This window comes from Coregonus clupeaformis, chromosome 17, assembly GCF_020615455.1.
Source record: "Coregonus clupeaformis isolate EN_2021a chromosome 17, ASM2061545v1, whole genome shotgun sequence".
Classification (NCBI taxonomy): domain Eukaryota; kingdom Metazoa; phylum Chordata; class Actinopteri; order Salmoniformes; family Salmonidae; genus Coregonus; species Coregonus clupeaformis.
This window is the reverse complement of record NC_059208.1, coordinates 44,748,603-44,820,275: the sequence shown is the minus strand read 5'-3', so window position 1 is coordinate 44,820,275 and position 71,673 is coordinate 44,748,603. Positions and strand designations below refer to the sequence as shown.

The following is a 71,673-nucleotide window of genomic DNA, read 5'->3' as shown; positions in this document are numbered from 1 at the left end:
ACACACACACACACACACACACACACACACACACACACACACACACACACACACACAGTGGGGAGAACAAGTATTTGATACATTGCCGATTTTGCAGGTTTTGCAAAATTTTGCAGGCCTGTCATTTTTATCATAGGTACACTTCAACTGTGAGAGACGGAATCTAAAACAAAAATCCAGAAAATCAAGTATGATTTTTAAGTAATTAATTTGCATTTTATTGCATGACATACGTATTTGATACATCAGAAAAGCAGAACTTAATATTTGGTACAGAAACCTTTGTTTGCAATTACAGAGATCATACGTTTCCTGTAGGTCTTGACCAGGTTTGCACACACTGCAGCAGGGATTTTGGCCCACTCCTCCATACAGACCTTCCCCAGATCCTTTAGGTTTCGGGGCTGTCGCTGGGCAATACGGACTTTCAGCTCCCTCCAAAGATTTTCTATTGGGTTCAGGTCTGGAGACTGGCTAGGCCACTCCAGGACCTTGAGATGCTTCTTACGGAGCCACTCCTTAGTTGCCCTGGCTTTGTGTTTCGGGTCGTTGTCATGCTGGAAGACCCAGCCACGACCCATCTTCAATGCTCTTACTGAGGGAAGGAGGTTGTTGGCCAAGATCTCGCGATACATGGCCCCATCCATCCTCCCCTCAATGCGGTGCAGTCGTCCTGTCCCCTATGCAGAAAAGCATCCCCAAAGAATGATGTTTCCACCTCCATGCTTCACGGTTGGGATGGTGTTCTTGGGGTTGTACTCATCCTTCTTCTTCCTCCAAACACGGCGAGTGGCGTTTAGACCAAAAAGCTCTATTTTTGTCTCATCAGACCACATGACCTTCTCCCATTCCTCCTCTGGATCATCCAGATGGTCATTGGCAAACTTCAGACGGGCCTGGACATGCGCTGGCTTGAGCAGGGGGACCTTGCGTGCGCTGCAGGATTTTAATCCATGATGGCGTAATGTGTTACTAATGGTTTTCTTTGAGACTGTGGTCCCAGCTCTCTTCAGGTCATTGACCAGGTCCTGCCGTGTAGTTCTGGGCTGATGCCTCACCTTCCTCATGATCATTGATGCCCCACGAGGTGAGATCTTGCATGGAGCCCCATACCGAGGGTGATTGACCGTCATCTTGAACTTCTTCCATTTTCTAATAATTGCGTCAACAGTTGTTGCCTTCTCACCAAGCTGCTTGCCTATTTTCCTGTAGCCCATCCCAGCCTTGTGCAGGTCTACACTTTTATCCCTGGTGTCCTTACACAGCTCTCTGGTCTTGGCCATTGTGGAGAGGTTGGAGTCTGTTTGATTGAGTGTGTGGACCGGTGTCTTTTATACAGGTAATGAGTTCAAACAGGTGCAGTTAATACAGGTAATGAGTGGAGAACAGGAGGGCTTCTTAAAGAAAAACTAACAGGTCTGTGAGAGCTGGAATTCTTACTGGTTGGTAGGTGATCAAATACTTATGTCATGCAATAAAATGCAAATTAATTACTTAAAAATCATACAATGTGATTTTCTGGATTTTTGTTTTAGATTCCGTTTCTCACAGTTGAAGTGTACCTATGATAAAAATGACAGACCTCTACATGCTTTGTAAGTAGGAAAATCGGCAGTGTATCAAATACTTGTTCTCCCCACTGTGTGTGTATATATGTGTGTGTGTGTGTGTGTGTGTATATATATATATATATAACAAACTGAACAGTACCGGACCCAAAATCGAACCTTGTGAAACGCCACATGTGATATGTATTTTCTCTGAGTTATGTTCACCAAGGGTGAAAAAGTCTCAAACTGTTAAATAGATCCTAAACCAATTTAGAACTGGACCGGACAGGCCAACCCACCTGTCCAGAAGGACATCATGGTCAACAGTGTCGAATGCAGCACTTAAATCTAAGAGCATCTAATCTCTGAAATATGCAGCAAACTCATCTCATTTAGATGTGGAGGAAAGTTCACATAGGTTTGCGGGGGTAGAATTTATCAGGCCATCAATGGTCGTGAAAAGCACTCTCGGATTATTCTGATTTTAATAGTGATCAAGGTAGATAAATGAGCCCGTCTGGCATGTCTAATTGCCTTGTTATATATGCCAAGTTGCTCTCTCAGAATATCATAATGGACCTGCAACTTTGACTTTCTGCTCTGCCTTTCTGCAATTTCTCTTTTTAATTGATTCGTTTCCTCACTCATCCAAGGGGCTCTCTGTTTTGATGTGGCCTTTTTCAACTTTACTGGAGCTATGGCATCAATGGTTGCCTTTAATTTGCTATTAAAGTTATAAACTAAATAATCACGAGGAAGGCAGAGTAGGTGGTGGAGTATTGTTCATACACTCAATAAAATCTGTAGCAACTCAAAGGTAAGATAGGTATTACCCTGTGCTAAGAAACGCTAACGCATTACTATGGGCAACAAGGTAGTAAAGCAACATCAACAATAGAGGATATGTCAATAGAAAGCCTCTTGGTAATAATCAGGTCCAGAGTATGGCCGCGGTTATGGGTGGGCCCAGTAACATGTTGGATAAAGTCCATAGAGCTCAAAAGATGAATAAATTCAATGGCCTTGGAGTCAGTCTCTTTGTCAACATTAATATTAAAATCGTCCAACGCAATGATTTTATCATAGTTCTCAAGGACAATAGTTCAGATAAATCAGTAAAGATAGTGGGGCAGTGCTTTGGTGGCCTATACAGGGTTATGGGCAGCACTGGTGGCTGACATTTAAACAGTATAGCATGATGCTCAAAAGACCCAAAGTTGCCAAAAGGATATGTCCTTACAACTGAGCATTAGTAAAAATAGAGGCTGTCCCCCCACCCTTTTTCGCTTTTCTGATATAGTATGAAAAGGCGTAGTGTGGGGGGAGGCTTCAATAAGAGCGGCACTACAGTCTGATGACAGCCATGTTTCAGTGAGAAACATGCAATCAACTTTGAGCTCAGTAATGAGGTCATTCACGAGAGGTTTTACTTGTGATTGCTCTAACATTTAAAACTGCCATATTCAATGAGTGTGGGCCACTCTGCCCCTGGAGCATCTGCCTCGAGGTAACCAATGGAATAACAACCAAATGATTAACATTACAACCACGTAACGTTACAACCACTAGAAGGCGAAGTTAAAGGAACATACTGTAAATTCGGTTACTAACAATAACCATAGTGCCATTTCTACAGGAGTTGATTTCCAAGTCCTCTGTTGCTTATTCTGACAGGGAGAACTGGAGCACTACCAGACCCTGTCCATCAGTCTCTAAAACAGTTTGCAATGTTGCTGGAAATAATAATGGAACCCCTGCGGATAGGGTGAATCCCGTCTCTTTTAAAAAGTGCTGTTTGCTCCTACAGCAAAGTTGTTACAAAAAGAGACATTCCTGTCGTTGCAAAGTTTCTTCAGGTACTCGTTCAGGGCGAAGAGTCGGCTGAAACATTCTGAACCCTTTTGGTAGCACGGGATGGGGCCAGAGATAATTATTATCTTCCCTGTGCTAGCGAGGGTGTTTAAAACATTTTTGTAGTTCTCCCTCAGTTCCTCAGATCGCCTAAAACAAAGGTTGTTAAAACCTACATGAGTGACGATGGTGTCAATATTGGAGTAGTTGGCCAGAACCGTGGACAGAAGGGAGGTGATGTCATGGACACAGGCTCCTAGGTGACAGAGGACCTTGGTCGGTCCACAGATCGTAGGCAGGCCAAAATCTCTCACCATCGAGCTGCCCACAATGATGGTGGTTGTGATGGAATCCGATGGGGAAGCGACCTTCTGAACTGCGGTGGCCGTGGGGAGGGTGCCACTGGGCGACTGCCGGCTGTTGGTATACACCCAGGATCCCTGTTGACTTCCGGGGCTGGTAGGTCCGTCTCAAGCGGGGCAAAGCTGTTTGATAGCTGGAACGGATCTTCTCGGATAGACTGCCTCCCCTATCTCCTACGCCTTGCGAGTGTCCAGTCACGCATGGGCCGCGGAGTTGACCTTAACATCTGTCCGTTGGATTGGGACAGATCAACGCCGCCCGACTCATCGACAGCTTTGCTATAGGAGGCATTTAAAACGGAGACTTGATTTGCTTGGGTTACAGCAAGGTCGGAAGAAAGCCGGTTCTCCTTTTCTCGCAGCCGAGCTAACAGCCGGACGATCTCTTCCCTAAGCTGCTTGATGATGGTGCATTTAGGGCAGACAAATCCCTGTACATTTTCCAGTCCAACCTTATCTTCATTGTGTGATTGCGTGGAAAACATCTCTCACCTGACGCATTTGTGCCCAGCCGTGGATAAAAACACTGGTGAGCTAGCACTGCTAGTGTTAGCCTGCTCCGTTTTCATGATGGCTAACTGCTACTTCACAGGAATCCGGGACACAAACTTGTGGTCTCCGCTGTAAAAGCTGACCGTGTCGCGGAATCCGTTGCAATACAAACTTTAGCTATGATTTAAAAACGATTTAATTAAAACTTTAAAAACAACAAACCAAGTGTAGACAGTACACTGTTCTGTTGCGCGCTTTGATGACGTCTGTTGCGTGACGAATAAAATGTTATATGGTAATTGTGCCGACCCTAACAGCAACAGGATTCTGCTCTACATCATAGAGCAGGTATCCACTATACTTTTCAAATCTATTAATTACATTTTCGGAAGTGTTACCCAGACACTTTATTTGTTTTGAACACAGATTAATTATTGTGCCTTGTTAAGCACTGGTCCAGAATCTGTTCATTTTTTTCTGTTTAGAACAGTTGATTTATTGTTTTGAATAGGGAAATCAGATCCCAGCGACCCTTCCTCAATAGAACGTCCTGTCCACTCTGGAAGTGATGTTCAGGAAGTCATGACGTTTGGTCATGGTCCAGAAAAAGACACTTCACAGGAAAGGCGTTTGATATTTGACTACAAAAGTAGAACGCAAAGGAAGCTGTTTGGTTTGCTTGTCATCACAAAAAGACTACGGAAATGCAATGAAAAACGGGTTCCTCATCCTGGAAAATCTTTGGTTTTGAATAGGCCTAACGGGTGTGTGTGCCAATGCCACCTCTAGGCTATGTTTCAATGTCCACACCAACCAGCATACTACTTAGTGTATGTATTGGGCATGATTTCTTTGTAGTATACTAGTATGGACATTGGAATGTAGTGCAACGGTTTCTCAACCCCTTGGGTTGTTTTCTCTCTGTAATCGGATAACTTGCTTCAGGTTTTCCCCCCCAAAAAATTTAGACACCGCTAAATGTAAAGACACCTGGAGTGGCTTGTACTGAATGAGAGGATAGTATGGGAACATTTTGAATGGAAATCTCCATTGTCACATGTAAAGTCAGTCATAATTACACATTTACACATTTTACTTGGTAGTCCTAAGCAACAATCATGCCAATCTGGTAGTAGTTCATGTGGCAAAAATTGGCCGACCTGGTATTTAAGGTGGACTCAGCGATATGACGTAGATGCAGAAAGTTAACAGCATAGTGGGTCAATTTCTGCAACAAGTAAGAGCATTGTAAGTAAGAGCATTACCGATCATACACAGCCCATCTGAAATTAGCCCACCCAACTACCTCATCCCCATATTGTTATTTATTTTGCTCATTTGCACCCCAGTATCTCTATTTGCACATTATCTCTTGCACATCTATCATTCCAGTGTTAATACTAATTGTAATTATTTTGCACTATGGCCTATTTATTGCCTTACCTCCATAACTTGCTACATTTGCACACACTGTATATATAATAATATAATAATAATATGCCATTTAGCAGACGCTTTTATCCAAAGCGACTTACAGTCATGCGTGCATATATTTTTGTGTGTGGGTGGTCCCGGGGATCGAACCCACTACCTTGGCATTACAAGCGCCGTGCTCTACCAGCTGAGCTACAGAGGACCACATATACAGTGGGGAAAAAAAGTATTTAGTCGGCCACCAATTGTGCAAGTTCTCCCACTTAAAAAGATGAGAGAGGCCTGTAATTTTCATCATAGGTACACGTCAACTATGACAGACAAATTGAGAAAAAAATTCCAGAAAATCCCATTGTAGGATTTTTTAATGAATTTATTTGCAAATTATGGTGGAAAATAAGTATTTGGTCACCTACAAACAAGCAAGATTTCTGGCTCTCACAGACCTGTAACTTCTTCTTTAAGAGGCTCCTCTGTCCTCCACTCGTTACCTGTATTAATGGCACCTGTTTGAACTTGTTATCAGTATAAAAGACACCTGTCCACAACCTCAAACAGTCACACTCCAAACTCCACTATGGCCAAGACCAAAGAGCTGTCAAAGGACACCAGAAACAAAATTGTAGACCTGCACCAGGCTGGGAAGACTGCATCTGCAATAGGTAAGCAGCTTGGTTTGAAGAAATCAACTGTGGGAGCAATTATTAGGAAATGGAAGACATACAAGACCACTGATAATCTCCCTCGATCTGGGGCTCCACGCAAGATCTCACCCCGTGGGGTCAAAATGATCACAAGAATGGTGAGCAAAAATCCCAGAACCACACGGGGGGACCTAGTGAATGACCTGCAGAGAGCTGGGACCAAAGTAACAAAGCATACCATCAGTAACACACTACGCCGCCAGGGACTCAAATCCTGCAGTGCAAGACGTGTCCCCCCTGCTTAAGCCAGTACATGTCCAGGCCCGTCTGAAGTGCATTTGGATGATCCAGAAGAGGATTGGGAGAATGTCATACGGTCAGATGAAACCAAAATAGAACTTTTTGGTAAAAACTCAACTCGTCATGTTTGGAGGACAAAGAATGCTGAGTTGCATCCAAAGAACACCATACCTACTGTGAAGCATGGGGGTGGAAACATCATGCTTTGGGGCTGTTTTTCTGCAAAGGGACCAGGACGACTAATCTGTGTAAAGGAAAGAATGAATGGGGCCATGTATCGTGAGATTTTGAGTGAAATCCTCCTTCCATCAGCAAGGGCATTGAAGATGAAACGTGGCTGGGTCTTTCAGCATGACAATGATCCCAAACACACCGCCCGGGCAACGAAGGAGTGGCTTCGTAAGAAGCATTTCAAGGTCCTGGAGTGGCCTAGCCAGTCTCCAGATCTCAACCCCATAGAAAATCTTTGGAGGGAGTTGAAAGTCTGTGTTGCCCAGCGACAGCCCCAAAACATCACTGCTCTAGAGGAGATCTGCATGGAGGAATGGGCCAAAATACCAGCAACAGTGTGTGAAAACCTTGTGAAGACTTACAGAAAACGTTTGACCTGTGTCATTGCCAACAAAGGGTATATAACAAAGTATTGAGAAACTTTTGTTATTGACCAAATACTTATTTTCCACCATCATATGCCAATAAATTCATAAAAAATCCTACAATGTGATTTTCTGGAATTTTTTTTCTCATTTTGTCTGTCATAGTTGACGTGTACCTATGATGAAAATTACAGGCCTCTCTCATCTTTTTAAGTGGGAGAACTTGCACAATTGGTGGCTGACTAAATACTTTTTTTCCCCACTGTATATATATTTTCTGTTGTATTTTTTGACTTTGTTTTACCCCATATGTAACTGTTGTTTTTATCGCACTGCTTTGCTTTATCTTGGCCAGGTCGCAGTTGTAAATGAGAACTTGTTCTCAACTGGCTTACCTGGTTGAATAAAGGTTAAATAAAGATAAAATAAAATTGAAGCGCGAGGCTCAACTTCTCCACTGTTTTGGTCCCCTGGCTACCACGCTGTAACTGTGAGAATGAAGTCTTTCATCTCACTCATCTCAATATCTGTGGTGCTGCTCATGGCAACATAATTTCGCTGAGTATACCTTTTTATCTAAGAATTGACTAATTAAGCTTTTTCTTGTGTTATGTATTTTAACAAAAATTAACTGTCCCATATGTTAGCCTACTTAATTGGAGCTTGATTCATTGTTTCCATAAAAAACTAAAAATGAAGTGTGTTTTTAAATAGTAACCTTATGATTGAGATGTTATCTAATTTTAAAGTGGAACTGACAGCATTTTAGCAACATGAAATCTTATTAAAATATTTTCATATACACCCTCCCAGGAAGAATTACTTTTTTATTTTTTAATACATTTTCTGACAAGAAAGCACTTAGATATGGTCAGTTTCACGTTAGAATGTTTGGGAATTACGTATAGAAAGGCATTTATGAAAATTCTATAGCAATATAGAGTGGGAAAGCGGCTGTGCGTTTGGACAATTTTTAATAGACACTACAGTAAATAAAACCTAATAACATCTGTCTCGTCCAGGACCGGAGTATATGCAGACCGGTGCACCATAGCCAATCAGAGCTACAGTAGGCCTTTATGCAAACAAGCCATTTGCCACACAGGCCTGCCATCATTCACTTTGAACTGGACTGTGTGTTTACAGGCAGTTGCGACTTCAGATAATTAGAACAGATTCGCCAAAAGCCACTAAATAACGTTACACCTGAATGGATTTCTGCAAATATGTCAAAACCATGGGCGTCCTCTTACATTTGGGAACTTTACAGTCCTATTGATCAAATTGTCATGAAAAGGTAGGCTCTCTTCCTCAGTTTTGCACATCAACAAGATCAACAACTAATGCTAGCCAGAGAAAGATTAACTAAAATCTAACGAAGGAACATTAGATAAACCCTCAAACCTTTTCAGGTAGTTGGCTGTCAAAATTGCACTGATAAACGATGGGGAATTGTAACCTACTCGTCCTTCTGCAGCTTGCCTGCCTATGATGCATGCTTGTCCCAACCAAGCACCCAAGCTAACTGGCTAAAGTTGGCTAGCTTGCTAGCTACTTTCAGACACAAATAAGAGAACACCTCTCTCTGACCATTTTACTCGCCCTAGCAGAGCTGGTTAGGCTGTTTTACATGTTATCTAGAACAGGGTTTCCCAAACTCTGTCCTGGGGCCCACCCCTGGGTGCACGTTTTGGTTTTTGCCCTAGCACTACACAGCTGTTTCAAATAATCAAAGCTTAATTATGAGTTGATTATTTGAATCAGCTATGTAGTGCTAGGGCAAAAACCAAAACGTGCAGCCAAGGGGGGCCCCGGGAAAGAGTTTGAGAAACCCTGATCCAGAGCGTTTGTGACTATTACTGACACGGTCATATTGCGGCTCTGGCGCGTTCGTAAATTCATCAGTTATTCTGCGCTCTGGCACACAGACGAATTCGGAGTAGATAGCCAGAGTGAATTTGCGAACGCAAGAGATATGCTAACTGGATAAGTTGTTCTAGTTCTTGCTAGCTAACCAATTGACACCTACATCTCTAGCTGTGTATAACCACCGAAACACAATGAGGGGGGGGGGAAGTCAGTCACTCACCCACTCCTCCAATGACATGACATCCTCCTAGCAGCTAGCTAGCTAGCTAGCTAACGTTAGGCTCCATGTTTTTACCTTGCTACAAAAATAGATACGCTAGCCTATTAGCCACGTTATGACTGACTTGTGATCATTGCCCTTGCTAGTTTGATTGTATTGACATTCCCATCCTTAGTTACATTTGTCCGTTTTTGTCCAAATGTACAATGTACCTGGCCAGCTGTGATTTACAACCTGATAGCAAGAAATTTATTGAAAATATATTAATCATGCATTGAACTGCATCCATCTATTCTACCAACAATGCCTTAGTGTACGTAATGGAATGTTGATTCAAATACAACCTATTTTTAATAACTTTATTAAGTCGGTTTTGTAGCATAAACTGGGAATTAGATATATATTTTTACTGATATTATGATTGTCTGTTTGTTTCATATCTGCAAAGTAGTTAAAACGCTGTCTGTTCCACTTTAATGGTGGACTGTAAAACAAAGGACTTCCTAGATTTGTACTTTGACCTACTATAATGGTATTGAATATTGTTCATACTTTAGATATGAAGATATTGGACACCATAAGTGGGGACTAAACATCCCCAAGGCCCCAGAGTTTGTTTGGCATCTGCGTTTCTCTCGACTCCCTAATTTTAACCACTGTGATACTGACCCCTGGTGCTAGTATGTGGTACTGCAATAGGTTTACATAAATTCTCAATTTTCTGCTTCGTTCTCCTTTGGCCATGTATTTTTAGTCTTATACCTCCCTTGGTTTTCTTTCTTTTGATTATGCAACTAAAACATCCCTCTTTCATTTCCCATCATACCATCTTTGTCCTCCCTCCTTTCTCAGCCTCTTATTTGAGTAGTTATTGAAGGAGGGACCCGGAAAAGTTGTGCCACTTGTCATTTGCTGTAACTTGCTGTACATTTCTTCAAAACAAAAAGACATGTCTTGATCTAACCTCTCTCCTCCTTGCTGTAGCCGCTGCGCCTGACCCCGCAGAGGGAGTTCATCAAGTCTCTGATGGGCATCGGCAAGCGGCTGGCCACACTGCCCACCAAGGAGCAGAAGACCAAGCAGCTCACCTCAGAGCTGTTAGTGCTCAACCACAAGTTGCCCGCCCGCGTCTGGCTGCCAACTGCAGCCTTCGACCACCACGTGGTGCGCGTGCCCCACACACAGGCCGTGGTGCTCAACTCCAAAGACAAGGTGAGGCGACTTGTTGTAATATACCTGTATATGGAGGTACACACACACACACTACAAAGGCTCCAAAAACAAGGTGACCAGAAGGCCTAGTAGTTTGAAACCTTTTAGTTAACTAATTTGTTAGTTTGTTATTTCCTGAGGTGCCTGGAGTTTAAATGGAGCGGGCCCCAATGCTCTTTGTCAATGGGACTTCCTGGTTAAATGTACCTTTAAAAAATAGCTCTAGAACTCCATTCCCTAAGTATGACCTCTGACTTCTTAATTCTCCCCATCCTCTCAGGCCCCGTACATAATCTACGTGGAGGTGCTGGAGTGCGAGAGCTTCGAGACGTCCGCCATTCCTGTGCGCATCCCGGAGACGCGCATCCGCAGCGCCCGCTCTGCGGACAACCTCCTCCCGGAGTGCATTGGCATCACAGCCGAGCAGCGCGCCGGCAGCTTCTCCACCGTGCCCAACTATGACAACGACGACGAGGCCTGGGCCGTGGACGACATCGGCGAGCTGCAAGTGGAGGTAGGTACCCGTGGCAACCACGTGGTGGCACTGTGACTTTCATCATATTTTGATGACTAGGGTGTAGGAGAAGTGGGAGTGAATCAGATTTGAATGTCCTATAACCCTGGGGTCCTTCTATGGTTCCAGCTCCCAGAAGGCCACACCAGTAGCAGTGACAACATCTCCCAGTTCTCTGTGGACAGCATCACCAGCACGGAGAGCAAGGAGCCAGTCTTCATCGCCGCCGGCGACATCAGGTACAGGGTCACTGTCAGCTAGAATTGCTGTGCTAGCTTGTAGCTTCTCTTTTAAGACTTGCTTGTAGGGCTGTTGCGGTGACCGTATTACCGCCACACAGGCGGTCACGAGTCATGAAGGCAGTCAAATTCCACATGACCGTTTAGTCACGGTAATTAGGCTTCTCCAAGCTCTGATGCTGCTGATGGTCATTAGTAGCCTACCAAACTTGCTAACTGACTGGTACTCAAATGTCACACACATCATTTAGTATATGTAAAGACCAGATTAAATCAAGAATAGTCTGATGGGTGACAATATTAGCCGATCACTTGTGAATTATATATTATCACTTGTGAACGATGCCAAGCATAAGAAACAAAGCCTTTTTTTTGCGACTTGTTCGAATCAGTCGGCACACCTCATGTAGCCTAGCCCATATATGCTTATATGTTTTAATAAGGTTTGTATCACAAATAAAGTAGCCAAATAACTTCTTAAAATTAAGCACATTAATCCGCTTTACAAGGGGTATAGAGCCTAACTGGCATATAAGCAGTGTGTGAGTTTCAAGTTTGGGGAAGATAATGTTCACCATAAAAATGCACCTTTTATAATAAAAGCATTACATGCATAATTGCATTTGCAGTGACTTTTGATAATGGTGTTTTCCGCTAATGGAACATTCACGCTTATAGCCTACTGCCATATGCGCATTGCTGCACTTATAATGTGAAGAAATAGACGAATAGTTTATCAACATTTTAAGCTAAACGTTCTGATCTGTTGCATCAGCCACATTGCATAAAAAAGTTTATTTGATGCTAGTGGTTGTATTAATTTGGGATCTATTGCACCCCACAACTGTCTCAGACTATGTTTGGAATATTTATTTCTCGCACAGAATAGAATAGGTCGACTTTTGTACTATGGGGGATAGTAGATTGACATAGGCTAGTGCTTTTGCTGGTCGTTAGGGCTACTCATCTTGTTGGCTGACGAAAAGTAAATGTGGACAGTTCTTCCAATATCTTCAATATGCACTTCGGAATTGGATAAGGACGCACGCAGTTGCGTCCCCGATGTGTCTGTCTTAACTTGTAGCCTGTGAGAAAGACCCGATCACGTGACGGAGAGCCGTGTGAGTGAGAGACGCTTTGGATTGCGCAGCACACTCAGGGAGAAGAGAACAACGCAGCACTCTGGGCCGCAAAAGGCATGGCTTATTTTAGGGTGCTTTATGGCCACAAAGGGGTTGCCACTGTGAAATTCAAGGCATTATCAAGTGCTTGTCAAATTGTGAATGAGAGACTATTGGAGTGTGTAAAAAAAAAAAAAAAAAAAAGCTGAGCTCATGCCTTTCAAGCGACTTTTCAAATCATCATTAGTCTCATCATGCAGCCTTACAATGTATTAAAAATCTAAACATATAGCCCAACGTTTGTAGAACAACTAAAGTTACATTAATAACTCTAAATTAAGCATGTAGGAGTACCTATTTCTTTGTTAACCGCTCAACATAGAATAGCCGCATGTGCGCACTCCTTCAAATCGTTTGGTTAAAATATTTATTTTATATTTATTGTATTCTTCATACTATAAAATAATGCCACGGAATTCTAAGCAAATCTTGTCTGCTAATTGAACTAGTGTAGCCCACCGCCATTTGGCATAGCCACATCAGGACCTAACATAAGGACAACTCAGAGTATGCTATTATTTTCTTCTGAAATAGACTACATTTTCTTCATATCATGCTTCTTTAGACCTGTCTAAAATAAATAATGGATTTTTTGTGAAGGTATATGCTATATTACATGGATTTATTAGACTTTTTCAAATGGCTTGTAGGCTATTTGTGGAAGCCAGGAGATGCTAAATGTGTTTGTTAATTAACGGACAATTACCGTGAGGCCGACCAGTTATTTGCTTGACAATCACTGGCTGACAATTTCGTGACCGCCACAGCCCTACTTGCTTGACTTGGGATGAAAGCAGGAGCGGTCCTTTTTCAAGTCGGTCCATTAGATGTTCACAGAAATTCCCAAATGACATTATGCTATCTCCTGATTATTCACTGTTAAGAGTTCATACACATTTTGACAGATGGAATTTCATTACTTTTCCATGACTTCCCATGACTTTCAACCAAATTTCCATGACCAATAATTGTAGCCTACATGAAAAGTCAGAATAAATGTGGTATTGACACTAGAAGGCTGCTGGTCTCTGAACCCATGTAGGCCTACTATCTCCTGCCGTTGTGCCCTTGATCATGGCACTTAACCCCCCACAAAGTAAAATAGCTGCACTGTTAGGCTACTGTATAAAACAGGTGATCAACCCTCCATCTGGAGAGCTACTGGGTATGCAGGCTTTTGATCCAGCCCTGAAACGCACAAGAGTCTGCCTATAAAGGTCCTGTTGAGCAGCTGATGTTTAGGCTACAATGTGGTGTGTTAGAGCATGGCTTGATCAAAAGCCTGCACAACCAGTAGCTCTGTTGGAGGACGGTTGACCACCCTTGAAATAAAATATTGCAACATTACAACCAAATACTTTTGTCTTCATAGAATTATTCCCTCATTCAATGAATCAGGGATAAAATTGATAATGTAGGCTACTTAAAAGCAAGGTAGCTAACCTTTATAAGGCTAAAATATTTGTTTCAGGGGAGATATTTGTCAATTAGGCTATTCTTAGAATATTTTTAACGTCGGAATTACATTGACTACTGTTTAATAGAGGGGAATTCCAGCTTTCAAATAACGGTGTAAAATGTATTTCTCAACATTGCCGGTGGAAAGGCTACAACGAGTCAACGACATTAACTTTTTAGCTATAGGCCTAAGCATTAACTAGCGAGATAGCTTGTAGCAAGGCTAATTATGTTTTGAGTTGGCTATTTAGTTAGTCTATCATTATTTTATAGGCCACCTGCTGCTGAAATGTCTCTCTCCCCTTGGTCAATGGCCTACTTCCACTGGCACACACACACACACAGATGATCCACAGCACACAGACGCGCTGAAGGGTAGACATAATTCTGATCAGGGCTGAAATGTAGAATTGTTAAGATTTCCTGGATTTTCATGACCTCATTTGACAATTTGGAACATCGCATCCTGCGCGTTCAGGCTGGCGCATTCTCAAACTCGAACTGTCTACTGGGACACATACACTGGATTCACAGACTAGTCAAATAAAATAAAATCTTATTTGTCACATGCACGTGTTTAGCAGATGTTATTGCAGGTGTAGCGAAATGCTTGTGCTTCTAGCTCCGACTGCGGTAATATCTAACAAGTAATATCTAGCAATTTCACAACATATACCCAATACACACACATCTAAGTAAGGAATGGAATTAAGAATATATACATATATGGACGAGCAATAACAGAGCGGCATGGACTAAGATGCAGTAGAATAGTATAGAATACAGTATATACATATGAGATGAGTAATGCAAGATATGTAAACATTATTCAAGTGACTAGTGTTCCATTTCTTAAAGTGGCCAGTGATTTCTAGTCTATCAATAGGCAGCAGCCTCTAATGTGCTAGTGATGGCCCTATAAGATCCTGGTGATATGTCAAATAAGCTTGAACAAAGAGGAATCAGGATATGAATGCATACTCCATTGCTAATCAATGCAGATCCTGCCTTCATTCCACTTGGATCAACCTTTTTTTGCATATTTTTTGCTGCTTTTGTGTGATGGGCCACTTTGTTTTCTAAAGGAGACGGCAGTTCCCCAAAAATTGGAGGTGCCGGTACAGCGCTCCGGACAGCTCCGGCCCAAGTCCAAGCACTGCTTGTTATAGTTTCATGTTTTGGGTCCATCGCTATGGTCTGGATAGAGGTTTTACAACAGCATGTTTCTTTTGTCTTAGGCGACGTCTGTCAGAGAACCTGGCCCACACCCCCACCACGTTCCGGAAAGATCCGGAGGACCCGTCCGCTGTGGCGCTCAAGGAGCCCTGGCAGGAGAAAGTCAGGTGGGTGATTGGTACATAGAACTAATAGAAGGGACACAGAAATGGATGGGCATACACAATCCCCCCCTGAGGATACATGTCTAGGCCACTTAGTGCAGCGAAGAACAACACAGTGGCATTGTAAAGTCATTTGTTGTTTCTCACTATTTCCTTCCGCTCTCTCTCCATTCCTCAGGCGGATAAGGGAGGGCTCCCCTTACGGTCACCTGCCAAACTGGCGGCTGCTGTCGGTCATTGTGAAGTGTGGGGACGACCTGCGGCAGGAGCTACTGGCCTTCCAGGTGCTCAGCCAACTACAGGTACGTGACCCTCCACAGTCCCATTCCACAGAAATGCTCTGAATATAATAATAATAATAATAATAATAATAATAATTAACATTCACTAATTCGCTCTACTTCTCCCCCTTCCTCTCCAGTCTATCTGGGAGCAGGAGCGTGTCCCCTTGTGGATCAAGCCCTATAAGATCCTGGTGATGTCATCGGACAGCGGGATGATCGAGCCCGTACTGAACGCTGTGTCTCTGCACCAGGTGAGCACGTTTTGAAAATGAGATTAATCCAATTGCGCACTTGAAATCTCATGACAAAGTTGCCTAACAATACATTCAAGCAGAGGTTGTTTAGCTAAGTAATCCGGTACGACTGCCCTCTTGGGATGAAAGATTTGGATAAAATAAGTAACAGTTTGATCACGCTATTATCAGTAGTAATTTGTTATGGAATACCATGTCGATAGCTATTTGTTATGGAATGCTGTGTCAATAGCTATTTGTTATGGAATGCTGTGTCAATAGCTATTTGTTATGGAATGCTGTGTCAATAGCTATTTCTTATGGAATGCTGTGTCAATAGCTATTTCTTAGGGAATGCTGTGTCAATAGCTATTTCTTAGGGAATGCTGTGTCAATAGCTATTTCTTAGGGAATGCTGTGTCAATAGCTATTTCTTAGGGAATGCTGTGTCAATAGCTATTTCTTAGGGAATGCTGTGTCAATAGCTATTTCTTAGGGAATGCTGTGTCAATAGCTATTTCTTAGGGAATGCTGTGTCAATAGCTATTTCTTAGGGAATGCTGTGTCAATAGCTATTTCTTATGGAATGCTGTGTCGGTAGTTATTATTAATGGAATACCGTGTCGGTTGCTATTTCTAATGGAATACCGTTTCGGTTGCTATTTCTAATGGAATGCTGTGTCTGTGCTCCAGGTGAGGAAGCAGAGCCAGCTGTCTCTGCTGGACTACTTCCTGCAGGAGCACGGCAGCTACACCACCGAGGCCTTCCTCACCGCCCAGCGCAACTTTGTGGAAAGCTGCGCCGGCTACAGCCTCATCTGCTACCTGCTGCAGGTCAAAGACAGGTGGGCAGCCCTCCCTTCTCATCCCTCCTTTAGTTTCACTAGTACTATTACTCCCCTGTTCTTAGCTTCCTGCATCTTTGAGCCTGTTTGGCTGCGTTTACACAGGCAGCTCAATTCAGATCTTTTGCCAATAATATCAACTACCACATCCCACCCTCTCCTGTATTCCTGTACTCTTTACTCACTCCCCCTTCTTATCTCCTTTCTCCAGACACAATGGCAACATCCTCCTGGACTCTGAGGGCCACATTATCCACATTGACTTTGGCTTCATCCTGTCCAGCTCACCCAGGAACCTGGGCTTTGAGACCTCTGCTTTTAAGCTCACCAGCGAATTTGTGGATGTGAGTCAAATAAATCAGTGAATGTGCATTGTCACATTAAAATGTAAACCGGAGAACGCAATGTGGAATTGATCATACAGCTAGCTGCCTAACAATTTAGTTATTAATGTCACAATGTTCACTACATAAATACATACATTTGTTGGTGTGTTCAAAGATGCTATTAGCGACATTGAGTTTGCTGCTTATCTGCAGTAGCCTGCATAACCTGTCGGTTTTGTATGTGTAAAGACTAACCTCTGTTGTCCGTGGTTCTCTCTCAGGTGATGGGAGGCCTGGATGGAGACATGTTCAACTACTACAAGATGCTGATGCTCCAGGGCCTGATAGCTGCTCGCAAACACATGGAGAAGGTGGTCCAAATAGTGGAGATCATGCAGCAAGGTACTGTTAGCTAAAACAGTATATTAGCATGATCAGTGTGTTGTGGTGGTTTCCATTTATATGGTCTTTCTGCCCTCTGTCTGGTTTCTCTATGGTATTGCTATTGCAACTCCTCTGACTCCCTCTCCCTGGGTCTCTCCTCCCCCACCAGGCTCTCACTTGCCCTGCTTCCATGGCTCCAGCACCATCCGCTACCTGAAGGAGCGTTTCCACATGAGCCTGACAGAGGAGCAGCTACAGGTGCTGGTGGAGCAGATGGTGGATGGCTCCATGCGCTCCATCACCACCAAGCTTTACGACGGCTTCCAGTACTTCACCAACGGCATCATGTGAACAGTTCAACACCAAGACACGAAACTCAACTACATGGGACAACCACATGGGAGAGCAAGCAATCGTGTACACACACAGATGGTGGCGAACATGTGCATATGGACTCACGCATGTGTGCTTGCCATAGCAGCACATCTACGAAAATGGACTCATGTATAGATTAGTGCTACAGGATCTGTTTGCAAACTTGATATGTTCTTTGTCTTAGATGGACTTCTGTTTTCCCCCTCCTTATTTTGGCCTTGTGGAGGGGGAGTCTGCACCTCATCTTGTCCTCCTATCCATAGGACTTTTACCGCATTGACTGTTCTAAAACGAGGCATAACGCACAGTTCAAATCACACACGAAAAGGATTAAGTATCAATATCAGAGGAGGTACTTAATTGAAAAGGGGGAGGGGCAACATTGGAGAGGGCGTGGTCTATATTCAGAGGTGCCCAGAAGAGTTTTCTCAGAATGGACAAATGACAAAACTGTTTGTTGAAGTCCTGTGGCTCAATTGTGCAAGAGCGAATCACAAAGAGGTACATATCGAATATATGTACTTATTTTCATTGTTCTTAGAACAAAATGGACTTTGAGAAGTTGAAGCCACTATGTAACGACAAAGAAAGCACAAGACATAATTTGCTGGGGTTTTCTAACGGACATTTTCCTTCTTCTCTGAAAATTCTGTGGTTAACAAGAATGAGCCAGCCCAAAGAGAGGGGAGAAAAAAGGACTATTAAAAACCATTGGTGTATGAGTGTTATCTGTCTGGAAAACAACTCTTTATTCCAAGGTTTTGATTCGTTTTGAACAATGTTTAAATTTCAAACTGGAAGTTTGAACTAGGACCAACTCGTCTCTTATTAGGGGTCCAAGCATGCAGCAAAGCTGCTGGTTGTATGTGTTTTTCTTCCCATCCTTAAAAGGAGCAGTTTCATTTTCAATCTGGGTTTCAGACAACTGGGGCTCATCCAGTAGAGCACATCTGTACTTAGTGTTACAGATAGAAAGGCCATGAATAGAAAGGAGACTGTTCTCTGTCATCACAGTTCAGTTATCTAGGGACTCTTGTCCTTACTGAATAAGCACCAGGCAAGTCTGCCTAGTATCTGAAACCATCAGGAAAGGGCAGAATGTTGTACTGTTGAATATGCCGACTGTGTCATGCCAACATACATCATGTAGGTCTTTGCTTTGCTAGTGTCACTCTTTAAAGCATCATACTTGAAGGAACGCTAGCGTAGTGATGAGCCTCATGCACTTAATGACAGTTATGTTGAACCAAAATGGCTACCTGTGGTTACATATACAAAACAATTGCAATGGATTTATGCAAAAAACTCAACATTGATGTTCCACTAATGTTCGTCTTTCATCTCTAACTGTGTATATTAACGCATTATTATTGTATGTTGTTTTAACTTAGGTTGCATATTTAACGAATGCTCAACACGTCCCTCTCTGGTTGGCTCTGGGCTGCATTCCTGTGACTAACTCAGGCCAATCCAGAGAGAGGGTTGTCCTTGAGCAGACCATGTAAATAATGGGAGTGATATCATTCCTCTGTCTGTCTTAGTCTGTTTATTTCTCCGTGTTTTGAACAGTATGAGCTCATTATCACAAGTCAACTTCCTTGATATGTGAATGTTTTTTTTATGATACTCTACTAAACCGATTTTATTTAATTTTTTCGGTCTCAAACACATATGTATTCAGTATTGAAGAGAGCTGTTTCAAAAGCGACATGCGTGGATGGCCTATAACTTATAATACCGGCTCATGTCTTTATGTTTGAAAGCTATGTCGTTGGTGGGTGGCTTTTGTGTGTAGCAAAAGTGACAGAGAACTTGTCTCTCCAAAATGAAGTCATTCCTGTGAGCAAACCGATGCCTTGAAACATACAACTTTTATCAATGCAACAGTTGGGGGAAAAAGGCATGCAGGTCATGTACCCAGGAAGTGCTTTTATCAAAAGTTTAAACACTCCTGCTTACTCTAAAGTAAATACTACTTCATTGCCTTTCCCTTCATTTATTCCAACCCTAACATTATTCTGTAAAATGATGTAAATTACTCTAAAGTGCATTTATCTTTGCTGGAGCGGGTTCTGTCAAACCTGAGTTAATTTTGATGTCTCTCCCATTCTGAACCACGGCGAAGCAGAATTGTGTCCTTGTCCAGTGTCACACCAGCTAAATGCTTGTCCGGGGGTATATTCAGTGCAGAAATATGTTCAGATTGCTACAGATAAATGTATTGGATAGATCACACTATAGTTTTGAATAGAAAAATGTCTGCTCTACATGTAAGATTTTTGCCTTCCAAGTTCTGAACATTGTGCCCTCCTGAAAGAGACATGGTTTTAGACGGAATTGGTCCACCTCTAACACCAAGCAAAGCATTTATTCTAGTAAATTAACGAGTCCCTCGTCCTTGATACTAAAGACATTTAGAATGTACAGGGGAAGAAATATTGCCCACTTTGTATCAGAACGCTAACCCTTTTACCATTTAATCTTCCTTATTATATGTTTTTCTCATACACATGGTACAGAGAAATACCTTGTATAATGTCAACTAAATGCATGACTCATTCAATAAATCAGAAATAGTTTTTTAAATCTTTATTTTCTTGGTTTTCTTTAACATTTGTTGATAAATTGTTGTGGGGGCATTTTGGATATATAATTGAATAAAATGTGAGTCACATCGATTACATATACATAGTAAACTAATTTGTTATGCAATAGATTTCTACAGTTTTTCAGTTGCATAAAGGATAGACTATTGTTCATTCAGTAGTTTAATATGGAATAACGCTGCTATGGCTATATTGTAATCAATTGAAAATGAATTCTGAATTGGAGAACAGAATACTATTTTAACTAATTTAATGACAACCTGTCCTCTAGTATCACTGTAAAAGAGCTGTAATTATTTGCAGTGCTGATGCCACTATGGCTGCTTTACACAGACAGCCCAATTCTGATCTTTCTTTCACTAATTGGTCTTTTGACCAATCAGATCAGCTATGAAAAAGATCTGATGTGAAAATCTTTGATTGGTCAAAAGACCAATAGTGGGAAAGATATCAGAATTGGGCTGCCTGTGTAAACTCAGCCAATGACTTCTAATTCTAGGGTTGTAGCTACATTGTCAAAGTTCAGCATTCTTCCAACAAACATGGATTGGATCAGACATGGACATTTTAGGCTACCTGCAGTGTTTGTCTTTCATTAGTAGGAGCTGTTTTTCTTGATTTGAGCCCATAATCATGAGGGGTCAATATCAGAGACGAGAGCATCGTGCAGCCAGCGCCCATGTATACCAAGGCCTACTGTAAGTAAAAATAAATACGTAATCTGGAATTGATTTAAATTACATTTTACTCTCAAATGGCCCCTCCATGCAGAACGCCGGTGGTGCGACCACACCATGCAAGTTGTTCTAGGACCAGACGCCCACGTGTAAGTAGCCTATAACTGAAATATCTGTTTTCAATAGCTTTTCAGAAAACACAGCAATATTAACTTCTCGACTTTAAAAATGTGGTTTTGGACAGCAGGGCTGAGACAGTTGAGAGCCCCGACAAGGCGCTGACAAACTGAGTCTGTACTCTGTCTTAATACAGCATGTAAATGTGTGATTATAGGAATAGCCTACATTATACATGACCAAGTCCTTCAGTAAGTGTGTTAAATATGTGCCTGAGGCTATAAATGAGGGAGCTCATACGTGTGTGTGTATTTCAGGTTCCTCAGGTATCTGAAACTCAGGACATCAAATATTCTCTAACTATGGTGGCACAATCCCTCTCAGAGACAAAGCACAACAGGGATGAAAGTAAGATTCTCTCACTATGATGGCCCAACTCCCTTCTCAGGGAGAGCAGAAGATAGACAGAGAGAAGATGGAGATAGCTGCTCTAAAAGAGGTGAAGAACGGAGAGAACATGGAGGGTGGAAAGGAGATTGCGCTGACAAATAAAATAAAATGTTATTGGTCACATACACATTTCGCAGATGTTATTGCGGGTGTAGCGAAATGCTTGTGTTCCTAGCTCCAACAGTGCAGTAGTATCTAACAATTCACAACAATACACACATCTGTATGCACTCACTAACTAAGTCACTCTGGATAAGAGCGTCTGCTAAATGACTTAAATGTAAATCTAGAAGTAAAAGAATGGAATTAAGAAATTTATAAATATTAGGACGAGCAATGTCGGAGTGGTATTGACTAAAATACAGTAGAATAGAATACAGTATATACATATGAGATGAGTAAAGCAGTATGTAAACATTATTAAAGTGACTAGTGTTCCATTATTTAAGTGGCCAGTGATTCCAAATCTATGTACAGTTGAAGTCGGAAGTTTACATACACTTAGGTTGGAGTCATTAAAAAACTTGTTTTTCAACCACTCAACAAATTTCTTGTTAACAAACTATAGTTTTGGCAAGTCGGTTAGAACATCTACTTTGTGCATGACAGAAGTAATTTTTCCAACAATTGTTTACAGATTATTTCACTTATTCACTGTATCACAATTCCAGTGGGTCAGAAGTTTACATACACTAAGTTGACTGTGCCTTTAAACAGCTTGGAAAATTCCAGAAAATGATATCATGACTTTAGAAGCTTCTGATAGGCTAATTGACATCATTTGAGTCAATTAGAGGTGTACCTGTGGATGTATTTCAAGGCCTACCTTCAAACTCAGTGCCTCTTTGCTTGACATCATGGGAAAATCAAAAGAAATCAGCCAAGACCTCAAAAAAAAATTTGTAGACCTCCACAAGTCTGGTTCATCCTTGGGAGCAATTTCCAAATGCCTGAAGGTACCACGTTCATCTGTACAAACAATAGTACGCAAGTATAAACACCATGGAACCATGCAGCCGTCATACAGCTCAGGAAGGAGACGCGTTCTGTCTCCTAGAGATGAATGTACTTTGGTGAGAAAAGTGCAAATCAATCCCAGAACAACAGCAAAGGACATTGTGAAGATGCTGGAGGAAACAGGTACACAAGTATCTATATCCACAGTAAAACGAGTCCTATATCTATATAACCTGAAAGGCAGCTCAGCAAGGAAGAAGCCACTGCTCCAAAACCGCCATAAAAAAGCCAGACTACGGTTTGCAACTGCACATGGGGACAAAGATCGTACTTTTTGGAGAAATGTCCTCTGGTCTGATGAAACAAAAATAGAACTGTTTGCCATAATGACCATCATTATGTTTGGAGGAAAAAGGGGGTGCCTTGCAAGCCAAAGAACACCATCCCAACTGTGAAGCACGGGGGTGGCAGCATCATGCAGTGGGGGTGCTTTGCTGCAGGAGGGACTGGTGCACTTCACAAAATAGATGGCATCATGAGGAAGGAAAATTATGTGGATATATTGAAGCAACATCAAGACATCAGTCAGGAAGTTAAAGCTTGGTCGCAAATGGGTCTTCCAAATGGACAATGACCCCAAGCATACTTCCAAAGTTGTGGCAAAATGGCTTAAGGACAACAAAGTCAAGGTATTGGAGTGGCCATCACAAAGCCCTGACCTCAATCCTATAAAACATTTGTGGGCAGAACTGAAAAAGTGTGTGCGAGCAAGGAGGCCTACAAACCTGACTCAGTTACACCAGCTCTGTCAGGAGGAATGGGCCAAAATTCACCCAATTTATTGTGGGAAGCTTGTGGAAGGCTACCTGAAACATTTTACCCAGGTTAAACAATTTAAAGGCAATGCTACCAAATACTAACTTCTGACCCACTGCGAATGTGATGAAATAAATAAAAGCTTAAATAAATCATTCTCTCTACTATTATTCTGACATTTCACATTCTTAAAATAAAGTGGTGATCCTAACTGACCTAAAACAGGGAATTTAACTAGGATTAAATGTCAGGAATCGTGAAAAACAGAGTTTAAATGTATTTGGCTAAGGTGTATGTAAACTTCCGACTTCAACTGTATATAGGGCAACAGCCTCTAAGGTGCAGGGTTGCGTAACTGGGTGGAAGCCGGCTAGTGATAGCTATTTAACAGTCTGACAATGAAGATAGCGGAATTGGAGAAGGAGAACGACATGTAGTGGGCAAAGATAAAGAGCTTGGAGATAGAGGGAGAAGAAATGTATTACCATCTGAAGTTCTGAGAGGATGGAGAAGACATTGCGAACAGAGCTGAAATCGGCGAGATCTGAGTTGGAGAGCAAGAAGATAGAAATGGAGGGACAGAACCAGACGGAGAACTGGCATAATCTCCAAATTATGCTACAGAAGGACATCCGAGAGTTTGTATCACAATTTATACATTGGACCCTGACATTGGAAGAAAAGATCCAGAGGTTAACCCATGAGTGGGAATGTAAGTCAGAACAAGGAAGAGTTGAGACTAAAAAAATTGGAATTAGACATGGAGAGGAAGATGGAGATCTCCATGAGGAGTGCCACTAATGATTGGCTCCTCAAGAGAGACGAGCAACAGAGAGCTGGAGGCCGCACAGAGCAAGATCCGTTCTGAGGTAAGAGACTTCTTTATAACGTAGTTATAAATACTTTCTAATCCATACCGTTCAAAGTGTTTAGTCCACAAACATCTCTCTTACTGCTCAGAAACTTCTCTAGACCTTTTCCCACACTCCCAGTCTGGCTAATCATATCTTGTTCTTTGTTGTACAATGTTTAAGAGCTACTGTTGAGAGAGTTTACAGTGTCTCCATCTACATCCTGTTTTCCATTTACAGATGGAAGACAGATTGGCGGTAAAACAAAGACACACACCGAATACAGGGAACACAAACACACCTTAGTCTTGTTGTACATCTTCACCACAGACAAACACATCTCCTTGGGTTTGGTATGTTTAACTACACTGAGTGTACCATACATTAAGAACACCTTCCCAATATTGAGTTGCACCCCCCCTTTTTGCCCTCAGAACAGCCTCAATTCGTCAGGGCATGGACTCTACAAGGTGTCGAAAGCATTCCACAGGGATGCTGGCCCATGTTGACTCCAATGTTTCCCACAGTTGTGTCAAGTTGGCTGGATGTCCTTCGGGTGATGGACCATTCTTGATACACATTGAAACTGTAGAGCGTGAAAAAACCCAGCAGCGTTGCAGTTCTTGACACACAAACTGGTGCACCTGGCACCTACTACCATACCCCGTTCAAAGGCACTAAAATATTGTATCTTGCCTATTCACCCTCTGAATGGCACACATACACAATCCATGTCTCAAGGCTTAAAAATCCTTCTTTAACCTGTTTCCTCCTATCTACACTGATTGAAGTGGATTTAACAAGTGACATCAATACGGGATCATAGCTTTCACCTGGATTCACCTGGTCAGACTATGTCATGGAAAGAGTTCTTAATGTTTTGTACACTCAGTGTAAAGATGTGTATCGCTCTCTTTCTTAGACTCCATCAAAGATGGAGCAGAGAAGAGACAGAAGTAGGAGAAGAAAGCAAGAGAGGCAGAGAACAAGAAGTTATAGGACAAAAATATATGAAGTGTTTCAAGGCGGCCCAGAAGGAATTGAAGGATTGGTTGTATGAGTAGATTATGTGAAATAATTATTGACATTTACCAGACAATAAATGAATCACTGTACACCATGATCATTTGTTTAGATTTTCCTTTACTGACATGACAAATTAAATACAAAGCAAGAAGTGGCGACGATTAACACTTGGCGTAAGGTGTGGTCTAGTTCTGTAATTTGTTGCTAAAAGCCCCTCCCCCCTAAAGCTACTTCAAAAGGCCCTGTATATCCGACTGTCGCAAAACCTCATTAACCGCCTGAACTTTATTCGTAAGTACTGTAAATCAAATGTCGACTTCTCATAGTTGGTTCAAGTGCCAGGTTTGCTTAAAGGCCCAGTGCAGTAAAAAATGTGATTTTCCTGTCTTTCATGTAGTCTGAACAAAAATATAAACACAACATGTAAAGTTTTGGTCCCATGTTTCATGAGCTGAAGTAAAAGATCCCAGAAATTTTCCATACGCACAACAAGCTTATTTCTCTCAAATTTTGTGCACAAATTTGTTTACATCCATGTTAGTGAGCATTTCTTTGCCAAGATAATCCATCCACATGTCAGGTGTGGCATATCAAGAAGCTGATTAAACGGCATGATCATTACACAGGTGCACCTTGTTGTGGACAATAAAAGGCCACTATAAAATTTGCAGTTTTGTCATTGCCACAGATGTCTCAAGTTTTGAGAGAGCGCGCAATTGGCATGCTGACTGCAGAAATGTCCACCAGAGCTGTTGCCAGAGAATTTTATGTTAATTTCTCTACCATAATGTCGTTTTAGAGAATTTGGCAGTACGTAAAACCGGCCTCACAACCGCAGACCACATGTAACCACGCCAGCCCAGGACCTCCACATCCGACTTCTTCACCTGCGGGATCATCTGAGACCAGCCACCCGGACAGCTGATGAAACTGAGGAGTATTTCTGTCTGTAATAAAGCCCTTTCGTGGGGAAAAACTCATTCTGATCCAACCATGGCTGCGCCCCTGCCCAGTCATGTGAAATACATAGATTAGGGCCTAATTTATTTATTTTAATTGACTGATTTCGTTATATGAACTGTAACTCAGTAAAATCATTGAAATTGTTGCATGTTGTGTTTATATTTTTGTTCAGTATATATTTCCACACTATGAGGTTGGAATAATACTGTTAAATTCTGAAATGTCAGCCTGTGGTGGTGGGATGACATTTTGGCCTGCCTGACATTTGTTAATAGACCAATAAGAACGAGAGTTCCAAACCTCTCTGCCAATAATCGCTAGTTTTCAGTTTTTCCCTCCCACTCAGACCAGTCCTATCAAAATTCTTGCTTGAGAAATGTGTTTCTTTTTGACCATTTTCATTCTTACCCAGAAATGATTTTAAATTGCGATACAAACAGCCGCATTGGACCTTTACTGCAACTCTTCTTCTCTTACTCCCATATAGTCATCTTTAACCCCCCACTGATCTTAAAAGTCATCCACAAAAGATGCTCCAGCAGAACTTCATTGTCCATATCCATTCTCCTTTCGCATAATTCTTCCCTGCTACTAACTACAGCACAGTACACTATATGACAGGGCAATTAAAGCCCATGCTTACTCTAGCAGATAGGACTTTTGGGAACACGGCCCTCAAGGCTATCTCTTCGTTCGTTTGTCGGCTTGCAGAGTCCTCTTCTTGACCCAGGCATAATTGTGCATCGTTCTGTATAGGACAGGAATGTACTCGAGTTTCCATCATGGCGTAAATGCGTCAGATGGCGACTACTCGAGAGTTTGCTTAAAAACAGGGCTTTCTAAGGCTGTGCAGGTGGCGAAAGAGGGTAGCAGAGAGTTGTCTTTGTGCTCTAAATTTAACCAAACTTTTTTGCATATCCTATTTGCAATTTCAAAAGTTGCAGCATCCATTTTAAGATGCATCAGTTGGTCAGAGCTGTAGTGACTGCTTTTTAATTTAGACCTTAACTTTCTGTCCACTTATCTTACAAAGCTGCCTACCTCATTGCCATAGAAACCAAACCAGACCACAGTTACAAACTTCTCTCATATTTCTCAAGGAGGGCAGTGATAGCTGAATAGAAGCAGACGACTGATGCGTTTCATGACTCTACCTGGGTTGTGATGCGTCTTGGATGACTCTCAGCTACTGTAACCCACCAACTTCACTAGAATTCCTCTCTGCTGCCTCAATTCACATTTAGATTATATTCTGTGTTCTAGCGAAGCGGGACTAGTACTGCCACCTCCTGGCCTGGATGCTCAAAGGAGAACAGAGGTGGGGAGGCAGTGAGTGAGCTACAACCTCAAGGTTAGGCTTAGTGTGAGGGGTCGGTTTGGCATTGAGGTGGCAGGGGCACAATCCCCTAACTGTGTGTGTGTGTGTGTTAGGGGTTGGCTTAATGCAATGAAGTGCAGGCTTAAATCAGAGGGAGATCATGGGGACTAGGGAAAGGTTAGGTGTCGCTATAATATGGCACAGTCCGAATCATCCTTTTTCTCCCGTCTCCTCGGACCTCCCGGCTGGGCCGCCGCTTGACCTCTCCCCTGGAAGCAAAACAAACCGTCATACAGTAAATGGACAAGCTTCTATGTAGGACGTTTGTGATGATCAAGGGGACTTTTTCAGAATATATGAATCAAAGATAACAGAAAGTTGTCTTTTAACCTAGTACCAGAAAAGTACAACACTGCACTGTGGTGAGAGAATGCAATGAGTCCTCCACATTTTCTGCTCAAATAAATTGTAGTGTGATGGAAAAAGCACAAGGGGGCACTATTTCTTTACCAATTGTCTATACCAGCAGTCAAACATTTTCAGAGGGGACCCATTTTTTTTGCAAGACTTTCTTGCGACCCCACATCTAATGACAATCTTAAAAATCAGTAAATGTAGATTTTTACATTAAGAAATAACCTTAAATTCATTACATTTTCATCTCTTATCCAAATTAAAAGAAACAAATAAATACATATACTCAATAAAATTGCATTTTTCAAATCTTTCTCAAAAACGTTGTATGTTGTGCAATACAATAATCTGTACACTTCATTTTCTGTTCCTAAAAAATATATAATATTTTTTTTATTTGCGTCCCCACTGCAGTTCCCCCTCGACTCTATACTGTTGTATTGTGTTTATCTTTAATTTATTTTATTTAACTAGGCAAGTCAGTTAAGAACAAATTCTTATTTACAATGACGGCCTACCCCGGCCGACGCTGGGCCAATTGTGCGCCGCCCTATGGGACTCCCAATCACGGCCAGATTGTGATACAGCCTGGAATCGAACCAGGGTCTGTAGTGACGCCTCTAGCACTGTTGAAGTATTGAATTAAAGCCTAGAGAGGGCACTATCTTTCCTTCTAGTAAAAGTCTTGATAGTGTGGTTGGTTACCTGCTGTGCTGGGGCCTGGGAGGGACCTTGTTGTTGTTGCTGCTGCTGGTACTCCTCCTCCTGCAGCCGTCTGGCCAGGTCCAGGTCACTGAGGGGCCCCGGGGCCTCCCCCTGCTGCTGCTGCAGAGACATGGCCACCAGGTAGTCCTGGCAACCAAGCATACACCACGGGGTGAGTGAATGTGTACAGTCGTGGTCAAACGTTTTGAGAATGACACAAGTATTGGTCTTCACAAAGTTTGCTGCTTCAGTGTTTTTAGATATTTTTGTCAGATGTTACTATGGTATACTGAAGTATAATTACAAGCATTCCATAAGTGTCAAAGGCTTTTTTTCAAGACCTCTGCAATCCGCCCTGGCATGCTGTCAATTAACTTCTGGGCCACATCCTGACTGATGGCAGCCCATTCTTGCATAATCAATGCCTGGAGTTTGTGGGTTTTTGTTTGTCCACCCGCCTCTTGAGGATTGACCACAAGTTCTCAATGGGATTAAGGTCTGGGGAGTTTCCTGGCCATGGACCCAAAATGTTGATGTTTTGTTCCCCGAGCCACTTAATTATCACTTTTGCCTTATGGCAAGGTGCTCCATCATGCTGGAAAAGGCATTGTTCGTCACCAAACTGTTCTTGGATGGTTGGGAGAAGTTGCTCTCGGAGGATGTGTTGGTACCATTCTTTATTCATGGCAGTGTTCTTAGGCAAAATTGTGAGTGAGCCCACTCCTTGGCTGAGAAGCAATCCCACACATGAATGGTCTCAGGATGCTTTACTGTTGGCATGACACAGGACTGATGGTAGCGCTCCACTTGTCTTCTCCGGACAAGCTTTTTTCCGGATGCCCCAAACAATCGGAAAGGGGATTCAGAGAAAATTACTTTACCCCAGTCCTCAGCAGTCCAATCCCTGTACCTTTTGCAGAATATCAGAATATCTCCCGAGTGGCGCAGTGGTCTAAGGCACTGCATCGCAGTGCTAGCTGTGCCACTAGATATCCTGGTTTGAATCCAGGCTCTGTCGTAGCCGGCCGCGACCGGGAGACCCATGGGGCGGCGCACAATTGGCCCAGCGTCGTCCAGGGTAGGGGAGGGAATGGCCGGCAGGGATGTAGCTCAGTTGATAGAGCATGGCGTTTGCAATGCCAGGGTTGTGGGTTCGATTCCCACGGGGGGCCAGTATAAAAAAAAAAAATGTATTCACTAACTGTAAGTCGCTCTGGATAAGAGCGTCTGCTAAATGACTAAAATGTAAATGTAAATGTAATGTTTTTCCTGGAGAGAAGTGGCTTCCTCGCTGCCCTTCTTGACACCAGGCCATCCTCCAAAAGTCTTTGCCTCACTGTGCGTGCAGATGCACTCACACCTGCCTGCTGCCATTACTGAGAAAGCTCTGCACTGGTGGTGCCCCGATCCCGCAGCTGAATCAACTTTAGGAGACGGTCCTGGCCTTCTTCACAACAATTGAACCTCTCTCCTTGAAGTTCCTGATGATCCGATAAATGGTTGATTTAGGTGCAATCTTACTAGCAGCAATATCCTTGCCTGTGAAGCCCTTTTTGTGCAAAGCAATGATGACGGCACACCATGGTTAACAAAGGAAGAACAATGATTTCAAGCACCACCCTCCTTTTAAAGCTTCCAGTCCAGACAGAGTGATCTCCAGCCTTGTCCTCGTCAACACTCTCACCTGTGTTAACGAGAGAATCACTGACATGATGTCAGCTGGTCCTTTTGTGGCAGAGCTGAAATGCAGTGGAAATGTTTTTTGGGGATGAAGTTAATTTTCATGGCAAAGAGGGACTTTGCAATTCATCTGATCACTCTTCATAACATTCTGGAGTATATGCAAATTGCCATCATAAAAACTGAGGCAGCAGACTTTGTGAAAATTAATATTTGTGTCATTCTCAAAACTTTTGACCACGACTGTAGTCAAGGAAATGTGCATAGAGTCTGAAATCCTTAACGTCAATGCATGATTTACAGTACATACAGATCTCAAGTTAGGATCACGTTAGACACAGACAGCGTGGCAGTTCTACCCATAAAAAACATTTAAGTATCTAGCTGCAGCATAAGATATGGAGATTGTCTCGGCGGCGCATTAGATACTGCCCACTGCCTCTGGGTGCATCTCAACAGGTATCCTCAAACTGAAAACGGTGGCGGTGTGTGGTGGAGTGGGGGTCACTGACCTGGTCGATCTGTCTCTGCTGCTGCTGGGGCGTGAGGTCGTCGGGCTGTGTCACGAGGACGCTCCTCTGGGGTGGGTGGCACAGGCGGAAGTCTGAGCCGCAGAAGTTGCCGTCGCCCTCCACGTTGTGCAGGCTCTCCCACACCAGCCCCTCCTCCTGCAGGAAGCCCTGGTCTGTCACCAGCAGGTACAGGTGGCCCTGTGGGGTCACAAGGTCAAAGGTTAGAAGGCAGTCACTGAGGGGAGGTGAGCAGCGTTTTAGAGAATGTTGTGCTACTCCAGGTCGCTTGAGGAAAGAACATTACAGAACATGCTACATATCTCTTTGTCAAGTAGAATACAGTCTGTTCTATATATTACATTTCTATCTGCAATGTTCTATATGTTGCACCCTATAGATTGAGCCCTTGGTAAATTCCTTTAACACACACACACGCACCTTGTGCTTTATCATAGTGCTAAAGTGGTTGTTTCTGAAGAATACGGACAGCTCGCCCTCCTTGACTGTAGAGTTGAGTTCACAAAGTCCGTGGTACGACAGCTGGGTCGCTGTGGACTCCAGAAACTGCTCTGCCACCAAACCTGAGACGGAGAAGTATCAGCATAAGAGAGTAAGGGGAATTTTATTTTATTTATTTAACTAGGCAAGTCAGTTAAGAACAAATTGTTATTTACAATGACGGCCTACCAAAAGGCAAAAGGCTTCCTGTGGGGACGGGTGCTGGGATTAAAAATATAAATATAGGACAAAACACACATCACGACAAGAGAGACACCACAACACTACATAAAGAGAGACCTAAGACAACAACACAGCATGGTAGCAACACCACATGACAACAACATGGTAGCAACACAACATGGTAGCAGCACAAAACATGATACAAACATTATTGGGAACAGACAACAGCACAAAGGCAAGAAGGTAGAGACAACTGTCAGTAAGAGTGTCCATGATTGTATTACAGAGGAAACGGCCAAGGGAACATGTATGCTTGTGAGAATGAGAGGGGGAGAGAGAGTACAGAATGCAATTGGGATTAAATTATTAACTTCCCATCAAGACCCTCATCAATAAAACCAGTGTATTAGACCTGGGCTTGAACATAAGTATGCACCACCTGTTGCCCATCAGGACAAGGGTTAGTGACAACTCACATGTATGCCAAGTAATGATTTGTACCTTCACTGACTAGACTGCTGTCGGCCGAATGCTTGTAGTCGATGATTTTCTCTACCAGCTGGTTGTAGCTTAGCTTTCCCACCGCTGCCACCATCTCAGGGCTCTGGAGAAAGAAAATAGGTTTAAACTGAAGCCCAAAACATGGGATTTGGTGCATTAATTGTGAAAGGAGGGCTTTTACCTTCACATGTTCTACAATGTCGCTTACCTGAGGGTCCACCAGCCAGCCATGGTAGAGTGGGATGTCCAGCAGGTCAAAGGCGATACACTCTGGTGTGTACTCAAAGTCTGATACGCCCGTGAAGCGCACGTTGACATCAAGGCCCGTGGACAGCTTTGGTAGAACTGCCATGGCATCGCTCATGTTCTGCGGATTCAAAGATTATTCTTTTTTACTATATATTAGAAAACTACAGATGTTGGAAACCAGGGTTGGGGGTTACTTCTGTTTAGATTACAGTTGATCTAGAGACTGAAGGGAGATTAACTTCTAGAATTGAAGATCAGACCATTTTCTACGAGTATTTTGAATTCATATTTTGAGTTGAGAAGGAATTGAATCGTACTTGCATAAAATGTAGAGTTGGTTGCACAGAAGTCCAGTATCAGCTGTTCCTAAATAATTTTCTCATATGGTTTACACCTCAGTTCCAGTGGCATGTATGGTATGGGAATGAGAATGCTGTACGATAAGGCTAAGTGGATATGCAGGTTAATTTTGTAGTACAAAGTTCACAAGGGTTTCCAAGAGACCTGCACTCTCAATCATATCTGTCCACATCTGTTTTGCCTATCATTTCTTTGTCACTGTCGACTCCTACAATATGGTGTTTGAGTGAACTAGAATCCTCTGAGTTTAGCAATGAATGAACCTAGGTCTGTCCCCTACTAAAAATACATCTTGGTCAACCGGAAGTAGTCTGTTCTTTTGACCAATCAATTGGTCGAAATGTTAAAATGTGTATTTTTCTATATATATATATATATATTGTGACGTCACGAGAGGCTACACAGCTTTCAGCGGGATTGCTCAAGTAGTGCAAGGAGACAAGGTTCAAACAAAACAAGGATTTTATTAAAGGTCTTGGGAAACTAACGAAAGTATAACACAATTCTGTTCTCTGGTGGCTCTTTAAGGGTTAACAGTTCAGGGATGTCTCTTCCACATCCAAAATCATAACTCTCCCTCGCTCAAATAACTTTTCCCCAGTCTTACTGTATTCCACGTTGCAGCTAGTGGCCAACCCAGCAAAACGTCCTTCCAAATGTCCCACACGTATTTCCACAGGTGCATATATCCAAAGGTGAGTATTTCCCAAAGGTAAGTATCTCCAAATCCTTATATTCCTCATGGAAGTGGACGGGCAGCACTCTTGTCCTCCAGAGAGCCCAGCCTGGAGACCGTCTCTCTTCCCTTCAACAAACCTTCAGCTCATCAGCTCCTGATTGGTTTCAGCTGCGTGGGAAGATTGGCCATAGAGGGTTGGAGTTCCCGACCATACCAGCAGATGGAGCCATAGCTGTCTGGGTTTGCAGCCATCTCAGGGGGATGTAACGTCCCTCCAGGACACAGCCTCTCGTGACATCACAATATATATACACACACCCTATTTGTTTAATAAAATCAACTATATGCATTGAGCTTGTCTGATGCTTTAAGCTCACTGTTTTATGAAATATGACACAAATTACTCAACAGGGTGCCAGAGATCAAGATAACCCGAAGAAAAAAACCTTAACCTGTCCTGACCACCCTCCTCCTTTCTCAGATTCTGCTATTCCTCTTCTAAAGTTTCCGGTAATAGGCTACACGAGGAGTCAGCAAACTTTCTCAGGTGGAATGCCAATTTATCTTACCATTTCTACCGATCTGCGTGCCAGTTATGGTTTTCATATGCACATTTTCATGGAACATTTTCATTTCATTTATAATAACGTCTCCGTATATCAAAATCATTGTCATGTGGTTAATCAAATTCGATCCAAATCTAAATGAAAATGATACAAACCTAAAAAGTAACTTCTACTGCCCACTAGGCTATGTAAAAATAGCCTATAAAGCAAACAAATAAAAACATTGCAGCCTGCAGGTAGAAAATATCCTGATAAAAAAATGCATGGCCTGTCTGCAATGAACTTGAAACATTGTATCAACTATTAGCTTAAAGCTCCTTGCAACATTGTATAAATATTCAGGGCCCTCAGTTTCCTGCACAAGTGAGCTCGGACAGACACAGCTGTAGGCTATTTGCGCAAGTGATAAGAAGTAATCAGGTAGGCCTATTTTATGACGTTTCCACTGGATCAGAGCATGACATTTTTCCCTTTCACGCTGAGTGGTTATCGAAAGGGAGAGAGCTGGAAAGACTTAAAATACACTGCTCAAAAAAATAAAGGGAACACTAAAATAACACATCCTAGATCTGAATGAATGAAATAATCTTATTAAATACTTTTTTCTTTACATAGTTGAATGTGCTGACAACAAAATCACACAAAAATTATCAATGGAAATCAAATGTATCAACCCATGGAGGTCTGGATTTGGAGTCACCCTCAAAATTAAAGTGGAAAACCACACTACAGGCTGATCCAACTTTGATGTAATGTCCTTAAAACAAGTCAAAATGAGGCTCAGTAGTGTGTGTGGCCTCCACGTGCCTGTATGACCTCCCTACAACGCCTGGGCATGCTCCTGATGAGGTGGCAGATGGTCTCCTGAGGGATCTCCTCCCAGACCTGGACTAAAGCATCCGCCAACTCCTGGACAGTCTGTGGTGCAATGTGGCGTTGGTGGATGGAGCGAGACATGATGTCCCAGATGTGCTCAATTGGATTCAGGTCTGCGGAACGGGCGGGCCAGTCCATAGCATCAATGCCTTCCTCTTGCAGGAACTGCTGACACACTCCAGCCACATGAGGTCTAGCATTGTCTTGCATTAGGAGGAACCCAGGGCCAACCGCACCAGCATATGGTCTCACAAGGGGTCTGAGGATCTCATCTCGGTACCTAATGGCAGTCAGGCTACATGGAGGGCTGTGCGGCCCCCCAAAGAAATGCCACCCCACACCATGACTGACCCACCGCCAAACCGGTCATGCTGGAGGATGTTGCAGGCAGCAGAACGTTCTCCACGGCGTCTCCAGACTCTGTCACGTCTGTCACGTGCTCAGTGTGAACCTGCTTTCATCTGTGAAGAGCACAGGGCGCCAGTGGCGAATTTGCCAATCTTGGTGTTCTCTGGCAAATGCCAAACGTCCTGCACGGTGTTGGGCTGTAAGCACAACCCCCACCTGTGGACTACGGGCCCTCATACCACCCTCATGGAGTCTGTTTCTGACCGTTTGAGCAGACACATGCACATTTGTGGCCTGCTGGAGGTCATTTTGCAGGGCTCTGGCCCTCCTTGCACAAAGGCGGAGGTAGCAGTCCTGTTGCTGGGTTGTTGCCCTCCTACGGCCTCCTCCACGTCTCCTGATGTACTGGCCTGTCTCCTGGTAGCGCCTCCATGCTCTGGACACTACGCTGACAGACACAGCAAACCTTCTTGCCACAGCTCGCATTGATGTGCCATCCTGGATGAGCTGCACTACCTGAGCCACTTGTGTGGGTTGTAGACTCCGTCTCATGCTACCACTAGAGTGAAAGCACCGCCAGCATTCAAAAGTGACCAAAGCATCAGCCAGGAAGCATAGGAACTGAGAAGTGGTCTGTGGTCACCACCTGCAAAACCAGTCCTTTGGGGGTGTCTTGCTAATTGCCTATAATTTCCACCTGTTGTCTATTCCATTTGCACAACAGCATGTGACATTTATTGTCAATCAGTGTTGCTTCCTAAGTGGACAGTTTGATTTCACAGAAGTGTGATTGACTTGGACTTGTTGTTTAAGTGTTCCCTTTATTTTTTTGAGCAGTGTACATTGAGGAGTTATTGTCATTCTCAATGGATGTAAAAACAGACTTTGTTCGCTTGCTGTTTGAGGTGAAGATCCAATTTGTAAGTCGCTCTGGATAAGAGCGTCTGCTAAATGACGTAAATGTAAATGTAATGTAAATGTGAAGAAAACATTACTTTGAGAAACTCCACAGCTCATTAGTGGTAGTGCATTAAGCCAATCAGAAATACTATCAAATCCCCGAATGGGCACATTTATATGCCTACATCTGCGAGCAGGCCAGGTAGCCTATACTACTACTTCTATGCGTAATCAGGTGCGTGTCCTTACTCAACATTGACAGGTGCGCTCCAAACAAAAGACAATGACTAAATTGACAAAACTCGTAAATGGAATGAAATAAAACAAAACTTGTTTCTCACAAGTGTAGCATAGGTTGTGCGCTCAGCAAACAACGTGTCCACTCCGACAATGAGAACGGTAAAAGACTGGAATAATAATATATCGAATGCATTAACAGACTTTACCGTAACCAAACACATATTGTAGACTAGAAATTATAGGAATTATTGGTAAATATACTACTGGTGATATAGCCTATGTAATGGGGAATTGATAGACACTAACAATCAAACGCAAACAATTCACACAATGAAGTTATGAAACAATGAATGTGCACAAATTGGTGGGAGGGAGCGCATTCTGGAGAGAGACGTGCATTGTGCAGCCACACTCCCCTTCTTGGACTGTGCCATCCCCGCGGCCTCCGCAATGGATTAGTCTCGGACTCCACAATGGATTAGGTTCAGAGATGGGCGCGAATAAGACCGGTGTCTCGTGTCCCATAAAAAATATATATATATATTTGCTACTGCTCGACAAAAAAATACAAAAAATGTCGACCAACAGCCTATCGACCAAACAATCGACCAGTTGAATAATTGAGGTCAGCTCTAAAGGAACCAGATTGTGGAACACAACCACAGCTCTGAACAACACATGTAACTGAGCTTTCAAGTGTCAGAGCCAGGTGGTTGGATCATGGTGCTTACAACATCCTGCATGCCGCATATACTGAATAGATGGGTTGACTGTAAGTCACTTTGTATTAAAGAGCTGCTAATGACTATTAAGTGAATTGGCTGCATCCACACAAGTCCTACCTTGCCACCTATTTGTTTTTGAGGCTTACACCTTCCTGTACATGTTGATACAGTCCAGTATTTGTTTATCCTTGTTGTTCCCTAAGCTCATTATTAACTTACTCTAGTGGCAGCTGTTGTGGCTTAGCACTGATGACAGAGCTGCATTTACTGTAAGAACAGCTCCCTGCGTGGCTTCTGCCTCTGCAGTGAACTCCACTTCCCCTTACAAATGTGTCACTGTACCTTACACCCAACCAAACACACACACAATTATGTGCACACAGCTACAAAAAGATAGACCAGTGGCGGCTGCTGAGGGGAGGACGATTCATAATAATGGCCGGAACGGAGCAAATGGAATGGCGTCAAACACACGGAAACCATTTGTTTTATGTATTTGATAACATTTAACTTATTCCGCTCCAGCCATAACCACGAGCCCATCCTCCCCAATTAAGGTGCCACCAACCTCCTGTGAGATAGACACAGACAGACATGCACCTGCAGACGTACACGTCCAAACACACATGCGCACAGCTCCGAAAAATGTTCAGACAACACAGGCAGAGTGTCATAAATAAGCCAAGTGGACAGACGTCTGTTTGTGTGTTAAATACAGAGGTGAGTTTACCTGCTGAAAGTTGAGCTCCATTCCCTCAGCCTTCTCCCTGGGTTTGATGGACAATACACACTCTCCTGTGGCAGAAACAACAGAAATACTAATTGCGGGAGTATAAAAACAATGGGTAATGTGGTTCTCAGACAGCGAGTGACCAAACAGAAATGCGTGTTATAATATAAAGTGCCTTCAGAAAGTATTCATACCCCTTGACGTATTCAACATTTTGTTGTGTTACACCCATCTACACACAATACCCTATAATGAGAAAGTGAAAACATGTTTTTAGAAATTCTAGCAAATTTATTGAAAATGAAATATCTAATTTACATCAGTATTCACACCCCTGAGTCAATACATGTTAGATTTACCTTTGGCAGCGATTACAGCTGTGAGTCTTTCTGGGTAAGCCTCTAAGAGCTTTGCACACCTGGATTGTACAACATTTGCACAGTATTCTTTAAACAATTATTTGAACTCTGTCAAGTTGGTTGTTGAGCATTGCTAGACAGCCATGTTCAAGTCTTGCCATAGATTTTCAAGCCGATTTAAGTCAAAACGGTAACTAGGCCACTCAAGAACATTTAATGTCGTCTTGGTAAGCAACTCCTGTGTATATTTGTCCTTGTGTTTTAGGTTATTGTCCTGCTGAAAGGTGACTTGTTAAGCATATTTTTACTCCTGAACTTATTTAGGCTTGCCATAACAAAGGGGTTGAATACTTATTGACTCAAGACATTTCAGCTTTTCACTTTTAATTCATTTGTAAACATTTCTTAAAACATAATTCCACTTTGACGTTATGGGGTATTGTGTGTGTAGGCCAGTAAATCTAAATTGAATCCATTTTTAAAATTCAGGCTGTAAAACAAAAAAACGTGGAAAAAGTCAAGGGGTGTGAATACTTTCTGAATAGACTGTATTTCTCCATGGTAATGGTCAGAGTTTACTGCTTTTCCAATCTGCTAGATCTTTCAATGACTTAAGCCCTTGGCTCCTGGAGCATAGGGCCAGTGATGATCTTTCATTTACAGCCTGATAATATGCAGTCTCTTTAGTTACTCATATTTTCATGCATTGGTTGCATTTTCATATGTGTCGTGACAACCTCAATGTAATGTATGAAATGTGTTGTTTACTGGAAGTTACAAAGCAATAACTTCAGTGTAACAAAGTCTGTATGGAAGTGCAGTTAATAACTTCCTCGTTTCTTACCAAGGTGAGCCATCAGGTCCTCTGTGGTGATTACTTCTGTCTGGGCAGGTAGCTTGGCCTGAGGACAAATCACACAAGATTTTAATTCGTAAGTACTTTTCTTGACCCATGTTCATTAAACAATAGATTCTCTGAAGCTGACATCCTGCCATTTGTGAACATAAATTCTGTGTTGCTCAATTTTGAAAGATGTTAATGGTACAAACAGATTATAGGATTCAGAAGGCCTCTAGAAACGTCCCTCCCGCCTGTGTCATGTCACTAATTCTGGCCTGCATACACACCTCTGATGTCATCCTCAGAGTGTGTCATCCTCACCCTTACTCTCAGTCACCTTAAGAAGGCCAATGAAGTCCCTCAATAGTAAAAGTGCATCTCAATAGTCTAAAGTGGCATCCTCTCTTTGGCTCCTTCCATTGATCTGCACTGATCTGAAAAAATAGACCAGTGAATTCAAAATCCCCCAATAGTCCTACAATATGGTGCTTTACCATATCATATGTTTTGAGATCAGTGCAGATGAAGTAGGCCTAAAGCCACTTAAGACAATAGAGATGCATAGTCATGGACCCCATTAGTCCCATATAGCGGTTTCTACAGTCCGACATTACCTTCCAGCGTAGAAACAGGGTGTTCATGATGGCCAGCAGGGGACAGGGCCCGTTCTCACTCTGTGTGATGATTGGTGTCTTCTTCTCCTTCCAGGTGATCCATTTCACAAAGTAGTAGGCCGGCATCATGGGCTCTGGGTCCGGGGCGGCGGTGGCTCCTCCCGTGCCTGCGGCTGCAGCAGCGTCAGCCAGGACGTCATCGGCCAGGCAGGGGACGTCAGCAGAGGGGGAGCGGCCCTCGATGCCCAGGGCAGAGTAGGATGACAATGGCTCGTCATTCCCTGTGTTACCCTCGGTGAACTCCAGGCTGGGGATGGAGAAGGAGGCAGAGTCGGTGGTAGCAGACTGGCTATGCTCGTCCGACCTTCCAAACGTGGCCTCTGAGCTCTCCCCGTTCCCTTCTGTCAGAGTTTGGCTCTGCGGGGTGGATTGAGCGTCTTCTGTTGTGCTGTTTTCAGACATGGCGGTACACGTGGCGGTTGGTGTGAGTGCGGTTTTCCTGTGTTTGTCAGAACCTTCTGCTTCCATAATTGGGGTCTTGACTGATGGGACTTTGGTGGAATCTTCATGGTCCAAGGGCTCTGCTTTGTGGCTTTCTTTAGCCACAGAGGACCCTGGTGTAAGGCCGCCCTCTTCAGAAATGGCCTCTGTCAGAGAGCAGTCATCTTTGACAACGCTCAGGAGATCTCCTCCGACTATCTCGGTGCCAGAATCCGCCATAGCTGGGCAATGTTCAATGTAGCACTTAATCAATAGAAAATAAGGCCAAGTCGTCGGTAAAGACTACTTCTGGCTTAGGCTGTATAAGCATAGAAAAACAAACTCAGCCCTTTACATTAAGTATATTCACGGCTTTAAAAGTTGGCAGTGACCTTCTAGGTGAACCTTGAGGGAAATCTACTCGACAAGCAGTTCCCTGGTATTCCTGAGTAACAGTGTCCTTAGTTTGCAAAACAGGGTTGATGGACGGCTACAGCAGAATCCACAGACGCTCTGTCGGTTATGTCATTCAGACTGTAAGACAGAGTGGATTTCATACGGCCTTAGCTATCTACTTGCACATTTTCTTTCAGTTCAAGTGTGGGGTGTCAGATAACAACTAGGTTACCTTTATGACATTGCACATGGGCTTCTGGTAAATTTAGTGAAAGTGTAAAACTCTACAAGCTTTCCTCTAACAAAAGATAATGCTCTTTACACAAAATATATATATATGTAACCTTAACAAAACTACAATTATCTTACAGATAATTTTCAGCACTGCCTCTGTCCATTATACAGTAAGATATCTACAGCTCCCTGACAGATAGGTTTGGTTTCATAGCTTCTGGCAAGCTACATCTGTAAATTATAGCAAAGTTATCTTTGGGGGGAGGCAAAACTTATCTGGTTATAAAAGTTGTGTTTTTCCTGACTATACAAGGGAATACACCAGAAAGATGGACAAGTGACAAGGGAGATGGAGCTGGTCAAGCTTGTCCCTTGCCTCGTGACATGAATGACTCAGTATGTTTTTAGGATATCAATGCGGTATGGTTGACTTCTTAGCCTCGTCCCATTATATCAGCTGGAGAATTCGAGTAACCATATTCTTAAATTGTACCAGACCTGCAAGTAAAAGATCAGTCAGTGAAATAATAAATTGTTCTCTAACAACACATATTCTTCTTCTAACAATGTTATAGGACTGACCCTGGGGTTGACAAACTACTGAGAATGTAACGCTAACTATAAAGCCGGTCTAGAAAATGTTGCTTCTGTCAAGCAACACCAGAACTGGCTACTGTCCTGTCCTATAGACTCATGGTGATGCTCAGAAGTTGATAGCGCCCATCACTACCCGGGAACGAGTATCTTGATGATGTTGGCAGCTTGTTAGCTTGCTAGCTAGCTGACCAGCAGAAAATAAAACAACCTACCATGAAGCCAGTTGACAGCGTAAATGGCAACAAAAAAAAGTCGTGAAATTCAGCCTGTTGTTGGTCCAATAAAGAGCGAATTTAGATTTTTACGAAAAGATACTGACTGACTTGATCACGTTATCGAGCTTCGCTGGCTGACAACGGCATACTATTTACATTCCACGGTCTCTTCGTTCGCAATCTTGTATTCGCTTACTCCACTTTACTTAATCTACTACAGTCTGTAAACAATGATGTCACGAGCTGCATTAACCACAGGGGGGAAACTCATTTTTAGATGTCATGCACCAAGCTACATACATACAATTCATTTAGTACAATATGCAAACCCAAAATATCTCGGAAAAATAGAAAATACTCAGCAAATATGCAAATTCATCAAACTCCAACTACATTAAATGATTGTGAATGTAATCTTCATGGGGACACAAGTGGTTGGAGGAGAGAACTGCAAATATACTGGTAGTGTTCATGAGCGTCATATCTCCTTGTTGTGCAGTGTGCAGTACTGCAGAGACGAAAGTCTAAAATGTGTGTTTAGTGTATATTATATGTGACATATAAAGACGATAAACACCTGCTCTCATTAATGAGGGAACTGAATAAAATAGTATAATCGTCCAATTCCAACACAGCTTCCTTTCTTCCATGTCTTGTTTTGACCATCATTCTGATTCTAAAAGTAGGATTTGTGTTGGTAAAATGTAAAATACATATACAAATTCTGGAAATATGTTATGTTGATATTGTCATGAGTTGAAAAGTATGGGACACACAGCTCTGGAGGGGCTTGCTTTTTGGGACTACTCCACATGTGACGTCACGAATTTACCTGCGTAAACACACCCACTTTCGAGTGATGGGCATTCCGAGTCTTTTCAGTGAGCTGGCTCATTTGGCTCTGTTCCAAAATGACCTTTCGTTCAGTAGCGCTTAAAAACGTGCCTAAAACCATGAAAAAATTGCACATCTCCAGAGTTGTGAGAATTTGATGACTTGAAACTAGACTTGATAGAAAATAAAATAACTTGAGACTTGACTTGGATTTGGAGTCTCAATACTCTGGACTCGACTTTGACCTGAGACTGATGACTTGAAATTATCTGGCCAGGTTTTGTAATGTTTGGTCACTCATTTTGTGGCACATAGTTTACGTGGATTACTTTACATACAGCTAGAGACCGTAGCCGCAGCATCGCCCTTAAAAAAAAAACCTGCAACAGATTGGCTGAAACGCACACTCGGCACTCTGGTTGGACCAGCAAACTGTCAATCAACACAGGTCGGGTGAGCTAGCGAACAGATTGCTGATTTGCTGTAGTGTACAGCTATAGGATCGTGTGCAGCGCAAACGTCAAATTGTAGGAAGAGAGGATTGCCATAATAAATAAATACGCAGCTCCAAAAAAAAAATGGTGATCAACAATATTAACTGTTTACTTTGCAAGCTCACCAGCAATGGGGCAACAATTACTAGCATAGGCTTACTTGTCTTGTGGGTTGTAACAATTGCTTGCATTTGTAATTTTTTGTTCAAATTAATTATTACTGTGGCAAAGACGCAGCATAGGTGAGGCTCTTCACTTGCGCTCTCCAAACCCCTGCCAGTGGATCGTTTTTTTTTTTTCTCTTATTGAAATGTTTGCTGTTGCTGTCACACATTTAAATACATAGGGCCTAAGTGGTAAATCTATATGCCATCTAATACTACAATAATTACTAGCGTTTCATGTACCGTTTATTGCAACACATAGGCCTATCAAAGATGAAACAGAAATGTCTATGATACATTTTCATTTAGCCAACCATTTATTACCCTGCTCGGAGTGGGCGCGATGTATATAGTGCACATGAACGTTTGCAAGACTCATGAGGTAGAAGTTATGTTTATTTAATTCAATGTATGGTTTCTTTCGTTCATATTTCCCGGGTTATGTCGGAGCTCGTTTATCTGTGTCTTTATGGTTGTGCATAATAAGGAGCGCGCGCGCCTCATTGTGCATAGAAATCCGCCGATGCTTCGTGGCCTGCGCTCAACGCTTTGGAGTTAGAACGTTGAATAAGATAAAATGATTGTTCGTTCCATGCATGCATGGTGTTGAAATATCATTAATAGTCATTACGTCTGATTAAGACGAATGTACCAATGTAACAATGGATGTGGAAATTGCCTTCTACATTGTAGAACCAGTTTATTGGTTATAATTGCCAATTAGCCAAGTGCTTATATTATGTAGGCCTACCTGTTTGAGTTCCTGTTCGACCGATTCGATTTGGTTGTACGGTCTTGCCCTCAACCTGTGTCATTTCAGATAGGACAGGTTAAGCCTGATACAGAGGCTATTTATTTTGGGCTATTACCCGTGTATATTTGGTAAATCTATCTACTTGTATATTTTGTATGATATGGGGGTTTCACCATTGGATCACCAAGACCTGTAAATAAATCTACACTCTGAGCACGTCAACCCGACTTGCCTTCTGCTGATTTCATGCCCTTATGACAGCTACAAGGTCCCTATTTTACAATTACATAGGCTAGTCAAAATTTGACAAAATAATGAAAAGGCCTGTCTGGTAGCCTCAATAAATAGACAAAGATTTGTAGTTGAACAAGTCGTTGCATGTATAGATTTTCTTGTTTTACTTCACTTGAAACTTGTGACTCTACTCGACTTGACTTGCTCTTAGAATGCACGACTTGGACTTGACTCGAGTCTTGACCAGTTCTTCTTGGAACTCGACTTGAGACTCCGACCTTGTGACTTGAGACTTGCTTGTGACTCAAATAATAGTGACTTGGTCCCTCTGCAAATCTCGAATGTAAAGCCTACAACGTTGCCTGCCATTATGTCAGACCGTGACATGCGAGACCAAATGCATTTTTACCTGTCCAAATTATTAGATGGCCTGCAAAAAAAAGATGAAAAAAATGAACGCACTGCAACAATATGTGTGGACCAGAAAAAGGCTCTCTCCTCACTATCAATTGTTCCTGCAGTGAGGAATTACAATCTTCAGAGCATGTTTTTATAACCTATCTGCAGATAATCGTTGTCTAGAGCTCAAAAAGCAGTAGTAACAGTCTGCAAATCAGGAAGCCAAATGAACGGCTCTTTCACATATGCGATTCGGTTCCCGGGGTTCACCAAAAAGAGCCGTTCGTTCGCGAACGACACATCACTACCACTTTCTACCCTTCAGGAGCTGCTGCTTTTCAAAACGTGGTGTAGGAATATTTTGTCAATTTGTCTTTGCAGAGGACACAGGTCTGTAAACATTCTGTTTGGCAGAATATCCCAGGCGTGCTCTACACTGGCGAAAATGGAGGGGTTTCTACAGAGATGTAGCGCTGCATTAAAGGTAGGCACACACACGAACACGTTTACTATACATTCCATATTTTACAAATGTTTCAGTTGCTCTGTTTAATGACTAGCCTTGTCCATCGCGTGTTCTCTCTGCTGTCTGTCATGCAATTAATTTAAATATTCAAACTGTCTAAATTACTGTTACAGAGGCTGGTCACTTTCTTCCAAGACATTACTGCTTTTACAATTGAATTAGCTACCCCATGACTAATATATTACTATTATATTATTCATAATGTATGGATATCCTGACAACCTAACTATCAACAAAAATTTAGAGTTTATTGATTCATTCTCTCAAGTTACAAAATAGCAGAATTGAACACAGAGTCAAATTGCAGTATGGTTCTAGATTCTAAAAATCAATTTTCATAAAGATGATGAATCTTCTTCTTGTAAAAGGTCTAACACACACAACACAGAGAGCCATGACTCATGAGGAGGTGGTGTGTAAATGAAGAGCTAGAATTGTCAGAGAGCAAAAGGTAGAATACTGCCCACTGAAACTTCAATTACAGTCATTGTCATATATTGCATTTTTCAGCATATTTTGAAAGGGGTTGTCACAGTAGAGTCAGATGACCAATGCCATGAGGGTTAATCATTTGTATGACTTTTTAGTAAAGTGCAAAGAGCCTGACATGGCAATTTCCTTTTTGTGCCACCCTGGCATCTCCTGCACCCTGTATTCCCTGTGTGTGCACAATCAAGACTAAAGGTGCCATGTGTGGTGGGTTCCCCTGTCTATATAGGCTATGTTGGCACACGTACACCTCTCTCTTTCTCCGGCTGGAGTCTGGGCTAAAGCTCTCACTTCCAAATTCCTGTGGCCCAACAGCTTGACTGTTGTGCATGTGACATTAATAGTGACATTAGGTGTCACCTCTGTCACTATGATTGAATGGCAGACATCTCATCCCCCCTCCCTCCTTCCCCTGCAGCCTTGGTGTGGAATGCCGCTGTCTTTGGCTGTCAGGCACAGTGAAGGTTTAAAGAGAAGGTGTCTAATTTCAAGGGGTCAGCGATTACTCTTGAGGAGTCACCATTAATTATTATTTATTATTATTTATTATTATTATTATTAACCCTCTTTACTTTTGTTTTTTTTTCCGTCAGAGAACAGCTGTGGTGGGATATCATATGGTCGAGCAATCAGAGAACACATTCGAGACATGACGTGAGACGAATTAAAACATGAAATGGGCTGAATTGATTTCCCTTCTTAAAACCCTCTCCGTATGACACTGTAGTATGTATTAGGCCTAGTTGTAGTTTGTAGTAGGCCTAGTTATAGTTTGTAGTAGGCCTAGTTGTTGTTTGTAGTGGCCTAGTTGTAGTTTGTAGTGGCCTAGTTGTAGTTTGTAGTAGGCCTAGTTGTAGTTTGTAGTAGGCCTAGTTGTAGTTTGTAGTGGCCTAGTTGTAGTTTGTAGTAGGCCTAGTTGTAGTTTGTAGTAGGCCTAGTTGTAGTTTGTAGTAGGCCTAGTTGTAGTTTGTAGTAGGCCTAGTTGTAGTTTGTAGGAGGCCTAGTTGTAGTTTGTAGTGGCCTAGTTGTAGTTTGTAGTGGCCTTGTTGTAGTTTGTAGTAGGCCTAGTTGTAGTTTGTAGTAGGCGTAGTCGTAGTTTGTAGTAGGCCTAGTTGTAGTTTGTAGTAGGCCTAGTTGTAGTTTGTAATAGGCCTAGTTGTAGTTTGAAGTGGCCTATTTCCTTTTTGAGATGAAGAGAAGCGCTGCGAGCAGGGGGAAAGCCTTCCTTAACTCACCATTACCCCCAAGCCAATGGGTTTTGATTCATTCTTTTAAACGTTATTCTTTCCCAGCATCCTCCCCCTTCTCCAAATATGATTTCCCATTTTAAATGGGCGTAATCAAAGCCTCGTGGCATACTTCCTGGCTCTTGTCGTCTGTTAGATTTAATGTTTCTGCCCACTGGTCAGATGCTTCTGTTTGGTCCACTCAACCACTTAGGTCAGGTTATATCTGAATACTGCCACACAGCAGGTCTCTGTGTTCTGATGGGCACTGGGCAGCCTTAGTTTAGCCACTGTCACTTCACATTATGGCCTCCTCACATGGCTGGAGACTAAGTGTTGATGTTTATGTCTGGGGTCGTCCCTGACTACTCTACCTGTGGAGCTAGAACAAGAAGGAGAACTAGCCTAACGTTTTGTATGCCTGTCCTGTCTCACGCCCACACACTCACGGGTTGGGGAGCCCTCAACATGCTCATCTTTCCCATAATCAAACACTTTAAGACAATTTAATGTTATTGGTTGCAGCAGTCTTTCTTTTCAGTGATGGGGCAAGGCTAACCGGTATGTTCAATAGATTTAGACAGTAGCCAAGATCGAGACAGTAGAGATCTGTAGAGGTCAGATAGTTCCTTCCTTGACTCTGTGTGCCATAATTCTGTTGTTATGATTTTATTTTATATTTTATAAACAATACAAAACATACACATACAAACAACAACATCAGACAAACATTAACTAGAACACACCCCCATCTCCAGCGCCCGCATCACTTTCCGCCACATGGCCTCAAATTGCACTCTCTCCTTAGCCCACGCACTTTACATTTTTAGATAATAAAGCATTTTACTTTTCCATTGCGTTAATGACGGACGATTGGTTGATTTCCAGTTTTGAAGTCTACGTTTTTAAAAAGATGATTGACGAGAAAATATCGTCCAACCCATCGGGTATCTCACTGCACCCTCATATGCCATGTCTTGAAATATTCAGACAGACGGATTAAATTAAATGGTCTAATTAAGCAATAAGGCCTGAGGGGGTGTGGTATATGGCCAATATACCACGGCTAAGGGCTGTTCTTATGTACGACGCAACGCGGAGTGCCTGGATACAGCTCTTAGCCGTGGTATATTGGCCATATACCACAAACCCCCAAGGTGCCTTATTGCTATTATAAACTGGTTACCAACGTAATTAGAGCATTACAAATAAATGTTTTGTCATACCCGTGGTATACGGTCTGATATACCACGGCTGTCAGCCAATCAGCATTCAGGGCTTTAACCACCCAGTTTATAATTTTGTTTATACATGTTTTTTGTTTTGCCTATCTAAGGAATGTCAAACTGCCCAAGTTCATAACTGTTACCTAAAATTAAACCATAGCCATTACCTACCTAAAAGAACACTATTCCCAACAAAAGGGGAATCAAAGTGGAATTTGTTTAGCTGAAAAGTTATACTGATGATGAGGATGAGGAGAATAATCATAGAATGAGGAAGACTAGGGTTTGTCTCTCCTCCCTCTACTCCATCCACCAATTCCACAGTTCAGCCTTATCTCTCGTGAGTCCCTGAGGCCTGTGCTAAGTGGATTGGAGAGAGAATGCCTCAGTGTGGTGTGGTTTAACATTAACCAGATGGAATGAGAGCTATGACGGGGCACTCAGAAAGCGGAACAGGTGAGAGTAACCAGCGTGCCTTAGATTTGTGCTTGAGTAGTAATGGAACAATATTGACTCATCAATATCAACTCAATGAAGCTGGCAAAGTGGCTCAAAGTGATCCCTGGCTTGAATGCTGCACTCAAATACAGGCCTAAATGGATTGCTCTGTTTTTTTTTAGTCATTTATAATAATATAATAATAATATGCCATTTAGCAGACGCTTTTATCCAAAGCGACTTACAGTCATGCGTGCATACATTATGTATATATATTTTTTTTTTGTGTATGGTTTGCTCTGTTTTTTTTTTGTCATTTATAATAATATAATAATAATATGCCATTTAGCAGACGCTCTTATCCAGAGCGACTTACAGGAGCAATTAGGGTTAAGTGCCTTGCTCAAGGGCACATCAACAGATTTTTCACCTAGTCGGCTCGGGGATTAGAACCAGCGACCTTTCGGTTACTGGCACAACGCTCTTAACCACTAAGCTACCTGCCACCTTAGTGTGAGATATGAGGATAGCTGTTATAAAACAGCACTGTCCTATTATAAAACAGTAATTGACATTTCTCAGCAATAGTGTGAGTTGAATATGAAGCCCGTTGCAAAACAGTTAGCATTTAACACCATTATCTACAATTGATCTGCTAATGGCACACAAAACAGATGCACAAGGACATGCATAAAGATCAGAGCTGCATGAATCAGAGCATCCTGTCATAATCATGGTACTATCGTAACACTTCCATATTTGTGTCACAGGCCTACATTTTCCCACCAACCAAGTTGTTCACCTCTTATCTAACCATTGTTTATATTTCTAGCCTTGTCTTTGAATGGATACTGCAATACTGGATTACTATAGCTGTAGTAGACGTTGCCCTGAATCGTTCTGTTTACCGTGGGGCTGTCATGGATTCACGGTTGGAGAGCTCTGCACACACACACACACACACACACACACACACACTCTCTATTGTTAAATATAGCCTCCCTTGGCTCCTGCTTGCCTGCCCGGGTCTGTCCGCTACTACGGCTGATGGGAGGTGCCGGGCATGCTGGGAAGAGAGAGATGAGAGGGAAGGGGGGGGCTGGGCGGCCATGACGTAGTACACTCACACTGGCTGCCCGTAAGGGGCACTTACACTGGGCACTTAACATGGGGCGGAATGGCTCTCTCTCCACCCAGTTGTCTACACACTAAGCTACAGCCCAGACTGATGGGGAGAAAAACCAGTCTAGGAGGCAGACCTGGACATATTTCTTGATTTACCGTTGGAAGTCAATAGGATACACATCAATTCTCAATATGTTGAGATCAACAGGAGAGATCCTACACTGCTTACACTGGTTCACAAAGTACAATGGTGGACCAATCTTAATAGGTTGATTGTTAAATCTATGGTGGCCTTAAGGGGCAAAGTAGTTGTTACATTTTAGTCATTTAGCAGACGCTCTTATCCAGAGCGACTTATAGTTAGTGAGTGCATAGATTTATTTTTATTTATTTTTCATACTGGCCCCCCGTCGGAATCGAACACACAACCCTGGCGTTGCAAACACCATGCTCTACCAACTGAGCTACAGGGGGCCCGTGTAGCTCTGCATCCTCCACTAAATCTAAAAGTTAGCATATCAATCCCTACTAAATAGTTAGTGTTTGGACTTTTTCTCCTGATTTACAGATAAATGACAGGTTTCCAGCAGTTAGGTTGAGAAACTAACTGAACTAGCTAATTAAAGTATTCACAATGTAGAGCAGAGTGGTTCAGATGAACTTTGCTAATTCCAGATGGTTGGTTTTGCTTTTTGTGTTTATACTGAATCCTGCCATACTGCCACACACAGTGGTAATTAGTGCTTTCACTGCTTTGCCATCATCATATCACAGCAAGGCCGTATCCCCGGTGTCAGTAATAACATTGTTTCTTTCATCATGTCACAGATAAAGTGATACTAATCACACTAATTATCACAGTGGGTCTACCAGTCGACTGCAAAATTATCAAAATGAAAGCATCTCGCTGAGTCCAATAAGGCTGTATCATAGTTGGAGCTGCACATTCACTCATTGTTATTAAAGACATCCCTCAGCAGTTTTTGAACATTTACTGTTGAAAAGCTATTTCCCAAGTATAAATACATTGCAGTACACACACTAAAGGGTAAAGAAATAAGTTTTGAGCAAAATAGTTTTTTTGTTGTTGACACAACTGCAAACTTCAAGGAGTAGGGCATTCAAAGAGTTGGTCTGATGGGAATCTGTGATGTCATCGGCCCTCCTTTCTTGAGGAACAATAGAGAAACAATAGAGGACAATAGAGGAAAAGAAGGCCCACCCCCCCACTTGTTCTATGGCATGACTTACCTGGACCACCTATTGAGATGTGCCTATTGTTAAGTAAATCAGTTGTTAAATTAGGTCAAAAGGAGACTGGAGTGCCACTTTAAAGTAGGTGTGTTCTTTGATTAGCAGCAGTCCAATAATGATAGCATAGGCTAGATGCTAACTACTGTAAGCCTGAATGAAATATAGGGATACCATTTCAGTCTGTCAAAATGGGATTTGTTTCAGTAGGCTATTCTTGGCTATTCATTAATTGACTGCAGGCAGGTATCTAGCATTCTGGGGGCTGTTTAGACAATACCAATGCTTTTTACATTTTGACTAGTGTAGTTTTGGCTGTGTAAAAAAAAAACGGTTTCGAAATCTACAATGTATAAAGCTGACAAGGAATCATACTTTACCACTCACTTTACCCCCCCTCTCTTTTTCTTCCTTCGTTCTTCCTTCCTTTCTTCTCCCCTCATTAGGGCAGTTCGGAGGGCAGCTCTGGAATCCACGTCATCCTTGGCAACGAGGCCTGTGACCTCGACTCCATGGTGTCATCCCTCGCCTTCGCCTACTTTCTGTCCAAAGTGAGTCAGCTAGCTTCTAGCCTGTGCCACCTCTCATTAGTGAATCCCTCAACCCAGTTGGAAAATGAGTTACCATACCTGAAGGATCCAGTCCCCTCCTCATATGTTTAGGTTTTTATACGGTAACAAGTCATTTACACTTTACTGAAGGGCTGCCGAAAGTGGGGTGCACGGGCCCTTGACAAACTTGGCCCTTGATATTTTTGGCTGGCAAGAGGCTTCCAGAATGATCTTATGTAATTATCAGCAATGTATTTTTGGGGTGGCTCAATACTGAGATTTCATTTTGTTTCAGCACTTCTGCTTTATTTGAGTCATTAGGGCTACATAACACTCATAAGCATGACATAACGTCAGTTATCAAAAGCTGACACCAGTTATGCCATTATTATGACAGTGTTATGTAGCCCTTATATAACAGAGGGTTTTAGTAAATTGTTACCCAAAAATACATACACTACATGGCTACAAAAGTATGTGGACACCTGCTCGTCGAACATCTCATTCCAAAATCATGGCCATTAATATGGAGTTGGTCCCCCCTTCGCTGCTATAACAGCCTCCACTCTTCTGGGAAGGCTTTCCACTAGATGTTGGAGCATTGCTACGGTGACTTGCCAAACTTTACAGTTGGTACTATGCATTGGGGCAGGTAGCGTTCTCCTTGCATCCGCCAAAACCACATTCATCCGTCGGACTGCCAGATGGTGAAGCGTGATTCATCAGTCCAGAGAATGCGTTTCCACTGCTCCAGAGTCCAATTGCGGCGAGCTTTACACCACTCCAGCCGACGCTTGGTATTGCCATGGTGATCTTAGGCTTGTGAGTGGCAGCTCAGCCATGGAAACCCATTTCATGAAAACTCCCAATGAACAGTTCTTGTGCTGACGTTGCTTCCAGAGGCAGTTTGGAACTCGGTAGTGAGTGTTGTTGCTGCTAGACGTTTCCACTTCACAATAACAGCACTTACAGTTGGCCGGGGCAGCTCTAGCAGGGCAGAAATTTGACGAACTGACTTGTTGGAAAGGTGGCATCCTATGACGGTGCCACGTTGAAAGTCACTGAGCTCTTCAGTAAGGCCATTCTACTGCCAATGTTTGTCTATGGAGATTGCATGGCGGTGTGCCCGATTGTATACATCTGTTAGCAACGGGTGTGGCTGAAATAGCCGAATCCACTAATTTGAAGGGGTGTCCACATACTTTTGGTGATGTAGTGTACCTTGTGGAAATCTTCTAGTATGAAGACCCATAGACTCTATGTTGTGGTTGTTTGAAATCAAATTGTTGGATGAATACGTCCTGCTATGCGATAATTAATATATCTGCTCATTTGAGTTTAGAGAGATGGGCCAAAGTCCTGAAGCACTCCAGGCTCAGAATTAACTATGTGAGTGACTCATTTCTAAGTCTGAGTCCATGAATAGCTTGACCAAGCGTAACCAAAATGCCCAGAATTCTCCAAAATAGGACCAGACAACCCTCAGAGTCACTCATACTCAAGCATAAAAACAATGTCTGTGCCCTGGCCACCGGGCACCAGTCTCTCCTTATCTTTCTTACTGCATTGATCCATCCGTCCTCCCTAACCCCTGGCTATAGCGGCTTGCTATACGCCCTCGCTACTCATGAAATATTCAAACAACCTCAGATACTCAAGATCCCCCAAAGGCCTGAAAAGGTGGACGGAAACATTGCAGAGGAATCACAGCTAGCCTCAGCAGCAAGGTGCAGTGGTGTCAGATGTCTGTTTTGACCTGGTCTCCCTCTTCCATCCCCCCTCCTCTCCTCCTTTCCCTTCCTCATCTTCCATCCCCCTTTGTTCCCAGACGTCTGGCAGCTCGTGTAAGACTGTGGTGCCGGTGCTGAACATCCCGAGGGCCGAGTTCCCCCTGCGGTCAGACAATGTGTTCCTGCTGAAGGAGAGCGGGGTTCCGCCAGAGGCTCTGGTGTTCCGTGACGAGGTGGACCTGGCAGGGCTCCATAGAGCCAAGAGGCTGGTGCTCACGCTGGTGGACCACAACGTGCTTCCTAGGTCAGCGGTTGCAACATTACTCTTTCTGTTTATTTTCTCTTATTTTCTCACTCTCTTTCTGTTGTTCTGTCCCTTGCCATCTCTTTGCCTTTCTCTCACTCAGACTTTCTTCCACTGATACCTACAGTATCAAGTCGTATTGACAACACAGGACAACTTTGTGGGAAAGTGCCTGATATGTGGAGGGCCAGTTTCCTGGACCCAGATTGAGAAAACATATAGTTTAGGATATATGACACAACGTATTTCACAATATTCAGTCAACCCTGACTTTTCCCCGTAGTGCCGACATTGACTTGGAGGAGGCAGTTGTGGAAGTCATTGACCACCACCATCTTGAGAGGACACCCTCCACTTCCTGTTTAGTCACCATGGAAACCGTGGGTTCCTGTGCCACCTTGGTGACGGAGCACATTCACCACAAGGCACCTGAAGTGCTAGACAGACAGGTGGCCCAACTATTATACGGTAAGTTTGCCACAGCAACAATTCTTTCACGTCCAGCATTCTATATAACACGTGTCAAACTCCAGTCCTCAAGGGCCACAGTGTCTCCGGGTCTTTAAACAATGCATACCTCAGAACCACAGGAGGTTGGTGGCACCTTAATTGGGGAGAACGGGCTTGTAGTTATGACTGGAGCAAAATCAGTGGAATGGTATCAAATACATCAAACAGATGGTTTCCATTTGTTCCGTTCCGGCCATTATTATGAGCCGTTCTCCCCTCAGCAGCCTCCACTGCTCAGAACTAGGCAGTGGGAAGATGGCAGGAGGAATTATTACTGAAATCGACAATTATTTTGTAGTTGCGCTTGTTTGTCAATGCAAGCAGTAACCATTGGCTCAGTTCACCTATACTTGGCAGTGTGCCCACACAGGGGCCATCGTGCTGGATTGTGTCAACATGGCACCTGAGGCGGGCAAGGTCACACCCAAGGACAGCCATCTGGCCTGCCTGCTGGAGTCGCGCTTCCCCGACCTGCCACCCAGGGGCGCCCTCTTCCAGTCCCTACAGAGCGCCAAGTTTGACATCTCAGGTAAAAAGAAAAACATGCCATGGGAAAAGTGTTGACAGGTGGACAAAATGACACTGCCTTGTCACTTGACATTCAGGGACATAGGATGTCATGACAATATGACATTATTTTGTCAGTATTATGACACTGTTATGACATACCGTTCAAATAAAGTGTTACCTGTATTTTAAAGAGTGTTGTAGAGTAAGTGTGAGATTTCACACGACGTCAAAATAATGTTGTGGAGTGTCCATCTAGAAGTAAGCAAAATAATATGTAAAACCCTTCAGGTAGGAACCTCTGCTCTGTTGACCCAATGACTGGACAAAGCAATCGATCACGTGACACCATTAATTCCTATGTGAAGACTCAATTGCGCATTCAAGCCAAATGAAGTCGGTTAAGATGGCGTCTAATGGAGACATAACGTGCGTAGTTTGAGCTACTCCAGGAAGTGGCGTTGCAGGCTAGCTCAGTGCTGCCCCCTCTTATTGAGTAACTCAAGTTGAAGGCCGACCGGGGTACCTATTGGTACCATGATTGTTTTCTAAATAGTGTTTTCTTTACACGAAGATTGACAACGAAGATTGCCATTTTTCCATTCACTATAATGGGGATCCTGTTTTCTGCTAACAATGCCTGCAGGACCACGGTCGGCCTTGAACTTCCGGGGCTTCAATGAGAGGGGACAGTTGTTCTCCCTTGTGTTGACCACATTCCAGGTTTATCTTACTATGTGTTATGTTATACTGGTACTGGGTAAAGTTCATGATGCCGTTGACCTTAACAAGGGTCCCAGGACCAGTGGAAGCAAAATAACCCCATAATATCAAAGATCCACCACCATATAAAATATTATTTTAATGTAGGTATGGGGTTCTTTTCTGCTTATGCATCCTTATTTCGACGCCATTACATACATTGTGTCAGAGAGAAAATACAACACTTGACTACATCTTAACTGTACTTGACTACATTACACCCCGCGTTGTGGTAATTTTCCATATAAATAGAGTGTTGTTGTTTATCACTTATACAGTGCCTTCAGAAAGTATTCACACCCCTTGACCTTTTCCACATTTTGTTGTGTTACAGCCTGAATTAAAAATGTATTAAATTGAGATTTTTTTGGTCACTGGCCTACACACAATACCCCATAATGTCAAAGTGGAATTATGTTTTTTGAAATTTGTACTAATTAATTAAAAATGAAAAGCTGAAATGTCTTGATTCAATAAGCAATCAACCCCTTGGTTATGGCAAGCCTAAATAAGTTCAGGAGTAAAAATGTGCTTAGCAAGTCACATAATAAGTTGCATGGACTCACTCTGTGTGCAATAATAGTGTTTAACATGATTTTTGAATAACTACCTCACAAGTATCTGTAAGGTCCCTCAGTCTAGCAGTGAATTTCAAACACAGATTCATTCAAAAAGACCAGTGAGGGTTTCCAATGCTTTGCAAAGAAGGGCACCTATTGGTAGATAAAAAAAAAAGCAGACATTGAATATCCCTTTGAGCATGGTGCAGTTATTAATTACACTTTGGATGGTGTATCATTACACCCCGTCACTACAAAGATACAGGCATCCTTCCTAACTCAGTTGCCGGAGAGGAAGGAAACCACTCAGGTGAAACCGCTCAATGGTGACTTTGAAACAGTTACGAAGTTGAATGGCTGTGATAGGAGAAAACTGAGGATGGATCAACATTGTAGTTACTCCACAATACTAACCTAATTGACAGAGTGAAAAGAAGGAAGCCTGTACAGATTTTTTTTTATTCCAAAACATGCATCCTGTTTGCAATAAGGCACTAAAGTAATACTGCAAAAAATGTGGCAAAGCAATTACCTTTTTGTACTGAATACAAAGTGTTATGTTTGAGGCAAATCCATTACAACACATTACTGAGTACCACTCTCCATATTTTCAAGCATAGTGGTGGCTGAATCATGTTATGGGTACGCTTGTAATCGTTAAGGACTGGGGAGTTTTTCAGGATTTAAAAGAAACGGAATGGAGCTAAGCACAGGCAAAATCCAAGAGGAAAACCTGGTTCAGTCTGCTTTCCACTGGGAGATTAATTCACCTTGCAGATGGACAATATCCTAAAACACAATGCCAAATCTTCACTGGAGTGGTTTACCAAGAAGACAGTGAATGTTCCGAGTTACAGTTTTGACTTAAATCTGCTTGAAAATCTATGTCAAGACCTGGAAATGGTTGTCTAGCAATGATCAACAACCAATTTGAGAGTGCTTGAAGAATTTTGAAAAGAATAATGGGCAAATGTTGCACAATCCAGGTGCGAAAAGCTCTTAGAGACTTACCCAGAAAGACTCATAGCTGTAATTGCTGCCAAAGGTGCATCTACAAAGTATTGACTTGGGTGTGAATACTTATGTAAATAAGAGTATTTCTTTATTTCATTTTCAATTAATTTGTTGAATTTCTAAAAACATGTTTTCACTTTTTCATTATCATAGGGTATTGTGTGTAGATGGGTGAGAGAAAAAAAAACATTTTAATCCATTTTGAATTCCGGCTGTAACACAACAAAATGTCGAATAGGTCAACGGGTATGAATACTTTCTGAAGGCACTGTATATGTAGGGCCCTGTGTTTTCATTAATCATGTCAGATGACCTGGATTTTAACCTTCTATTTAAAGCGGCAATCAGCAGTTGTAACAATAAAAAAGCGTACCCCCCACCACTATTTTGGTAAAAAGTGGGGGGATGGGGATGAAGAAATGTAACCTCTCAAATTTAAAGACAGAGCTATGGATGCAAGGACTGACCATCCATGATATAAAAATTATAGTTGTAATCATGTTTTGAGGCTATATAGTGCTTGTTTACATTTACTTTGTTTACAAACAGAGTAAATCAAGCTTATATTTTGGGTTCTGATGGGGTAGGACAGTTGAACTAAGCTCATGAGGCATTTCTAAGATATATTCTTCAATAATCAATGGGTAAATATTATGAATGTATAAGTCCAAAAATGGATGTAGCTTTTTTTCATCAAACTGTCCTCTTTTGTTTTTATGTGAGATGGTCCAGCATCATCCTCAGACTATTGCTATAATTTTTGGTCTAATTCTCATTTCTGGAAAAAGCTTCAAATAAAGGTTAAAATCCAGGTCATGTGACATGATTAACCAAAACACAGGGCCCTATATACAGTATATGATCTACATTGTAACTTATGATATGCTGTAGTGTTTGTCATACAGTAGTGTCTATACCCAATTACATGCTGCCATTGTAATGCTGCTTGTCCCATTGGTTTGTGTTACAGGTCTTTCTACAGAGCAGATCCTGCTGAAGGACATGAAGGCTGTCTCCAGAGGCGACCTGAGACTGGCAGTCAGCGCTGTGTACATGACACTAGATGTACGTACTGTCTAGCCATGCCGTTACTTCACTTAATCCACTCTGCCACTACCATGCTTATGCCACCATGCTTTAAACTGAGACTCAGCGATATTAGGTAATCACAAGTGCAGTGCAGCCAGAGAGTGTGAGGCAAGAGGCTGAACTCGTCAGCACCAACACATATACTGTTAAACATCTGCACAGGAGTTTGCATCTCTCTAATGCAGTGTGATAGTTGCGTGACAACAAATGCTGACGATTGCAGCCTCTTGCTTCGCGCAGTCTTTGTTTGTGTCGGAAGTTGCCCTGCTCCTCGTGGTAAATGAATATAGCTGAGTCTACCTTTAACATCACCCTCTCAGCATCATACTGGGTTTATGCAAACCTTTACTCTTCCCCATTAACAACAATGCGTTAGAATTGCCTACTTTGCCTTTGAATGACCAAGCAACTCTTTAACGACATAGAGTTTGCAGATGATTCACCAAGTCATATTTCCTACTCCTTCGGGATAATTATATTCCACTATTAGAATCTTTACTCTTCAGTCATACTCTTCAGTCATGCTACAATGTTACCAATTTAGCTATCAGACTCGCTTTTAATCCTGGGAGATGATAATTTTTCAAATTATCAGTAACATACATCTAGGAGCGACAGTGACAGCTATATACAACTAATGGTTCATAGCATAAATTGTAGTGTTTAATTAGCATAATCAAATCAGATCAGTAGCTAAAGTGTTGCTTCAGACCAGGCTAAATAATAGTGACAGGAGTCATGTCTGTTAGTTAAGAATACTCCCTGATATCTGGGTGGCCATCGTTGCTGCAATGCAGAAGATCACAGAAGAAGAGTCCAGAGTGGGAGTCTACTGTAGTGAATACAGATAGTTGACTCCTGATGAGTGCACATCAAATAACTGATTTGGTGTCAAAGCAAATGTATTATTTTTACAAATACCTTCTCTTAGAGCTGACACAATTATTGTGTAATCGTGTAACCGACAATTATGGACAATAACCGTGAACTAACAGAAATATGTGTCATAATCATCTAAATGCATTCATTTTAGGAGAAGGGATTCAACTTTATATTCAAGTAGATATACAGTACCAGTCAAAAGTTTGGACACACCTACTCATTCAAAGACTATGAAATAACACATATGGAATCATGTAGTAACCAATAAAGTGTTAAACAAATCAAAATATATTTTATATTTGAAATTCTTCAAATAGCCACCCTTTGCCTTGATGACAGCTTTTCACACTCTTGGCATTCTCTCAACCAGCTTAACCTGGAATGCTTTTCCAACAGTCTTGAAGGAGTTCCCACATATGCTGAGCTCTTGTTGGCTGCTTTTCCCTCACTCTGCCGTCTGACCCATCTCAATTGGGTTGAGGTCGGGGAATTGTGGAGGCCAGGTCATCTGATGCAGCACTCCATCACTCTCCTTCTTGGTAAAATAACCCTTACACAGCCTGGTGGTGTGTTGGGTCATTGTCCTGTTGAAAAACTAATGATAGTCCCACTAAGCCCAAACCAGATGGGAGGGTGTATCGCTGCAGAATGCTTTGGTAGCCATGCTGGTTAAATGTGCCTTGAATTCTAAATAAATCACAGACAGTGTCACCAGCAAACCACCCCCAAACCATAACACCTCCTCCTCCATGCTTTACGGTGGGAACTACACATGCAAAGATCATCCGTTCACCCACACCACGTCTCACAAAGACACGGCGGTTGGAACCAAAAATCTCAAATTTGGACTCCAGACCAAAGGACAGATTTCCACCAGTCTAATGTCCATTGCTCGTGTTTCTTGGCCCAAGCAGGTCTCTTCTTCTTATTGGTGTCCTTTAGTAGTGGTTTCTTTGCAGCAATTCAACCAAAGGCCTGATTCACACAGTCCCCTCTGAACAGTTGATGTTGAGATGTGTCTCTGACTTGAACTCTGTGAAGCATTTATTTGGGCTGCAATTTCTGAGGCTGGTAACTCTAATGAATTTATCCTCTGCAGCAGAGGTAACTCTGGGTCTTCCATTCCTGTGGCGGTCCTCATGATACCAGTTTCATCATAGTGCTTGATGGTTTTTGCAACTGCACTTGAAGAAACTTTCAAAGTTCTTGAAAATGTCCATATTGACTGACCTTCATGTCTTAAAGTGATGATGGACTGTCATTTCTCTTTGCTTATTTGAGCTGTTCTTGCCATAATGTGGACTTGGTCTTTTACCAAATATGGCTATCTTCTGTATACCCCCCCCCCCTACCTTGTCACAACACAACTGATTGGCTCAAATGCATTAAGAAGGAAAGAAATTCCACAAATTAACTTTTAAGAAGGCACACCTGTTAATTTAAATACATTCCAGGTGACTACCTCATGAAGCTGGTTGAGAGAATGCCAAGAGTGTGCAAAGCTGTCATCAAGGCAAAGGGTGGCTATTTGAAGAATCTCAAATATTACATATATTTTAATTTGTTTAACACTTTTTTGGTTACTACATGATTCCATATGTGTTATTTCATAGTTTTGATGTCTTCACTATTATTCTACAACGTAAAACATTGTAAAAATAAAGAAAAACCCTTGAATGAGTAGGTGTGTCCAAACTTTTGCCTGATAGTGTAGTTTATCCAATAGTAATTTTTTATTTTTACATGAAGTGGGTAAAGTTGGTAATCATTTTACGAGCAGAACGGCACGGTCAGGAAGAGAAGCTTCATTTCCCAAAGTTCCAAGTGGTCAAAGCCTTTCGTTTTTGAGACAGGGATGTCACCAAAGCTATGATGTATTCATTAGGTATGTCGTAGCTAATTTTCAAAGATGCATTATGATGCATTACTAACTGAAAATATTTTTCTACAGAAATTACAATTATGACAATAACCGTGGCCATTTGCATGACAATTAATCGTTACCCAAAATGCCATAATCGTCACAGCGCTACTTTCTATTTTACTGGCTCCAGCCACAAGCCATCATGTATCATGTATTGACTGTACACACATGCATGGCACAGTTTTGTTGCATGCCACCACTGCCACCATTATTCTATATCAGACCTGGGTTCAAATACTATTTGAAATAATTTATACATATCTATAGTTGATTGAGCTTGCCTTTTGGATTTGAATAGTATTTGAACCAATGTCTGTTTTCTATATAGTATAGTTTTGTTGTTTACTGTTGTACGTCATCCTGTGCGTTCGACAGATGTTCCTACAGCGGAAGAGCCTACAACAGGAGCTTTGTGAGTTCTGTCACAAACATCGTTTTGGTGCGGTGGTTGCCATGACAATCTCTTTCAATGAACGCAGCGAGCCCCATCGGCAGCTGGCGGTCTACAGCTCCAGCACCCTCTATAGGGAGGAGGTATGAACTGCACTGTCATGCCCACTTATATTTACCCCTAGACCCCTATGTAGTGAGATTATTTTATATTTATAGGGGTAGTAATATAATAGTAAGGATTTGATAGGGGTAGTTATATAATAGGTAATAGTTCCACATAGTGCCATCTAATTGACTTAAAAGAAATGTACCCATTTTGTGCGGCACATTTCTGTTCATGACCCTAAAAAGTATTTTTATATGAGTTCAGTGTATTGTAAAGAGGTCAAGCCATTTGAATATTGGTGCTGCTTAAAAATACATACAAAAATAGGTCTACTTTGTGTGCCAACCTACCTACCTTGTTAGTTTAATATTGGCCCTCAGAAACTATTCCTTGGTGTGAAAAGAAATAGTATTATTCTGTGATATTAAGCATGTCTGTAAGTGAGATACATCAAAGTATTCAATGCTGCCTGTTGCTATTATTTATTAGCGTGCTTTTCCTCTCGGGCAGGTGCAGGCATGACAATCTGAGAATATTAGTCAATGTTAAAACGGCAACTATGAATTAGCAATACACTTTTAAGTGTGTTTCACATTCTGCTGTAGGTGAGCCAAGCATTAGAAAAGGCCCGGAACCCCTCTCTGAGCTTCTCTCCCATGAGCAGCCCCTTCAACGACATCAAGTCCTATCTCCAAGGCAACGCACTGGCCTCCCGCAAGAAAGTGCTACCTATCCTCAAGGACTTCCTGAAGGAGTGGGACAAGAAGCAAGTGCATTGTGGGGAGGCGGAGGACTTTGAGGAGCTGGACGACCACTTTGACCCCACGGGGTCGCCTGGTGTCGACGGCGACGCCCGCCCCCGCTGCTTCTCGGCCTCCCGGCACCACCGCCGCCGCCTACTGGGCGCCGAGGACTCTGGGACGGAGGAGGACTTCCAGGTGCCGGCCACTCCCATGAACAGCCTGGTGGAGGGCTGTCCGCTGGATGCCGGCCTGCCCCAGATCAGCGCGGAAGCCATTTTGGAGAAGTTCAGCTGCATGGTAGGGGAAGCAGGAGGAAATAAAGATGGCAGCTGGCCAGGTGATCAATAACCTTCTGTTGATGCCTTTTAATCCTTGTGCCCCTGGCTGACTGTTCTCGTGCACCTCAACCCAACCAACAGACTATAACAAGGAGTGTTAAAAGTTCAAACTCAGAAGCATATCAATCAATTGTATGTTTCATAAGGGACATCTCATAGTGGATTATAATGACAATCCAAGGGTGATTGACTGGAAACAGGGTCGTGTTCAGGAGGAACAAAACCGCCCAAAACGGAGTGAAGCAGGGAGATACCATCTGAACTTATCTAATAAGAAATGCTCGTTTTTGTTTTCCGTAGCAAAACGTTTTGCCACGGTGTGCCCAAATGAACACAATCCTGGACTACCGTGGCCATCAAACTGATCACCAAGTTCTTATGGATGCTTTACTCAAGTCAGGACTAACAACACCATTACGAAGGATAGGACATCCTTCTAAAAGACTGGCAACCAGATGAAAAAGGCATGACTTGTACCTTCAAAGACTCCCGACAACAATGAAGGTTGAATGGTGTTTTCTCTCTGTATCCCATCTGAGTACAGATGCCCCATTGGTTAGTGCCATCTCCAAGTGTAGGGGGAGTAGATTGGACATGTGGAGAATACATAATGGACTAATGTAATGAATCTTTGAAGGGCCTATTTCAATGTCACAGGCATTTGAGTGAAGCTTTATTTTGAGGAGAATATTGCACTGGATAATTATTTTATCCATTATTGCAGCATGTTTCAGTAGTCCTGGTCTTGGAAGACCGCTGAGTTTGCTTGTTTTTAGTTCAACTTATCTATGTACAGCTTCAGATGTGAGTTATTGAGCTGATGATTGAGCATGTGATATCTCCTGACGTGTGTGTGCGAGCATGTGTGTGTGTGTGTGGGTTGAGTTCTTGGTTAGTGTGATGTCATGATGACATTATCATCAGGGTTGTTTCAGTCTATAGTTCTCCTCATTGTCGGAATCCATCTGAAAACGAAAGAGGGGAAGAATACACACCTTCCCCACAAAGAGAGAGAGAGAGGTGGAGAGATATATACCCGATGATGGATGCAACTCTGCTGCTCATTCATGCATATTAACTGCCTGCCCAGTCAGAGCTCTAAAATTGCAGGTGTCCTTTTTTATTGCCATGAATAATGTTCTGGAGGCAGCTCTGCAGAGTTGTCACTAGCTGGCACAGCTACAAAGTAATCAAATCAGATTTTAAACCTAACCCTAACCTTAACCCTAATCACACTGCTAACCCTAATGCATAACCCTAAACTTTTTGTTTTCATGAATTTTTACAATATAGACCATTTTGACTTTGCAGCTGGCCCATCTAGCGGAAATTGCATAGTTTTGCCTCAAGGAAAAGACTCATGCCAATAAACGTCAACCTGTGCTAAATATACTCACCCAGCAATTACCTTTGCTAAACAGGTTGAATGACAACAAGTAATTCACAATGTTGTTTCTTTAACCAAACTGGTTCCCTTTTTCAGTTTCTCATGGCTTAAATCCAAAGATGCCCCCTCAACCCATCCACATGCAGTTCCTTTCAGCATGGGAAGTTTTGTGAATTTTATGCAGGACAATCGGGATTAAACTTCCCTTTTATTCATGTATGCATATGAAAAGTGTTTGCTGTGTGGTTCCTGAATGCGAAACCACATGTATGACAAGATTATAAAGAGAAAATGTTAAAATATGCAGTTCTATTAAAATGTTTAAGAGTTTGTGTGGTCATCAGGTTTTATTCAGGCTTCTAACTGATTCTGGGTTATTGATCTGATTCCAAATCATAACCTAAAACATTTCTACGAGGCACTATTGGAATCTTTAGTGCCTATCACTAACTATCTTGAACCCCACCAGTCAGCTGTGTTTAATTTCTCGTAGGGTGTGCCCTCACCATTTTCCCACCATATGCTGTGTGTGTGTGCGTGCGTGCGCCCATTCCTGGTCATGTCTCAACATGTTATTGTGTTCATATACAGTGCCTTCAGAAAGGATTCACACCCCTTGACTTTTTCTACATTTTGTTGTGTTACAGCCTGAATTTAAAATGGATTAAATTGAGATTTTTTGTCACTGGCCTACACACAATACCCCATAATGTCAAAGTGGAATTTTCCAATGCCTCGTAAAGAAGGGCACAAATTGGTAGATGGATTTTAAAATAGCAGACATTGAATATCCCTTTGAGCCATGGTGAAGTTATTAATTACACTTCGGATGGTATATCAATACACCCAGACACTACAAAGATACAGGCGTCCTTCCTAACTCCATTGTCGGAGAGGAAGGAAACCGCTCAGGAGTTTCACCATGAGACCAATGATGACTTTAAAACAGTGGTGGCTGCATCATGTTATGGGTATGCTTGTAATCGTTAAGGACTGGTGAGTTTTTCAGGATAAAAAAGAAACGGAATGGAGCTAAGCAAAGGCAAAATCCTAGAGGAAAATCTGGTTCAGTCTGCTTTCCACCAAACACTGGAAGATGAATAACCTAAAACACAAGGCCAAATCTACACTGGAGTTGCTTACCAAGAAGATATTGAATGTTAGATAGTGTCCGAGTTATAGTTTTGACTTAAATCTAATTGAAACTCTATGGCAAGACCTGAAAATGGTTGTCTAGCAATGATCAACAACCAATTTGACAGAGCTTGAGGAATTTTGAATAATGGGCAAATGTTGCACAATCCAGGTGTGGAAATCTCTTAAAGGCTTACCCAGAAAGACTCACAGCTATAATCACTGCCAAAGGTGCTTCTACAACGTATTGACTCATGGTGTGAATACTTATGTAAATGAGATATTTATGTATTTCATTTTCAATACATTTGCCAAAATGTCTAACAACATGTTTTCACTTTGACGTTATGGGGAATTGTGTGTAGATGGCTGAAAAAACAAATCAATTTAATCAATTTTGAGTTCAGGCTGTAACACAACAAAATGTGGAATAAGTCAAGGGGTATGAATACTTTCTGAAGGCAATGTATCACACATTGCAGATGGAAAGCAAAGATCAAAGCTGTCAGACAGGCTTTGTCAACTCCAAAGGTCAACCACTATGTTTATCAGTATATGAATGCTTGGCCATTTCTCTTGTTTCTGAACATATTTAATATACATAGGCAGTTTGTGGTGACTGAATGAGGAAATGTTGAAGAAGGGTGTGATTAATAGAAAAATGTAACTACTCAAAATGACAAGAGAAATACTTGTCCCGTGTAGCTCAGTTGGTAGAGCATGGCGTTTGCAACGCCAGGGTTGTGGGTTCGATTCCCACGGAGGGGCAGTATGAAAAAAAAAATGTATGCACTCACTAACTGTAAGTCGCTCTGGATAAGAGCATCTGCTAAATGACTAAAATGTGAAATGTTATGGTGCAATGCTGAGCCGGCAAATAATGTGTAGATTGCCAAGGAAGTACCAGGTGCCCAAAACATATTTGGGTACAAAATCTCTTAGGTCAATTTTCTATGGACCTCTCAAATCTACAGTAGACCATAAATTTTAGATTCAGAATAGGCATTATGATGTTTGTATGTGTTTTATAGTATAAATAACATTGAGACAAATCATCAATCATGTATGTAATCACTATTTTCAGTCCTGACACTTTTGTTTGATTCGCTGTGATGTCATACAGCCCAGTAGCCTACATTGCATGAATTCTGAACAAGCATGCACATGCATGTTTTCACCCTAAACCGGAGCTAGTGCAGTTAATTCCTGTTGCCGTGGTTACAGGGATGGGCTTGCACTGGCAATAAATACACCACACCTTGACTCTCAGGTGTGGCAATTGTGTCAGCGCAATTGAGGCTTCGTCATGAGTTCAGCAAAGCCATAATGTTTACCTCTTTCACTAAAAAGTTACTCATTGTACAGTTACTGTACTTTTACAAAGACATTGAAAAGTTTGTCGGCCTGTGAACCAAATACCATCAACAAGGTAATGTTACACATTTGTTGCTTTGTATTGTATCTGTACACATGCATTCCTGTCTCAAGTTGTGTTTACCACTTAATCACATGAATCTAACCAAGGCAAACTTGGTGATATTGGTGTGATTTAATGTGTTCTTACTGGTGTAAGGGTATTACATTCTACATTCTACAAATTCTACATTTTCATTATAATACAAGCTTTGAAAAAGAAAGTACAAAATGGTGACAGACAGTGGTTGTTGACAGCCTTGCCTTATATACCGTACTAACTTTATTGCTCTCAATACAACTGAACACTGTGCGTTTTCCACTAGAGGCCAGCATAGGAACAAATCCCTCAGTATCCTATAATTTGGCAGGACTGATCAGACATTAAGTTGTTGGTGTTATAGTATTTTTTGTTTTTACTTGTTACCGTATGTCCATGACATTCATCATTTCTTTTCACACTCTTAAATATAAAAAATATGTAGTTACAGCTAAAGTTGCTCCTGAGTTGTAATAGCTGTTTGGACTTTTAATTTCTCTGGGCCAAATGGTTTGCTGTTACTCTGACAACATCAACTGTGTTCACAACTACTATCAGGAAACTTGGCACCGAGAACCTGCACAGTAACAACATGGAGCCAAGAGAGGAGGAGCAAGAAATGGAGAAGGAGGAGAAGGACATTTACATTCCCAGGTCAGAGGTTATGGTCATCAGACTGAATTGTCTTTGTTATATTATCAATATACCAAATATCCAAACAAGTGTTTTTTCACATTGAAACACCTATATGTAATAAAAATTCCATTGAAATGTCATTGTTGACCACTCTAAACATTGTAGGTCACCTCCCAGGAATGCTCATGGCACAGATGCAGTCTCGGGGAACCCCACATTAGCTGCTGATGAGAGACCAGGTAACACTTCAATTCAAAATGGCAATGTTGTAACATCACAGTCACTATTATAAAGCTCCATATAAATGCAAATCATGAAGATTAAATGTCATGGTAGCCCCGCCCAGCAGCCTGGCTCTGACGGGGCCCCGACCCAGGAAGAAGCGCCTGGTGGCCCCCGCCCTAAGTCTGACGCTGGATCACAGTGACTCGGTGGTGTCCGACGACTATGCCACAGCTGCCCTCTCTCCTTCCCCTGATGACGATGACTTGGGGCTGGACATTGACTTGGATGCCATGGAAACGCCTTCGGACAGCGAGTCCCTCCACTTTCCAGTGCAGGACATGGATTTGGAGGGTGAGAACTGGGTGCAGTGGACAGGACATACTAACAGCCTTTATCTTTGGTCCGTTTCTTCACTCTCACAGGTCCAAGATCAGTCCATGAACTTATTGAACCACCATATTTTTCACATGAGATACACAAATAAGCTATTTTGGGGAATACATCATATATAGCTATTCCCTTTATATATGCTTTGCATTAGGTGATCTTAACCCCATAGATATCATCTATTATAGACAGTACACCCTAACCACTATCTGTCTATGCATTTTGTTATCTACAGTACTGTATGGGAAATTGACCATTGAAACATTATTCCCATTCACAGATGACCTGCTTCGTCTGGGAGTGGCATCACGTTTCCATAAGGCCCGTGGGTCAGTACCAGAGCAGATGGGTGTGGGTTCTCTTGATCAAGACCAGGTAGATAGCCAGGGCACTAGGTGGCGCCGGTTCCGCACGGGAGACCCGCTTCAGGAGAGTCTGGTCAACATGAGTGTATTGGAGCCTTACCTTCGAGTCTTGTCACATGGGGGTGAGTCCACAATCCCAGCACTCACTTGCCTATCTGACATAATGCAAGAATGTGAGCTTGTCTCAGGCTCATGGAATTCGGATAATGTGACCGTTTGATGTGAGATCAACTTGGATGACACAAAGAGCATCTTCACTTATTTTTTGCATATTCATTTTCCCCTCATCCAAATGTTGTTTTCCTTCCAGGTTACTATGGAGATGGGTCTAATGACATCATTGTGTTCTCGTCCTGCTATCTCCCTGAAAACACCATGGAGAACTACCAGCATGTCATGGACAACCTGTTCAGGTGTGAGAGCTAATTGATGAGAAGCCACAGTCTTAGTAAAACACTATCCGAAATGGCTACTCTTCAGGTCGACATTCCTAACCACAGCACCACTAAACATTGCAGGTACGTTGTGGGAACGTTGGACCTGATGGTGGCGGAGAACTACGTCATTGTGTACCTGTGTGCCATGGCCCAGCGCAACAAGCTCCCCACCATTGGCTGGCTCAGAGAGTGTTACACTACCATTGACAGAAGGTTAGTTCTGATTACTCAAATAGGCTTGGTTTGCGGTTCTATTTCAGAAAACTATATGCCACAGTGAGTAACAAAACAGTACAAAAGTATTTTAACTCATCAGTCTCTCATGTCAGTGGAGTCACCAAGTCGTAGGCCACGTTCCAGGCCGAATACATTGCAGTCATGAACTGCGCAGTCAGAGTGCTATATTATATGATGTGGTTAGTGGATATGTTCAACACCTATCCAGGCATTGTGAGATCTGGCAACTGCAATGTAGTTGGCTGGAATGCGGTCAAAGTCAAATCTCAAGTTATTTTATTTTATGCCAAGTAATTAAGTCTCAAGTAATCAAATCGTTGACATTTGTCTCAGTTGGTGAAAAATATGTGTCTCAGTGTCGAAAATCTACCAAACTGGCTATCTCTCAAGACTTTGAAGAAGAGCAGGATGTTTTCCGTGTCGACTGCACAGATGAAAACCAGATGACAATAGTCAGTTTCGTCTTTTTGGCCTGCTGTACTGATCTTCAGAAACTCGTCATGTATGAAGTACTTTGCCCTGGTGACTCGAGGGTCCTCCCCTGGTACTGCTGTTGTATATTCCGGCATAGTGTAGTGTGCAAACTCTGGGAAATACTCGTCCATTTTTGATTTTCCCGCCAAAACCTTCTCTGCTAGAAGGTCCTGTTTGTTCAGTAAGACCCAGACAGGAAGGGTCCTTAGCCACCTGTTGTTCCAGATGATCTTGAAGTGGTTTAGTGCCTCCTGCAGCTGGTTGGTCTGGCTGTCTTCATGCTTCACCATGTCATAGCTGCTGCTGTCCACCACAAAAATAACATCCCACACATCAGCAAAACACTGCATCCACTTTCCGCTTTCGTACTTCTGACCTCTAACATTAGATAAATGAAAATTGATACCGTCCACCACGAAAAATGTCTCAGACGTCCCTGAAGCCTTTTTACTGTTGTTTTGTATAAAATGCATTTTCTCCTCTGCAGTAAGTTCCACATGTAAATATCGCATCTGATTTACTATCGTGCTTTTCCCAGATTCAGCAGCTCCTAACATTAGTAACTGGCGCTGGCAAGTTATTTGGTTATTATGCTTGTCTTCTTGTAGCTGTTTATCAATCCTTTTGTTTGATTCTTTAGGTGCCTTCTCAATACGTTGGTCTTTACTGCACAGACAACCCATATTAACTAAATAATACTAGATTCCTAGGCTTGCCAAAGAAAAAAACCAGAAATACAGAAAAATATATAGATATAATAAGTCTACTTCAGTCTGAGAAATTAAGAAAATGACAGTGTTACAACAGACCCCTTCCTCCCCTAAAATGTCACTCTGGGTCTGACACAGAAAGCATCCTCTGCCCCTCTCAGACGGTTGATTCCTATAACGTTTTCACTGTGAATCCGCAATGAAGTCATCAAGTGTAATGCAAATGTAAATGTTCAGCAATAAGCCTAAATGTAGGCGATGAGTTTTCGAATCGAGATTCCCACGATGTCTTACTGTGGAGCCACACTGAACTTTAGCGGTATTTTCTAGAACCGATTGATTTTCACGAGTAGACCAGAATTCTGACATTCAAAACATTGCAGTTCCGTCAAAGCGCAGCCATGGCTATATGCACTTCCCTTCACCACAGCGATAGTAAAGCAGGTGGAAGAAATATAATTAAAAAGTAAACTTCTGAAACAAATATTTCCACAATTCCACTAAAATGGGGGCATGCGATCATTACATGAAGCTCCTTCCTGATTCGAATGTCTTGCTGTAGCACCATTGCGCAAATTGTTGATTTATATCCTTTATTGCCCAACCTTGTAATTTCCCCTACTCTTGTGAAATATAATTCCGCTTGTGGTAACGTGTTGTTTGTGTTAGGAGTTTGTGTAGAAGCAGAATTATTGTATTGAATATGAAGAGACCCAGGGTGTGGTCCTTAATTAAAGTCTAACTTGCTCTGATATAATCTGGCTGTATGCAAATGAGGGCAAACACTCCACCCAAAACCTGTTGGTTTGTAGTATTCTATGGTCCATCATTATATAACATATTTCAATTTATTCAGCTGGGCAATTTGTTGTATTCATGATATAGTAGTGTTCCTACTCAAAGTCAAGTCAGCCTAGTAGTTAATTAGTCTTGCTAACACCAAACTCTTGAAGTCCTCCTGACTTCAGTCGGGAATGGCTCTTTGATGTTGTTGGCACAATGTGTTGATAATGAAGGGGGCTGTCCTCTGTGTCTTTCTCACTCAAACACCCACATACAGCCCCCTTCCAGTACAAAGTTTGGATTTTCAAATCTAAACAAGGAGAGGTCCCTGATCCACCATCCACCACCGCTGCGCTCTCGTGTAGTAAAACAGAATAGAAGCTACCAAGACGAGTCTCAAGCCATCGAATTTGTGACTCGTCCTGATCTAACTCAAGTCTGCACCTCATTAGGTAATTACTATGTAATTACTATTTAACTATATTATCACAAAGCAATACCAGTAGGCTACTTTTATACCAGTACCAGTACTTTTAATAAAAAAAACGACTTAAAACAGCAGACGGTAAAATAAAGCATAAACCTGCAGTTAAACCTTCAGTAAATATTCCCAAGTAATGCCATGTATACTTTGTATATGTATACAAATTGTGTATGAGAGTTTGAAAGTGCAGTGTAGCAACCATATGTACTTATACAGTATAGGAAGCAACCCACAGCAAGTAGCTGGCAATAATAGTGTCACATTGGGCCTTAGCATCCAACAAGTTAACAAGAGCCTGCTTTGGTACTCCTCCTTCTTCAGCCAGAGGATGGCATCAAAACCAAAGTGTAATTATGAGTTTCCTCCTGACATCCCGCACAGCCAACCTACAGTTCTCAGTCTAGGAGGAAGTAGATTTCATTAATTAGGCACCAAAAGGAAGAAAATGGACTGAAACAATAAAATGGACTGTCCAATATAAAACACTCACATATTCGTTTTCCGTTGGAAAACGTTTGAAAACGTTTTACATTGAGTGCCCTAATGGACACGACCTTGTCATGAAAGAGTGTTATTTTTTTCAGGATGGTTACAACAGTGTCCAAATGATTGTGCACAGAATGGCCACTAACATAATCCCTCATATTTCCAGAAAGCTTTGATGCTGTAAACCTCGACCTGGGTCTCCTTAATCCTAATAATGTAACTAAATGTTTGGATCCAGTAAAGGGATCAATTGAACTGCAGGAGGTAAAAAGCTGCTAAGACCATTACACTGACCTTGTATGTTGTTGAAATGAATGTCTCAACTTGATTTCCCTTTAAATTATTTATATTATTATATTTATGTATTATATTTATATTATTATATCCCATGTCCCTTTATATTATTTGAATATACTTAGAGTCACATATCAAATATGTGTAAAGAATTATTCAAGAAAAACCCTGCAGGGATTTCTAGAGGATGCCTATAGTTCAGACACACATTTTTTT

At 42.2% G+C, this 71,673-nt stretch overlaps 5 protein-coding genes across 6 annotated transcripts in view; 3 read left to right on the top strand and 2 right to left on the bottom strand.

Moving 5' to 3' along the window:
* LOC121586888 (phosphatidylinositol 4-kinase beta) overlaps positions 1-20,301 on the top strand; it is a 37,353-nt gene extending 17,052 nt beyond the window's left edge. The window contains exons 3-12 of the mRNA XM_041903922.2: positions 10,303-10,530; positions 10,811-11,044; positions 11,174-11,283; positions 15,161-15,265; positions 15,441-15,564; positions 15,684-15,797; positions 16,473-16,624; positions 16,836-16,968; positions 17,232-17,352; positions 17,504-20,301. Of these exons, the coding sequence (XP_041759856.1) occupies positions 10,303-10,530; positions 10,811-11,044; positions 11,174-11,283; positions 15,161-15,265; positions 15,441-15,564; positions 15,684-15,797; positions 16,473-16,624; positions 16,836-16,968; positions 17,232-17,352; positions 17,504-17,685 (1,503 nt within the window). The 3' untranslated portion in view covers positions 17,686-20,301. The remainder of the gene's footprint in view (positions 1-10,302; positions 10,531-10,810; positions 11,045-11,173; positions 11,284-15,160; positions 15,266-15,440; positions 15,565-15,683; positions 15,798-16,472; positions 16,625-16,835; positions 16,969-17,231; positions 17,353-17,503) is intronic.
* Positions 20,302-26,328: 6,027 nt separating this feature from the next.
* LOC121586887 (ubiquitin carboxyl-terminal hydrolase MINDY-1) lies at positions 26,329-41,795 on the bottom strand. Its single transcript, XM_041903921.2, has 10 exons — positions 41,390-41,795; positions 39,471-41,078; positions 38,860-38,917; positions 37,657-37,721; positions 32,192-32,350; positions 31,984-32,086; positions 31,240-31,382; positions 30,802-30,999; positions 28,610-28,756; positions 26,329-27,759 (listed from the first exon to the last, which is right to left on the bottom strand). The coding sequence occupies exons 2-10, from the start codon at positions 40,188-40,190 to the stop codon at positions 27,679-27,681; spliced, it is 1,674 nt and encodes a 557-aa protein (XP_041759855.2). The 5' UTR covers positions 40,191-41,078; positions 41,390-41,795; the 3' UTR covers positions 26,329-27,678.
* Positions 41,796-44,571: 2,776 nt separating this feature from the next.
* Positions 44,572-63,175, top strand: LOC121585696 (exopolyphosphatase PRUNE1-like). Its single transcript, XM_041902020.1, has 8 exons — positions 44,572-44,755; positions 50,999-51,103; positions 52,932-53,137; positions 53,421-53,605; positions 54,018-54,176; positions 57,461-57,555; positions 60,761-60,919; positions 61,490-63,175. Exons 1-8 carry the CDS (start codon positions 44,717-44,719, stop codon positions 61,973-61,975), a joined length of 1,434 nt encoding a protein of 477 aa, XP_041757954.1. The 5' UTR covers positions 44,572-44,716; the 3' UTR covers positions 61,976-63,175.
* Positions 63,176-65,518: 2,343 nt separating this feature from the next.
* The window catches only part of LOC121586885 (BCL2/adenovirus E1B 19 kDa protein-interacting protein 2), an 8,937-nt gene continuing 2,782 nt past the window's right edge, over positions 65,519-71,673 (top strand). The window contains exons 1-7 of one of the 2 annotated variants that reach the window (XM_041903918.2): positions 65,519-65,915; positions 66,498-66,593; positions 66,741-66,814; positions 66,912-67,151; positions 67,468-67,674; positions 67,863-67,965; positions 68,071-68,202. In XM_041903918.2, coding sequence (XP_041759852.1) covers positions 66,532-66,593; positions 66,741-66,814; positions 66,912-67,151; positions 67,468-67,674; positions 67,863-67,965; positions 68,071-68,202 — 818 coding nt within the window. In that variant the 5' untranslated portion in view covers positions 65,519-65,915; positions 66,498-66,531. The other variant, XM_045226385.1, reaches the window with a different exon arrangement.
* Positions 68,209-69,948, bottom strand: LOC121586886 (guanine nucleotide-binding protein G(s) subunit alpha-like). The gene has a single exon (XM_041903920.1). The coding sequence runs from the start codon at positions 69,381-69,383 to the stop codon at positions 68,556-68,558; it is 828 nt and encodes a 275-aa protein (XP_041759854.1). The 5' UTR covers positions 69,384-69,948; the 3' UTR covers positions 68,209-68,555.

Bases quoted from the DNA above. Each gene is read 5' to 3' on its own strand.
- LOC121586887 (XM_041903921.2), bottom strand. From the start codon at position 40,190: ATGGCGGATTCTGGCACCGAGATAGTCGGAGGAGATCTCCTGAGCGTT. The intron at 38,918-39,470 runs GTAATGTCGGAC...ATTTGTCCTCAG, and splicing joins CCCTGTTTCTACGCTGGAAG to GCCAAGCTACCTGCCCAGAC. The intron at 28,757-30,801 runs GTCAGTGACCCC...CTTGGTTGCCAG, and splicing joins AGCAGAGACAGATCGACCAG to GACTACCTGGTGGCCATGTC.
- LOC121585696 (XM_041902020.1), top strand. From the start codon at position 44,717: ATGGAGGGGTTTCTACAGAGATGTAGCGCTGCATTAAAG. The intron at 51,104-52,931 runs GTGAGTCAGCTA...CTTTGTTCCCAG, and splicing joins TCGCCTACTTTCTGTCCAAA to ACGTCTGGCAGCTCGTGTAA. The intron at 53,606-54,017 runs GTAAGTTTGCCA...GTGCCCACACAG, and splicing joins GGTGGCCCAACTATTATACG to GGGCCATCGTGCTGGATTGT.
- LOC121586886 (XM_041903920.1), bottom strand. From the start codon at position 69,383: ATGGGTTGTCTGTGCAGTAAAGACCAACGTATTGAGAAGGCACCTAAA.